This window comes from Gossypium hirsutum, chromosome A05 (genome assembly GCF_007990345.1).
Source record: "Gossypium hirsutum isolate 1008001.06 chromosome A05, Gossypium_hirsutum_v2.1, whole genome shotgun sequence".
NCBI lineage: Eukaryota > Viridiplantae > Streptophyta > Magnoliopsida > Malvales > Malvaceae > Gossypium > Gossypium hirsutum.
This window is the reverse complement of record NC_053428.1, coordinates 31,833,804-31,905,892: the sequence shown is the minus strand read 5'-3', so window position 1 is coordinate 31,905,892 and position 72,089 is coordinate 31,833,804. Positions and strand designations below refer to the sequence as shown.

Here is a 72,089-nt window from a genome sequence, read left to right as displayed (position 1 = left end):
AGACGTACGAGCTGGCCACATGCCCATGTGCCAGCCTGTGTCGATATCGCACCTTGCTTCCTAGATACGAGGAAAAACTCAATTTTTAGGCTTTCTGAGCATTCTAAAGTCTATAAATACCAATCAGAAGAAGAACTAAAGGGGCACTGAGAGAAGATCGAAAAAAACACTCGAAGAACGCCATTGAAATCAACTCGGAAGTAGATCTCCCTCAAGATCGAAGATCTTTTTTTAATTCCTTTCGAAGTTTTATTGAGTTTCTTTATGTCTTGTGATTATCCTAACTTTAAGATGTTTCTATTTAGGATTATGAACTAAATTCCCTAGATACCTAGGGAAGCTGAAACCTATGATGAATCTTATTATTTGATTTCTGATTTACATGATAAAAACTTGATACTTGTTCTCAATTATGTATGCTTATTTCTTGTTTTAATATTTTTGGAATACTAATTCATGTTTAATGTGCTTATTTTAGTGGAGCAAAAGTCCCTGTTTAAGAGTAGATCTAACATAATTGAGTGGAGTTGCATTCAACCCTAGAAATAGGACGACATAAATCTACCGGAATAGAGTCAAATCTAATAGGGGAATCCATAGATCGAGTTTGTGTGACAATAAGGGTTTTAATTAGAAAGAGATTTCAATTAATCAACCTAGAGTCAGTTGTTCTTACTTTCGAAATAGATATTAACATAATTTAGGGGTTTCTACAGATCAAGCTAGAAGTGAATAAATCGTTTAATTCAAATTCAGAATAATAGGTGAAGTCTAGGTGGATTCTTTCCTAGGTATTGTCTTTCTCATTGGTTATCTTATATTATTTTCCTATTTCATTCTCTATTGCGTTCTTAGTCAATTTAGATTAGTAAATTTAGATTAAAAAAAACTCTAATTTATCGGCTAAATAATAGAAAAACAGTAATTACTAGTACTTTTAGTCATCGTGGATACGATATTCCCTACTCACCATAGCTATACAATTGTTCAATAGGTGCGCTTACCTTTGTCGTAATTATAGGTAGTTTAGTGACCATCATCAATCATATCTTAATTGTTTACTATGTTCAAACGGGCATTTAAACAAGATTCGTAATATTATAATTAGGGACACTTCCATGTTCTCAGTACACATGTTGTAAACAAGTCACATTTATTCCTAATCCATATGAATCATGTTTCACCAGTATTTAACATTTCTCAATTAAATCCTTACTCACCTTAACATTAGTTTATAACATTTCAATTCCAATTCATAATATTAAGAACATATATATTCGAAATTCAACAACAACAATATATATACATTTCAATACACTATGTACTTACCTAATGTATTCGGATAACAAGTTGATTTGTAGTGACTATTCTATAATTTTTCCTTTTCCCAATTTTTTCTCCGTACGATTCACTCCTTGATCTATATAATAATTCATTCATATTATCAGCTTTTATCACTTTAAACATCCAAATTCATGAATATAATATCTTTTATTCATTTTGCACAATTTCCCTAAAGTTTTACATTTTATTCAATTTACCCCCTAAAATCGAAACTATTATATCTTTCAAATTCAAGATTTGATTTTTAATCCAATTAAAATTTCATCATTGTACAGCCCTCTAAAAACATAAATTTCATGAACAATTTTACATTATTACAATTTAGTCTTTATACACAAAACTAACAAAATTTACTTAACAAATTAGTCTCTATTCCTAATTAAGCTCACAAACATACCCTTAAACAACAAAACCTTCAATTTTTATCGATGAAAACGTTTTAAAACTTTAACAGTTTTGAAAGCAAAAGTATGGGTTAATTAGATTAAACTACAACGATCTCAAAAACATAAAATTTATGAAAAATGGACTTACAGAGGACTAACATGCAAAGACACAAGCTTGGACGGATCTTTAAACTTCAAAAATGGTGGTTTTGTGTTTTTGTTTCGGTGAGAAGACTCAAAATGAAGATGATGACTTCATTTTTATGTATTAACCTTTATTTTATTAACTTTAATATTAAAATCTAAATAAAATTTTAGTTATAAAGTTCAACTAAAACATATAACAACCGACCACTATCAAATAAAAGGGTAATTTTGCTACAACTAAAACATATAACAACCGACCACTATCAAATAAAAGGGTAATTTTGCTACATAAAACCCTTAACATTAATTAATTTAGCCTTTTAACACAAAAAAATAAATATCGATTAACTTTTATAATCTTTATAATTTAGTTCTTTTTCCTTAATTAACTATCAAATCATCAAAATTTTTGGACCAAACTTCAATCCACCTATATAACAGCTCATTAAATATTTAATAAAAATATTTAGGGCATTGGTTTTCAGAAACAATGTCCCGATATCTCATTTTTCAAAACCACTTGACTTTTGATACACACCACTTGTACCTTGACTAACTAACCAGTTAATAAAATCTATTAAATCTTAATTCACTATTATACTATATTGAACTCATAAATATTAATTAAATATTTCTAGGGATTCTTTCGTCGAAATTGTGGTCCCAAAAACACTCTTTCCAACACTATTAAAAAATGAATTGTTATAAGTGCAACCCTACATCTTTGAATGCATCACTCATAAAGTCCTAACACATTCAATCATAATCCTTTTCCAAGTAAACTTTGATTTTCATCCAACCTTTTCTACCATATAAAGCTCATAATCATTTCCAATGTAATAATTACATTATCACATATGCTTCGTCTGACTACAAAATTGACTTGGTTAGGAGCTACAATTAGTGGCAGAGCTAAGAGGTAACGGCCCCTAAAATGAAACATTTTTCATTTAAACCTTTTATAATTTATAAAATTTTAAATTAGTAATGGTAAAATTGCACATTGCCCTTTAAAAGATAAAAAATTGATTTAGTCCTTTAAAAATTATAAAGATATAGACTATTAAAATAGTGAAATTGCATTTTTACTATCACAAAAATATACAATTTAATTTTGGCCCCTTCAAAATAATTTTCTGACTCCGCCACTGGCTACAATATTAGGTAAGATCAATTTTAACCTATTCACAATTTCCTTAGTCAAGATTTTCTATGGCACTGTGCATAAATTGGTGGGGCAAAATTTTAAAATAGACTTTGAATTAGCCTTATTGGGAATAAGAACAAATAGTGTCCGGTAAAAGAAAGGATTTAGTTTACCACCACTAAAAACTCCCGGTATCAAGCTGCAAACTGATTGCCCAACCACATCTCATTATTTCTGATAGAACTGAGCATGGAATCCATTTTCCACTAGGCTTTAAGAGGTCACATGTCAAAGAGAGCTTTTTTGATCCCTTCCATTGTCATATCAACATTTAAGGCCTAATACTAACCAGGGGTTAGATTCAGATACATAGTATGCAAAGGGAAAACTCCATAATAGTAGCTCATTGCTTTAACTTCCAACTTATTTCCGTCGAAGCACCATAATGTATTTTCCAAGAAAAGAGCTCTAATTTGGTCCTTCCGTCTTCTACAAAGAGCTTTACTATGGAAGAATCTAGTATTACAGCCATCTTTTCCATTCCAGTCCATCCGAGATCTTTGTCACCACAATAACTCTCCTTGATCAAGAACAGTCTCCAACTCAATATTCAAGTCTCGATCCACCTTTTCTAGCTTACAAGAGTGATGCCTCTTGAGTGCTGCTTATACACTCTGAAGTTTCGCTGTCAACTTCTGTTTCTTGAACCGAATGCTCCCAAACACTTTTGAGTTCCACTGTCACAGCAGCTGCGAAGTTCTTTATCGTGTTTGACAAAGCTTTGTTATTGTCTCAATTTGCCTTAACTTGCTCATTAAAACCAATATGTGAAAGCCATCCGGAGAAGTAGTAAAATGGTTTAACTTTAGTGTCTCTGCTATGATTTAGAGTCTTCAGTAACAGAGGTCTATGATTTGGCTTTATTCTTGGCAGATGGTACATTATTAACATAGGCTCCAGTAGTTCCCAAGCCAAATTACGTTATACTTTGTCAAGACGTTCATAGGGGACCTTCCACTCCTTGTAAATTTGGGTCCTGTGAAACCAAGATCCTTCAGGTTATTATTAAACACAAAATTCTTAAAAGCTTGCAGCTCAACTTCCGGAACCACCCTGTGTCTCATTCTCGTGTAATAAAGCATTAAAATCTCCAAGTATGATCCATACTATCGTTGACTGATGAGCAGCACAACTTAATCTCTCCCATAGTAGTCTTCGTCTCAAACCATTCGGGATGCCATACATTGTTGTGAAAAAGAATCTCAATTTATCTAAAGCATATAGGCAAATTTAAAAATGGATTTAGAGTATTAAAGAAATTCATAATACTTATACTATAATATACTTTATATAAACCACATGATTCTCAATCTAGTGTACATTTTGAATTAAATTTTTTTATTCTTAAGTATTTTATAAAATTTGTAATTTGAATTACTTTTGTACATTTTTTTGTGTTTTTTAAACTTTTCTATTTTTTTCCTTAAATTTTTTTGTTTTAATAAAAATGTTTATACTAAATATTTTGAATCTTGAATTTTTTTTACTTTTTTAAACATTACATAGCTTTAATCTTAGTTCACCAATCTATTTTCATTTTTCAAGAGTTTTCTATTTATAAAACTATTTATACTTCTTTTCCGAAAAACCATCCATACTTTTGAATCTTAATTAGCATATTATTTTATTCTATTATTTACTTTTTTTTATTTTTCATTATATTTATTTTATTAATCCATTTTATTTAGTACACGTGAATATCATGTTAATTAAAAATAACTATAAATGAATATTTTATTTTATATTTTATATTTTACATTTAAATTGTAGTACAAAATTTAGTATTAATGCAATTTTATTGAACAATTACAAATATTGTTAAATTTTTATAAGATTAATCCGCACGGAAATATTACTAATTCCAAAAAATTATGGTTCAAATATTAAATTATATATTAAGTACTTTTAATTAAAAACAAAAGCATTAAGAAATTCATTATTTTCAACAAAATTGGATGGGCCAATCCTGTCTATTAAAACATTACCTTCCAAGGCAAATACTTGGGTAATTAGGGTATATATGAATATCTTGTGTCTCCAGCGTAGGGTTTCCAGAGCGGCTCGCCTGTTTGCTGTCCTTAACAACCAGTCTCCGCGAAAATCCATTAAAAATGGAAGAAGAAAAAAAAGTAGGAGGAGCCATCTTCAAAGACATAAGGCGTTATTACTGCGAATTTTGTGGAATCTGCAGATCTAAGAAGTCTCTCATCAACTCCCACATTCTCACTCATCATACGGTACCTGCCAATGGCTTCTTCTTTCTTTTCCCTTTTCAATTCAAATTGGCTTTAAGTCTGAAGATTTATTTTTGTTTTGAACTGTGGGTTTGGTTCAGGACGAAGTAAACAAAAGGGGAAAGGAAGAAGAGGGAGCTTCATCTTCAAATACATGTGAAGAGTGCGGTGCTTCTTTCAAGAAGCCTGCTTATTTGAAGCAACACTTGCAAAGCCACTCGCTTGAGGTCTTTTTAACTTGTAATTAGTTTCACGGTCAAATTTTTTTTTAAATAATCCTTTTGATTGCCCAATAACTAATACCTTGTTAACTTAATCTTAGTTGATACTTTGCTATCTGCCATATTTAGATATATGGGAGAATGATAGTTTTTGAAGATTTGGCTTACTCATAAACCAACTTCACGGTTAAACATGATTTTGGTATTTGTTTTATTTGCCTTAATTTTATAGCAATTTTAAACAATCATATGATAAGTGACTAAACAACCTATCTCTGTATCCTGATGTCTTGTATCTTACTACCACCTCTCTTACCTGTTTGAGTGTATCCATTTTTGATATAGATAAGCTCAATTGTTTTAAGTTTATTTATATTTTTGGAGGATCATACTTTCAGCTATGCAAGACAAGGTTGCAATAGTGAAAATGAAGAGCCTGTGTAACATAGATTACCACTTATGATTTATGACATACTTTTTTGCAGGAGTCACTTCATTTTATAATGTAACCAATGGATGTTATAGCGTGAAGCATTGGATCCCACAAAAAGAACTCCAAAATGCGAGAGGCTACATTGTTGTAACTTGAATGGACCAGTATCAGGTTGGGAGACCTCCTGAGAAGCTCCATCAAGTGAGCCTCAATCACGCGGTGTGGTATACTTTTGAGGTTTGAAGACTTGTTAATGTGCATGCATGCATCAATATTGGTTGTTATGTACTTGTAATTCTAATAATCTTTCTTTTGTTACAGAGGCCATTTGTTTGTTCGGTTGAAGATTGTCATGCTAGCTACAGGAGGAAAGACCACTTGAATCGCCACCTTCTTCAGCACCAAGGAAAACTCTTTAAGTGTCTGATTGAGAATTGCAATAGAGAATTTGCATTTCAAGGCAATATGAAAAGGCATATAAAAGAGTTTCATGATGAAGAGTCATCTGACTTGGATGCTGGAAGTCAGAAGCAATATGTCTGCCAAGAAGTAGGATGTGGAAAGGTGTTCGAATTTGCGTCAAAGCTTAAAAAACATGAGGATTCTCATGGCAAGTTTCTTTTCGTTTACAGTTTTCAAAATAGTAGCAAAGTGTCTTATTCCATGTTTCTAAAACTGAGTGGCATTCATAATATAATATCTTAATTCATTTTAATCTTATATTCCTTATATTTAAAAAAGAAAAAGAAAACAGGCTTGCGCTCTTTGATTAAATTGTAGTAGTCAACATGTTATCTGATGAATGCCTTAATTGTTACAGTTAAGCTGGATTCACTGGAAGCCTTCTGTTCTGAACCAGGTTGCATGAAGTATTTTACTAACGAGCAATGCCTTAAGGCTCATGTGCAATCGAGTCATGCATATATTAACTGTCAAATATGTGGAGCAAAGCAGCTGAAAAAGAACATCAAGAGGCACCTCCGATCACATGAACCAGGAGGGGTTGAATCAGAGAGAATTAAGTGTGATTTTGAGGGTTGTCTTCATACATTTTCAACTGTAAGATATTATGAACCTTGGATTAATTTACACATAAGAAGTTGAATGTGAAATTTTTGGACTAATCGAGTATTCATACTACAATCATTTTTTGATCAATTACATTTTTCTTTTTCACTGACATGTTGAAATATTCTTTTACAGAAATCAAATCTTCGCCAGCATATCAAGGCTGTGCATGAAGAACTCAAGCCTTTTGCATGTAGTTTCTTTGGTTGTGGTATGAGATTTTCATACAAGCATGTTAGAGACAACCATGAGAAATCAGGGTGCCACGTTTATACTCCTGTAAGTTATTTGTTATCAATGGCTCAATTCTATTGTAGGTTTTTGTCTTGTGTTGTTGCTATTTTTCATGTTAGACAAAGTTTTATGGTTTTTGAACTGTTTCTTGTGCAGGGCAATTTCCTGGAGACTGATGAGCAGTTCTGCTCAAAGCCAAGGGGCGGGCGGAAGAGAACATGCCCCACTGTGGAAATGCTTGTTCGAAAAAGAGTAACTCCACCACAAATGGATGCAATGATGGATCTGGGGCCATCTCCTGCTTGTTCGTAATATGGATACAATGAGTAACCTCTGAGTAGTTTGGTGCTGGAGTTGAACAACGTGCTGTGGAAACCATAGCTGTATTGAACTTTTCTAGTATCTGCAATCTCAACCTATCCTTGTAGCAGTAGGTGTAAGTATCCTTAATTTTTTATTAGTTGATGTAAGCCTTTTTTTTTTTTTTTTTGGAATTGCTACCTGCCGTTTTCTTCAATAGGAAAAGTTTGTAATGAATGGGCTGTATATTAATAATATAGTGGGTTCTATATTTATTCTTGTAAGATTATAGTTTGTTTCCAATGAAACAAAAGCAAACATTCATTACATATCCTAAGCAGAATGCTCGAAAGAAAGCTATAAAACAATGAATGGGGAACGGCAGGCAAGGAACATCAAAAGGACGCTACATGAAATGATTGCCTGAAACATAAGGAATGGTTCAAAAAGAAAAGGGAGCCTAGTTAGCATGTTTTGGATCAAATTAAACCGAATTTCATCAGGAGATGAGACTTGGTGGACCGGTCGTTTTATAATCCTTGGCAATTGGAATTCTTTTTCCTTCCAATTTTTAGCTCTTTTAATTTTTATCTTTTTTAGCTATTGAACTTGAATTGATTATCAAATATGTGCACCACATTAGCAATTAATAAATTTTTAAAAATTAAAAAAATATAACAAAATATTTTTATATTTTTAAAATAATTTTTTGAATTTTTTAAAATTTAAAAAATTAATTAACTGTTGACATGGAATCTATATACGTTATTTTAATAAATGTTAACTTTTCTATTCATTTTTGGATGATTTAACAAATAGTATAAGTTTTAATAGCTAAAAGAGGTGAAAAAATAAATAAAAAATTAATTCTTTTTATAAAATTAGAGGACAAAATAAATCATTATGCCTTTTCTTTGTATGTGAGTCATAAAATTCAAATAAAAGGTTGAATATATTGGATGCTAGATATCTTTACATCTCTTTTTTATGTTTTGTTTTCTCTACATTTAGTTTTTTTGTCTTAATTATAAGGCTTAATGGCAAATTTGGTCACTAACGTCTACATGTTTTTGTCAAAATGGCCCTAATTGTATTTTTGAGCTTTTTTTTTGTTATCAACCTTTGTTTTATTTTTCAAACTGTTTTTTTAACAGATTTGATAAAAGTATCGTTAAAAAAAAATTAACGGGGATGATGTAGAATATTTTTACTAAGATGTAATTTATTACTTAGGTAACCTAATAAGACAATTACATGTGAAAATTAATAAAATAAATAAAACATACATAAAATTAAAAAAAATAACTCTTAATTTAAAGAAAATAAACGTAATTATCTAAAAAAAGTTTCAAAATGAATGTATACGTTTGTTTACTGAGAGATTTCAAAAAGATACTTAATAAATCAAACCAAAAATATTGAATGTGTGCATTCATTTTGAAACTTTTTTAGATAATTACGTTTATTTTCTTTAAATTAAGAGTTATTTTTTTAACTTCATGAATTTTTTATTTTATTATTTTCCACATGTAATTATTTTATTGGGTGTAACAAATTACATATCATTAAAAATATACTACATATGAAATTCCACATTATCCCGTTAACTTTTTTAATGATAATTTTATCAAATCTATTAAAAAAAGCAATTTGGAAAAAAAAGAATAAATGTTGATGGAAAAAAAAGACTCAAAAATACAATTAGGGCCATTTTGACAAATCATGTAAACGTTAGTGGCCAAATTTGTCATTAAGCCTAATTATAATAAAGATAAACTATCTGAGTCGTCCTACTTTTAAGCGGTTTTCATTTTGGTCATTTAAAATGAAATTATTGTAATTTTGTCACTTAATTTTTAAGGTGCTTTCATTTTAGTAATCTAAATATTAAATCTTTAACAACGGTTAATTATATATGCCACAATTTTTTACACATTCATTTTGGGCACCCAACTTCTAGGTCGCGTTTATTTTGATCACCCAAATTCTAAATTGTTTTTATTTTGGCCACTTAAAAATAGTATAGGTTAAAGTAAAGAAATATTAAGGATTAAAATAAATAAAAAAACTGTAAAAAATAAAATAATGCACCAAAAAAAATTGTGTTATAGAGAAATTTATGATGAACCTTGAACCTTTCCTTTTTGTTCGAACAATTGAACCAAGTTATGACAACTTATTTATATAGGTCATCAGTTGTTTTTTGAAAGAATTTGGTAGTTATTATCAAAAGTGATGTGAAACCAAAATTTTCAAAAAATTGACTGACATACATACATGATACATGCACGCAAATACACAGGCATATCCATATTAGAGCTTGCAATATCCTCTGATAAGTAGAATAGAATTACACTTACATTTGCATGGGAAATAATTATCTTTTCCAAGAAAAAAGGAGCTAACTTTTTATTTTAAATTAGACTAATATTTTATTTACACAATTAAGATTATATTAATTAAATATTAAAAAAATTAAGATGTAGTATCATTCCACTTAAAAATGTGTAATGATAATTTTTTATCGACATTACATGATATAGATGGAAAGTAATGTGATCACGGGTCATTTGTTTTATTGTATAAATAATTTAATTATTATTTAATAGTAAAGATGTAGTGACTACTATTATATAAAATAGGATAATATTGGGAGAACAAATTTATTCCAAATAGATTTAAGGATATTCTTTATTTTTACAAGGGTAACACACTTCTGACAGTGTCATTAGACGGACACTTATTGAGTGACTTTCGTAAAAGTATATAATAAGGGAGAGGTCAATCATGACTAAATAATGTTGTAATTAACAGGGAAAGAGCTGGAAGTTAATTACAAATTATTTGAGCCCCTTACGTATATATATCAAATCGGTTCCTCTGCTAGCTTGAGATAAGTAGAAACAAATTGCATGTAGAACCAATAATATGAAATGAATGAAAATGATGAAATAAAAAAAGTAGATCGCACATAACACTATCCGCACTGAATGCGTTTTCTCAGTAAGTACAGAAGATGACTTAGAAATTAATTTAGGTTCTTCAAATTATTATTTCATTAATTGTAATTAATAATTGAAGTTCAAAGTAAGAAATAAATCAATTAATTATCACAAATTTGTTGAATAAGAAACTTAAATATATTTTCTTCATAGATTCTAATAAACTAAAGTTTCAATGACTTTAATGAAATGATAATTGTATTGAGAAAATAATTTAACTAAGAAATTAATTTAGTGAATTTAATTAATTAAATTAGTTGATTAAATAAATAATAATTTAGAAAACAAAAAATAAATAATAGAGTGAATAAAAGTCTAGATAACACTTATAGTTTGGCCCAATACATGAAAGGTCTAATTAGGCCTTATTACATACAACGGGCAAGAAACAATAGTATCTTATAGGGTGTGTCATCGCCCCTTATACTTCTACTTAGGGTAGCAGTTGTATTTTCAATTAAAATATTATTATTTAGGTAGACCTTATTCGAATAGAACTCTTGAATTGATTCTCAATAAATAGGAACTATGTAACACCCCTTACCCGAGACCGTTTCTGGAGTCGAGCACGAGGCATTACTTGGCTTATCTTACCAGTTCGGAGCATAAAAACTAGGTTTGAAAATTTATTTCATTATTCGCAGCAAATCTGTCTAGTCGCGCAGCAGTTACTAAATTAATTATAACTTGAGGTAAAGAACTCGAAATTTAATCCCGTAAATTTTCCCTGAAACTAGACTCATATATCTACTCACCATAAAATTTTTAGAATTTTTTTGTTCAGCAAATTAGTACAGTTTATTAGTTAAAGTCTCCCCTGTGTCACCACCAGACTGCCCTGACCTCTAGTCACTAAAAATAAGTTTTCTCGCTATAGGATTTTCATATGAAGTTCTTACTTGTTTCTATAGAAAATAGACTCATTAAGGAATCTAAGCATGTAAATTTCAACTCATAACCATTTTTTTACAATTTGTAATTATTTTCTAAACTCAGATTAGGGGACTCCAAAAACAGTTCTGACCCTATCTTACTAAAATTCACATATCTTAAAATATAAATTTCTTTTTCCTACACCGTTATTTTTCCATGAAAATAGACTCAACAAGCTTTAATTCCATATATCATTCACCCTCTAATTAATTTTATACTATCTTGGGTGATTTTTCAAATTCACGTCACTGTGCTGCCTGAATTCTGTTTCTTTGCAAAATTTTATCCTTTTATGATTTCCATGCATAATTTATCACCTAATCTTTCATAACAACAAACACCTTCATCCTTAATCATTTTAATAACCATACATCATCAACTACTTACACATCACTCATTATTCATATTATACCAAAAGTAGCTAAGTTTCTATACATGCCATACACAAAACAAAACGTCTAATTATACCGAGTTATTTCTTTGATAGTGTGATCGGCCTCCGACGTTTCCTTCGATCCCCGAGTGGCTAGATAAGTACTATAAGAAGAAGAAAATAAAGAGATTAAGCACTAGGCTTAGTAAGCTTACAAGCAAATAAATCACAACATTCAACATAATGGATAATTATGCATAATATCATCTAACATCATAAATTTCTTTACTTCTCAATTTCTATCTTCTTCTTTATTCCCTTACCTTCTTTCTTACCTGACCTTTCCGTTTTCATAAATATAATCTACTTTTCCTTTGCTGTTAATTCACTGTAATTTAACTCGTACCCTGACCCGTTGAACCACTCGGAATACTAAGGATACTAGGGTCGTTCCTGTCTATCAATATCCTGCCAATGCCATGTCTTTAACATGGACTTACATGAATTATTCATGTCTCCAATGCCATATATAATATGGACTTACATGGCTCAATCCTGTCTCCAAAGCCATATTTCTAATATGGACTTACATGGCTCATTTCTGTTCTGTCCTGTCAACCCTAATATCCTAACATTCCTAGGGTTCAACCGGAGCTTTCTAACACTTTTCCTCTGTCACTTCACCTTAAATTCGACTTTAAATATTTTCATAACATAAATATATAAATGCTGGAAATTGACAATAATAATGTAAAATAAAAGAATATTGCATTTATTTACTGTAAACTTACCTTGATACAAAATGTGACTAAACTTTACAATTTAGTCCTTTACTTTTTCTTTTCCCCGATCTACTCCCGAATTTCGTTCTTCTTGATCTATAATAGCAAATTTAACTTATTTAATATTCAAATTTATTAAAACAGTCCTTGACCCAAACTTTTGCAAAATTATATTTTTACCCCTAAACTTTCACATATTTGCACTTTTGCCCCAAGGCTCGTAAATTAAACTTCATCCTATTTTCTTATGTTTTATGACATGCTGATCATTTTTCCCTTCTATGGCAATATCAAAATCACACTCTAACATATACTTATGAATATTGGTATTTTTTCCAATTTAAGCCCTATCAATTCAAAACTTATATTTTATTTTACAAATCAATCTTTTACTAACTTCTAACTTAAAATTCAATCATTTTAACCTCTAGTTCATCAATTAATTCAACATAACTCATGTCTAACAATCTACTAACTTTCAAAATATCAACATAAATCAAGTAGTATTATCTCTAGGATTCCAAAAACTCAAAAATTATAAGAAAAAGACTTAATTTGACTTACCAATTGAGCTTGGAACCTTAAAACCTTAAATTTCCCTTTTTCTTTTTCTTTCTTTCTTTCTTTCTTTCTTTCCTTCCTTCTCTGCCCGTTTTGCTCTCTGTTTCTTTCTCTGTTTCGTCTCTTCTATTCTGTTTCTTTTCTTTCTTTTTTTTCTATTCTTTCTTTTGTTTTATGTATATATATAATATAATATAATATATTAATAATAATATAATATAAAAACATAATCATTACTATAATATAATATTTTTTTTAACACATAAAAATCTCAGATTTTTATACTTATGCCGCCTCAACTTTGGAAAAAGGCATAATTGCCTATTTGGTCCTTTTAACTTTTCTTTAATCTATAATTAAACTTTTATCCCTATTGCAATTTAATCCTTTTTCATAATTAACTATCGAAACATTAAAATTTCTTAACGAAACTTTAATATTATCCTATTGACACTCCGTAAATATTTATAAAAATATTTACGGCTCAGTTTATAATATCGAGGTCTCGATACCTCGTTTTCGACCCAATTTACCTAATAATTTCTTTTAAATCACAAAATTCACTAATTCAAAAATATTTCTAACTTCTTCATCGAATTTAGTGATCTCAAATCACTGTTCTGACACTACTGAAAATTGGGCTGTTACAAACTATGTGTTAATTTTTACACACATTATTCTACGTCGCTATTCTTTTAAAAAATAGTGGAAATCTATTTTATAGAATAAATTTTATTTTTTTGGGAAAAATGCATAATTCTGGTTATAGAGAGAATTAATTTTCCTACTTATATTAAAAAAAAAGATTCATTCTATGCAATTGACTTGTGACACTTTGAGCTCATGCTCAAAGTACTACGTCATTAGAGAATAGCAAAAAAAGTCATTAAGTAGAAAGTTGGGATCAACCTAAACAACCTTGTACAAAGTACATGTATAATTTTGGTTAACGTTTATTGTTATAAATATCACAATGGCTCAATTGCAAGCTGTCGAAACCATTTTTTGAAAAGAGACGACTTTTTTTTTGAAAACGAAAACGAAAATGGGAGTCGCCACCGATCACTTTTTTTTATGAGGCGTGATCGGGTCACCTCGTTATTTGATCATTTTAATAAGAGATTTAATTTATTAAAACAACGGTTTTCGTCTACGAAAATCCAGGAAATGGGTTCGAGAGTCAGTTACGTACGAGGAAGGATTAGCACCCTCATGACGCCCAAAATTGGTACCTAATTGATTAATTAATGTCTTAATGTCGAAAGTTGAAAAATCGAAAAGAATTTAAAAATAAGATTCACCTTCGTACTAACGCTCTTTTACTTAAAAATCGTTTGAATAAACTAAAGCGTACATTAAAGACCTTCTCGTCTCGAAGTAGTGAAATATCACGTCCCGTAAGTTAGGACACGATACCTTGAATCATCAAGAATGAGCTTGTCTTTTATTTTTTAAGTGCCTTGTATTTTAATTTTAAAGGAATATTCGGTTATTTAGGTTCAACGATAAAAATCGAAACCCCTTGAGTTAGGGTACGATTTCTCGAATCTCCAAAATATGAAATATTGCCTATTTTTTTAAAATTTTCCTTTCTTATGAAACTGGATGAAAATTAATGATATTTAAAATGATATACAATATACGATAAAATATTATAATAACCATGACGTAATTACAAAGATGAATACAATATTAGTAAATAAGTCTTGATAAATTAAATTAAGCAATAAAACGAAAATGCATGATATAAAAACAAACAAACATAACATAAAAATATTCAAAAAAATGGATGAAATAATGAAACCGTATATAAAAAGGAAACAAATAATAAACAAATGGATAAATAGGTAAATTTTAGAAGCAAGAAAATACACGAATCAACAAATATTTATAAAGAAAATATTAACCTTACAAACTTTAATATATATATAACATGTAGAATAATAAATATGTAAATACGTAAAATAGATATACATAATATTAAAAAATTAAATGTTTAAAAAAGGATGAATAAATAGATAAATTGATAAAACAATTATAAATAATATTAAATTTAAATAATTAAAGGATAGAAGAATAATAGGCAAATAAGTCAATAAATATAATAGATTTAGGTAATACTAAGTTTAGGTGTGTAAAAAATGTAAATAATATTAACTTAGAGTATATAAAAAACTAAGAATAATAAATAATACAAATATAAATGACATGGATTTCAAATAAAAGGCAAGGCAATAATAGTAAACAAGTAAACAAATAATAATGAAATAAAGAATAAAATAAAAAATCCTTAAAAGGCTGAAATTAAATAATAAAGGATTTAATTGAAATCTAAATAAAATTTGGGGGGAAAATTCGGATCGAAAAATAAAATAATGGACTCATTTGAAACACGCGGGTGAGATGGGGAACCAAATGGGAAAATATCCCTGTCCCCCAAAACGCACAGTTCCAGTATGGGCTGAAGTGAAACAGAAATAAAATTAAAAGGGCAAAAAAAAAAAGAAAATAGAATAGGACCTCATTGAAACTAGCCTTAAAAGCAGAATGACTAAGGGCGCAAATAGCCCCTTAGTCCAAAAACACGCAGATCCTAGTGGATCTTGGGTCGGCTCGGATTGGGTCATTCAAAATGACGTCGTTTTGGGCGTCTGAGGCTAGTCCCAAAACGATGCCGTTTTGAGAGCATATATAAGTGAAATTTCTCTAAAAAAAATCATTTCATACCCCAAAATAAAATAAAATAAAAACTCTCAAAAGCTTTCCCCTTTTCTCTCTCAATCTTCAAGTCCGACCTAGGCTCCGGTTGCGGGACCACCGTGGCAACCGCCGGTCACCGCGCCGCCGTCCACGGTGTCCGGAACAAAAAACTCCCTTTCGACTACTTTTTGAAGGTAATACTTTCCTAGCCCGAAAAAATTAAAAAAAAAGGACCTTTTGCCCTCTTCTTAGATCAATTCTGATACCAGAGAGAGGATTTGCAACGACAAGAATGCCGAACGATTCAGGTAAGTCCTTTTTTTTTAATTTTTATTTTTCACATGTAAAATAAATGGAAAATAAAAACTTAAAAGTAAAAAAAAAATCAAATAAAAAAATTACCTCTTAAAAACTTTTTGTTCTTTTTTTGATTAATCACTGTCTAAAAATTACATTGTTCGTGGCTTTTTATAGCCAATTTTACACTGTCTTATTCACTGTTTTGGCTACTATTTCGCTGTTGCGTGTTTGGCCTCTGTCCTTTTTCTTTACTCTTTTCTTGCAGGTGGTGAAGTCAACAGTGGCAGTCGCTGACGTGGCGAGGTGGAGGCGGCTAGGGTTTTAGTTTTTTTGAAAAAAATTTAATGTTGTGGGCTTGTTTAGGTTGGGCTTAGGGTTTTTTTTTAATTTGAGCTGTTATTTGTCAATTAGGCTTGGATTGTTTAATTATTTGTTTTTTCATTTGTTGGGTCTATTTAAGGCCCCGGACAAATTAGGCCTATTACACAAATATTATTTTCTAAACTGATTTTTCCAACATTGTTACTTTCAAGAAACAATTAAAATTTTAAAGAGTTTGAGTAAGAAAGCGGCCTTACACCTGATTTTACACATTTATTTAATTTTACTTCAGGAATAATTTAAACTATATTTTAGATTATATTAGTTTGGCACAAGATCAATTAGAGAAACATATTTGTATGTAATTAAATAATTATTAAAATACTTGACATTTAAAAATAAATTACTAAAATATTGAATTAAAATATCAAAATATTATCTCATTATCCGTCGCAATAATATTTTATCGTTGATGAATAATTTTAATTTTCTAATATCCAAGGAATGAAATCGCTTAGATCACTTTTAAAACTTTATTATAAGGTACATAATATCGTACAGACACCTTTTTCTCCATGTAGGTGACTTGTTAAAAGTAACAAAGAATATAGAACAAAGATTTTTAAGAGAAGAACCGAAACTAAATAGGTGAAAGCACGAAGTGCAGGTGTTGAAGTGAAATATTGATAATCTCACTGATAATTTTCAAAGAAAGTGTAGATTGAACTTTACAAATTGCTTGTTTGTGGTTGAATTTTCTTTTTGTGGGTTTCAAAGTTGTAGCTTTGCTGTTTAGATTTCACTTTTAATGTTTTGATATGAGATTTGGATTTCCCTTTAATTTGTGGTTTCTGTTTGATTATTAATTAAATCAAGTTACTTGTTTTTTATCTCAGTTTTGTTCATCACGTTTGAATTTTAGTAATTTTTGGATGATTTAAGGGATAAAACAAGGGATTCTCTCAAAAAATTAAATGGACAAAACAAGTAATTAAATATTTAAATGGGTGATATTTTTTAAAAAAAATATTACATTTTTAAAATTTTCATTTATTTTATTTTTAATTTGGAATAACTTTTTAAGATTTATATTTTTGTAATGTCACGCCACATCAGTAAGTAAAAGTGAGATGTCACTCCATGTCAACAAAAAAAGTTGACCATTAGTTGACTAACACTTTCCATCCAAACCAGGCTTATTTGACAAAAATCGAAACGATAAGGTTGACATTGTGAAAAGAAAAAGATAAGGAGAACACTGTGAGAGGTAGTAAATGTTAAGGGCAAATATTGTTATTATGCCTATTTTTTTTTGCATAACTAGGATTAGATTGTAACGCCCCAAAAATCTCATATATTTATTTCTGTGTGTTTGTGACACAACTGTGTATTTTCTTCAGTGGTTTATATTCTGGGTTTGTGTATGAGGTTTTGGTTTCAAGCCTTGTCTTGAGCTAAATTTTTGTTTTAATTGATTAAAGCCTTGCTTTTGTACAGTGGGCTTATAGTTAAAAGTTGGTAAAATATGTCAAAATGGGCCTACTGGTCTGGTGATTAGGTGGATTGTTAGTTTGCTGGTTTTGAGTTTGAATCATTGTAAGGGAGTTTATTTTTGCCCAGTGTTGCAGTGAAAGTTTCTGTTAAACCAAAATTCTATGGAAGTTATCTGTTGTGTAGGTAGTAGAGAGAATTAAGGGATTGTGGGAATATCCCTTGATTTTTATTTTGCTAATTCTTTTTCTCTCTCTGCTAAAATTCCTAACATCCCTGACGTTTCGTTTCTTTTTTCTTTCTCGTCTCTTCCTTTTCTTTCTTTCTTCGTTTTTCTGGTGTTGTTCAACTCCAGTTTTTCGGCTCTCCAACTGCGTGAGCTTTGGTAGTGGGAGTGAGGTTTTACTCGTTTTAAGGAGGGGTTTTTCTTTTTTTATCGTTATTGTGTCGTTGCCTTTCATTAGTTTAATTCTGGATTTTGGCAGCAACGTTTCGCAAAGGTTGGAGCTCCTCTTTGGTAGAACTTTAGTTGGAATCGATCGAGGTGTTTAGGGTAAGTGATAAACACCCTATTTGGACTATTGTCGTTTTCGAGATTTCAGTTTAATCGAGATTAGTCTTTTACACTGTTTTGCCCTTATTTATGATTTTAGATTTTACTTGGGTATTTTTTTTTGTAAATATGGCCTCTATGGGTTTTTATTTTGGTTTGGGACTTTTATTGGTTGTGGTTTATAACTACTAGTATTAGGAAAACTCGGGTTTTCAAGAGAATCAAACGTTTAAATAAAATACTCACAAATACGCAAATCGTTTTAAAAGCTTCCGCATTGAATAAACGTTTTGAAAAGTTTCGACTGACTAAATAACACGATTTTAGAAATAATAAGTAATAATTAAAAATTTCTAAACGGAAATTGTTTTAAGCAAAGTTACGTTTTTTTTCAAACACGCTACCATTTGACATCGCTTGATCCGGCCATAACGTCTAGGCCGGGTTTGGGGTGTTACATAGATCGATTAAAATAATAAAAGTAAATTCCAAAATTGTCCAAAATATTTCATATTATGCTCGAAAAGTAAGATAACGTAAGGAAAATGTGATATTTACTTCTTACATTCACGAATATTGATATTGTTGTGAATGTGAGATGATGGCCTCAAAGGAATGCTTGAAATCCAAACATGGTAATTAATCACATTCTAGAGTCTTACATCACCACCAAGATTGTAAGATTTTGAAAACCAAATACCCCTTTAAAGTTATAGGTTTTATTTTCTTCATCATAATGCAAAAAAGTTGTATTGAATTTGAAAATTCTAGGTTTATTAACAATTTGAAATTATTGAAAGCTTTAAAAACCCCGTATACTAAAAGTACAAAAAGGTTAGAATGCGAACTACTTTCAAGATTGTTGTTCCTATAGTTTTTGAACAATTTAAAAAATTTGACGAATAATAAATGATTAACCAAACTCATCTTATGATGAAAAATGACTGATGAACCCGCATTAAATAAAGCAAATATTAACATGAAATAATATTTTTACAATTTAGTTTTGAAGTGGTTTCAAGGAGGTAAGATTTTGATATTTTAATCTAAGCATCTTATAATTTAAGAATGTAAATCAATATTTTAAAATAACTTTATATATTTAAACGCATTTAAATAAATAAAAAATTTCTCAAAAACCCTAACTAATTATATATATTATAAATTATAAATAATTAATAAAATATAAATAAATATTTTATTATTACACAAGAATTCAAAATTTTCAAATCCAATTTATATCCTAACTCTAAATATATAAAAAAAAAGAAATTAAATCCAAGTAGTTTTATCTGTTTTCCCTTTTGAATTTTGAAAGAAGCGTCAATTAACCTTTTTCTTTGTTTTTTTTCTTTTTGCTTTTCACTTGGAATTCTGCTTCTGCTGACACATTCTCATACAACAAACAAAGAAACATGGCCGAAGAAACTCCACCCCAAGAATCCCACTATTGCAGCAGCGGCGCCGACGGTGATCAACTCTGACTCACCTACTGGTTTAGAGCCTTTCCCTTCTCAGCCAGCCAGCCAGCCAGCCATACCATCTCATATAGCAGCTGAAAATGAAGAGAAGACACCCCGGCCTCTGAGTTGCAGCCGGAGTCGGATGGAGAAAAAAGAGACGGGAGCACCACCAGAACTAGAGCTCAAGAAGCTAGAAGGTGTTGTTGAAGAGAAAAAGTCTTTCAAACGGGAATGCAATTATCTGATTTCAAAAAGGAAATTAAGTTTTGGAAGCAGTTTGGTAAAGAAGCGCCAGAACCCAATCCAACGAGCTATGAATACAATTATTTTGACTTATAATGCAATTTTTTATTTTCAAGCTCGTCAACCCAAAACTACAATCGTATTTGCCACCAAAGATTGTTGAAACTCGAAACCGAATGTCAAAAACATGCAATTCTAATACTAAAACAACCAAAGGGTGGTTCGTATATTATATGGTTTTTGAAACTTTGGTCCCTCACTCCATGATGGAACATGGGTTGTATTTGCCACTAAAACATTGTTCTGAAAGTCAAAACCAAATGTCGGTAACTCTACAATATATCTACATGCATATAAGTTTTAATAAAACTTTAATATTTTGCCCACAGTTGTTACGAATTCTTCTCAACAAAGAAAATCTTCAAGTCAAACATGGGATATAGAATAAGACTTTTTATGCTAAAATTGCATGGAGAAGACTACGTAAGTCCACCGCCATCACCATCATCACCTACACCACTACCAAGTCCCAAGAGCATACACACTCTCCCTTCGCTTATAATCCTCTTCTCGACCTTCTTTTTGTGACAAAACTACTATAATTTAAGCTAACTTGGAGATATTTGAATAATTAATTTCTAAGGGTGGGTTAAAATATTTATTTCAAGTTTCTTGTTTTGATTTGTATTGGAACCCACCCATTGTTTGAAAAGTCAAAAAGGGTGGGCACCGAAAGTAGAAAGTAAAATTGGTTGGCAAGTTGGGTTAAAAGTTGGCATGGGATAATTGCAATTTTGGTCCCTAATTGTATAGGGACATTGCAAGTTGATCATTGAACCTCAACTATAAATAGGCCTAACCATTTCTTACTTTCTTCATCCCACACTTGCCATTCTCTACTTAAGGCAATTGTTCTCTCTCCCTATTTGTAAACTTTCACTTGTATTTTTGGAGTGAAATATATTTGGTAGTGCCCGAGGACATAGGCAAAATTTGCTGAACCTCGTTAAAATTCTAGTGTTCTTTATTTTTTGTTCTGCATATTTTGCAAGTGTCATTGTAGTGATTTATTGTGCTATTAAATTACGATAGAGGGATATTCTGGCTAGGAAAGATCTGGTATGTAAGCGATCCTCGTGATCCACCTCTCTTTCCTGGGAATTGAACTTAGTGTGATTTTTCAGTACAATAATTTTACTCTTTCACACGCTTCCGCGCAACAATTGGTATCAGAGCCAGGTTCGTACTTGGGGAATACGACCGTTTACGGTACTATTCACGTATACGACACTATTCACGTATATAGTACTATTTACATATACGACACTATTCACGTATACGGTACTGTTCACGTATACAGTAGTTGGGATTGAGGAGAAAAATGGCAGCAGCATCGTCATCAGCAAGGACTACTGTGACAAATGCAAAATTTGAAGTAGAGAAATTTGACGGTACCAATAATTTTGGTATGTGGCAGTGTGAGATCCTGGATGTCTTATGTCAGCAAGAGCTGGATATAGCCCTTGAAGAAAAACCTGACAAGATGGATGACAAGGAGTGGGCCAAGATCAATAGACAGGCGTGTGGTACAATCCGCCTATGTTTGGCCAAAGAGCAGAAGTACTCCGTCATGAGGGAGACATCAGTGAAGAAGCTGTGGGATACATTGGAAGAAAAGTTTCTAACGAAAAGTCTTGAAAATAGGCTTTATATGAAAAAGAAACTTTTTCGGTTCACGTATGCACCCGGTATGTCGATGAATGACCATGTGAACTCATTCAATAAAATTTTAGCAGACTTGCTAAATTTGGATGAGAAATTTGAAGATGAAGACAAGGCATTATTGTTGTTGAATTCCCTTCCTGATGAATATGATCATCTTACCACCACATTGCTTCATGGGAAAGATTCAATCACATTTGATGCAGTCTGTAGTGCGTTGTATAGATCTGAGACTCGAAAGAAAGATAAAAGAGATCACAGAGATACAACTGCAGAAGTCTTAACAGTAAGAGGTCGTTCACACAGCAGCAAACCTGGTAGAAGGGGTAAGTCCAAAGGGAGACCCGCCAAAGATGAATGTGCCTTTTGTCGTGAGAAAGGGCATTGGAAAAAGAATTGTCCTAAGTTACAAAAGGGCAAGTCTATTTCTAATGCATGTGTAGCGGAGCATGATGAAGAGTCAGACTTTAGCTTGGTTGGCATGGCAATGGCATGTCAAACGGATGAGTGGATATTGGATTCGGGATGTACTTACCATATGTGTCCTAATAAGGACTGGTTTTCTAGTCTTGAAGAACTAGAAGGTGGAGTTGTTTTTATGGGCAATGATAGTGCCTGTAAGACAATGGGTGTAGGTACAATCAAATTGAAGAACCATGACGGCTCAATCCAAGTTCTGACAGATGTTCGCTATGTACCCAGCTTGAAGAAAAATCTCATCTCATTAGGGGCCCTAGAATCTAAAGGGCTCACAATCACTTTGAGAGATGGATTACTAAAGGTAGTAGCTGGGGTATTGACGGTGATGAAAGGAACTAGAAGAAATAACTTGTACTATTTAAATGGAAGTACAGTTATTGGATCAACATCAACAGCTTCTGCGAAAGATGCAGATTCAGAGGCTACCAGGTTATGGTATAGGCGATTGGGACATGCTGGTGAAAAAGCTTTGCAGACTTTGGCGAAGCAAGGCTTGTTGAAAGGTGCAAATTCTTGCAAATTGGAATTCTGTGAACATTGTGTTCTGGGCAAGCAGACGAGGGTAAAATTTGGTTCAGCAATTCACAATACGAAAGGAATTCTGGACTATGTTCACAGTGATGTGTGGGGACCTACCAAAGTGGCTTCTTTGGGAGGTATGCACTATTTTGTCACTTTTCTTGATGATTATTCAAGAAAAGTATGGGTGTATCTAATGAAAAGAAAAAATGAAGTTTTGGATGCATTTCTGAAGTGGAAGAAGATGGTGGAGACTCAGACAGGTCGAAAGGTCAAACGACTTCGATCAGATAATGGTACTGAGTACAAAAATGATCCATTTCTACAAGTATGTCAAGATGAGGGCATTGTGCGACACTTCACTGTTCGAGATACACCACAGCAGAATGGGGTGGCAGAACGCATGAATCGGACTATACTGGAGAAAGTTCGATGTATGTTGTCCAATGCTGGATTGGGCAAGGAATTTTGGGCTGAGGCAGTTACATATGCGTGCCATCTAATTAACCGATTGCCATCAGCTGCAATAAATGGAAAAACTCCTATGGAGATGTGGACTGGTAAACCTGCTACTGATTATGATTCTTTACATGTTTTTGGTTCCACTGCATATTATCATGTAAAAGAATCTAAGTTAGACCCAAGAGCAAAGAAAGCATTATTCATGGGTATAACTGGTGGTGTAAAAGGATACCGTCTCTGGTGTCCTGATACAAGGAAGATTGTTTTCAGTAGAGATGTAACTTTTGATGAATCAACCATGATGAAGAACGAGGATTCACAAAAGGATGACAAAACCAGTAGTACTTTGCAGCAGGTGGAGTTTGAAAAGGTTAATGATGATCCAGCTAATATTGAAAGAACAAATGATGAAGAAGTTTCGACCCAAGAACTTCTACAGCAACAAGATTCAATTGCATATAGGAGGCCAAGAAGAGAGATTCGTAAGCCTGCTCGCTTTGACGATATGGTGGCCTATGCACTTCCAATTGCAGATGATGATGTTCCTTCCACTTACACAGAAGTAATAAGTAACTCTGATGGTGTAAAGTGGAAGCAAGCTATGAATGAAGAAATGCAGTCTCTTCATAAAAATAGGACTTGGGAGTTGGTGAGACTGCCCAAGGGAAAGAAGGCAATTGGATGCAAATGGGTATATGCAAAGAAGGAAGGATTTCCTGGTAAAAATGAAATTCGATACAAGGCTAGATTGGTAGCAAAGGGTTATGCTCAGAAAGAAGGAATAGACTACAATGAAGTGTTTTCTCCAGTTGTGAAGCATTCGTCTATTCGGATTTTGCTAGCCTTGGTTGCGCAATATGATCTTGAACTAGTTCAGCTTGATGTGAAGACCGCGTTTTTACACGGTGATTTGGAAGAGAAAATCTATATGACTCAGCCAGATGGATTCAAGGTTGCTGGAAAAGAAAATTGGGTTTGCAAACTGACAAAGTCGCTTTATGGATTGAAGCAATCTCCGAGGCAGTGGTACAAGCGATTTGATCAGTTCATGAAAGGGCAAAGGTACACAAGAAGTAAATTTGATCATTGCGTGTATTTTCAGAAGCTACAAGAAGGAACTTTCATATACTTGCTCTTATATGTTGATGATATGCTAATAGCATCTAAGAGCAAAGTTGAGATTGAAAGATTGAAGACTCAACTCAATCTCGAGTTTGAGATGAAAGATCTAGGAGAAGCTAAAAAGATTCTCGGCATGGAAATATGTAGAGATAGAGCTCATGGCAGAGTTAGCTTGTCTCAGAAGCAGTATTTGAAGAAAGTACTACAGCAGTTTGGCATGAACGAGCAGACCAAACCTGTAAGTACCCCGTTGGCTTCTCATTTCAAGCTTTCTGCACAACTATCTCCTTCGACGAATACGGAACGAGAATACATGTTGCAAGTTCCGTATTCTAATGCAGTGGGTAGCTTGATGTATGCAATGGTGTGTACAAGACCCGACATTTCACAGGCAGTTAGTATAGTGAGCAGGTATATGCATAATCCTGGAAAAGGACATTGGCAAGCTGTGAAATGGATTCTACGGTATATTCAGAAGACCGTGGATGTTGGATTACTGTTCAAGCAGGATAATACACTTGGTAAAGGTGTTATTGGGTACGTTGATTCTGACTATGCCGGTGATTTGGACAAGCGAAGATCAACCACCGGTTATGTGTTTACACTTGCTGGAGGACCAATAAGTTGGAAGTCTACACTACAGTCTACAGTTGCATTGTCAACCACAGAAGTCGAGTACATGGCTGTAACAGAGGTTGTAAAGGAGGCTATTTGGTTACAAGGTATGGCTAAAACCTTGGGGTTGGTTCAGGAGCATATTAACGTGTATTGTGATAGTCAAAGTGCTATTCATTTAGCAAAGAATCAAGTCTATCATGCACGTACAAAACATATCGACGTACGATTCCATTTTGTGCGGGAAATTATTGAAGAGGGGAAAATTTGTCTTCAGAAGATCAAGACTGCAGATAATCCCGCAGATATGATGACCAAGGTGGTAACATCAACCAAGTTCGAACATTGTTTGAACTTGATTAATATCCTGCAAGTTTAACAGTTGAAGAAGGCACTATCAAGTATTGTTGTCAAAGGCAGAAAGAATTGTGTGAAGATAAGATTATCCTAATCAAATCTTCAAGGTGGAGATTATTGGAACCCACCCATTGTTTGAAAAGTCAAAAAGGGTGGGCACCAAAAGTAGAAAGTAAAATTGGTTGGCAAGTTGGGTTAAAAGTTGGCATGGGATAATTGCAATTTTGGTCCCTAATTGTATAGGGACATTGCAAGTTGATCCTTGAACCTCAACTATAAATAGGCCTAACCATTTCTTACTTTCTTCATCCCACACTTGCCATTCTCTACTTAAGGCAATTGTTCTCTCTCCCTATTTGTAAACTTTCACTTGTATTTTTGGAGTGAAATATATTTGGTAGTGCCCGAGGACATAGGCAAAATTTGCTGAACCTCGTTAAAATTCTAGTGTTCTTTATTTTTTGTTCTGCATATTTTGCAAGTGTCATTGTAGTGATTTATTGTGCTATTAAATTACGATAGAGGGATATTCTGGCTAGGAAAGATCTGGTATGTAAGCGATCCTCGTGATCCACCTCTCTTTCCTGGGAATTGAACTTAGTGTGATTTTTCAGTACAATAATTTTACTCTTTCACACGCTTCCGCGCAACAATTTGTAACATCTATAAATAGTGTGCTCGGCCTTAACCCACTTTCCATCAACAAGGCTTGCTTTAATTGCGGTTTGAATATGGGAAGTTCTAGGGTTATTGGTGCTACATTCTTGGTTTTGCTCCTTGTGGATTTAGCTTTCGCTGCTAGGTCACTTAGTGGTGGTGGAGGAGGAAGTGGTGGAGGTGGAGGTGGCGGAGGGGGTGGTGCCATAGGTTCTGGATATGGTTCAAGGTATGGTTCTCGGAGTGGCTCCGAATATGGTTCGGGAGCTGGTGGTCTTGGAGAAGGTGGAGGTGGAGGTGGAAGTGGGGGAGGGGGTGAAGGAGGCGGTGGTGGTGGGGGTGAAGGATCAGGGTATGGGTCAGGATCCGGATCGGGGTATGGGTCTGGGTATGGGTCAGGATCTAGATCAGGGTATGGGTCTGGGTATAGGTATAGGTCAGGATCGGGATTGTGGTATGGGTCTGGTGGTGGCATAGGAAGTGGTGGAGGAGGTGGCGGTGGTAGCGGAGGTGGTGGCGACGGAGGTGGTGGCAGTGGAGAAGGGTCTGGATCTGGATATGAAAGTGGGTCTGGATCCGGATACGGAAGTGGAGTTGGTGGTGGCAACGGTGGAGGATGAGGTGGTGGCAGTGGCGGTGATGGAGGTGGTGGCAGTGCAGGAGGGTCGGGATATGGGTCTGGATCCGGATACGGAAGTGGGTCTGGATATGGAAGTGGAAGTGGAAGTGGTAGCGGTGAAGGAGGAGGCAGATGTGGTAGCAGTGGAGGTGGAGAAGGTAGAGGCAGTGGTTCGGGCCAAGGATCAGGCTATGGAAGTGGTTCAGGTTATGGCTCCGGGTATGATAACGGTGGAGGGTGATTTCCCACGTAAGTTCAAACTAAGGTTGAATTCTAGTTGCTACTTATCGTTTTATAATCTTTAAAATAAAGTGCAGTGTTTGCCTACGAGCACCGCATGTAAATGTTTTAAAGACTTTCAAGTCTTTTGTAATCATATCTAAATATTTGTTATCCTAATATTTCAAATAAAATAAAACTTGTATTTTTACAACTTGCATTGCTTTAGGTAACTTTTTAAATTCATTGCTTTAGCATATTGATAAAAAAAATTATATTTTTAGTAGGAGATTAATTGATCTAGATTTATAAATCAATGTATTTTTTGTGTGTATATGTGCATTTTCTCATGTTATTTTTGTGCTTATATTATTTTACATTTGTTAAAATTTGAGAAATTAATAATATTCCGCTATAAAGATTTTGGCATGTTTATGTATCCATGTCATGTATTCATTTTGTTTTTTACTTTCTTTGTCTCGTGCTTTTTGTGTATTTTAGTGTAATGTTCGTGTATTTGGTTTGTTGAAAGTTGCTTGTTGCAAAAAAAAAGAAAAAAGTTGCAATATAATAATCTCTTTATCTCTTTATTTTTTTAAGGTAAACTATAGAACTAGTCACTCAATTATTAGCATGTTTCTGTTTTGGTCACCTAATTGTGAAAATTTCAATTTAGTCACTAATATTTAAATTATTTCTATTTTGGTCACTCGCATTTTATATCGTTTTTGTTTTTTCCACTGCCCGTTAAATGGTTAACGGAAGTGATAATGTGGCTATTTTTTTAATTGGTATATAACACATTTAGTCCTCAATACTTATACATTCTATCAATTTGATCCTAATTCTAAATAATTCAATAAGGTTGACCATCCACATTTACAAATTTTATCAATTTGATCCTCAAGCGTATATAATTAAATCTTAAGTCTCATATTCAGTGTAGAATCTTTTCTCCTTGTCGGTAGATTGTTAGATCCAACGAAGAAGATGGAACAAAGATTTGTGAGAGAAAAACTAAAACTGAGTGAAGGAAAGTAAGAAGTGCAGATATTGAACTGAAATATTGATAATTTCACTTATAATTTTTAAGAAAAGCGTAGATTGATCTTTAGAAATTTCCAATTTGCGGCAGATTTTTGTTTTCATGGGTTTCAAAGTTGTAGCTTTAATGTCTAGATTTCCTTTTTAATGTTTTGATTTTTATTTTAAATCAAGTTAACTGTTATTAATGCAATTTTTCATTTGTATTTTTTAAAAGATAAAACAACAGATTTTGTGAATAGATTCAAGGGGATAAAACAAGTAATTAAAATTTCAAATGATTTTTATTTAAAAAAAAATATCACAATTTTTAAAATTTCACTTTTTTATTTTTTAATTTGGACATTTTAAATATTTATATTTTTATAATGCCACGTTAGAAATGAAGTGTCACGGTATTGATAACTCTCATATTTAGATAATGATATGATATAATCTCAAAGGGTTATATTTAGTGTTTTAATAACCGAATCGATGGTTGAACAGGTTAAACTAACAATCCTCGATTCAACCAATTCGATTGGTTCAATCGTTGGACCAACAATAATTAAATAATTAAAATTTTATAAAAATCTATAAATAAAGTAATATATATGTATATATATATGAAATCAATTTTACTTTAACTTTTTAGATTTTTTATAATTTTATAATTATTTATTTAATTATTATTGGTCTGACGGTCGAACCGGTTGAATCGAGAATTGATGGTCTAACCTATTTAACCATCAATTCAGTTATTAAAACATTGAATATGACACTCTGAGATTATACCACATCATCATCTAAAATATTTTTTTTTAGGTGAAAATGTAGCACAACCTTAAAAAAAAATTTGTTTAAAAATTTTAAAGTGTATTCTAGTGTAATGTTGCGTATTTAATTTGTTTAAAAACCCTTTTTGCATAAAATAAATTCAAGATAATAATCTATTCATCTCTTTATCTTTTAGGGTAAACTATAGAACTAGTCATTCAATTATTAGTGTGTGTTTCTGTTTTGGTCTCTAAATTATGAAAATTTTCAATTTAGTCACTAACATTTTAGTCACGTTATCAAATTTTTAGATTTTTCAAATTCAAGGATGAAAATGGACTTAATTGTTAAGTTCAAGTGCTTGTGTGAAACAAAAAAAGTACATGTACCAAAGTAGACCTAGTTGTCAAGTTTAGAGGTCAATATAAGCCTACTTGGTAAGTTTAGGGGCCAAAAGTTATATTATCCCCACTTTTTTTCACGGTCATTATCAGAATGGGCTTAAATGAATAACAATTTCCAAGTTCAGAGGTTAAACGGGATAAAAAAAGTTTAAAGACTAATGTGGAGCTACTTGTTAAGTTTAGGGACCAAAAATTATATTATCCTCTTTTATTTTTTTGCTATTCTTAAATTTTGAGGGTTAAAATAAAAAAATAAAAGAATTATATTAAAAAATCAACAAAGAAAAAGCCAAATCAGAAAAACCCATAGCTATGGAAACCTGATATAAATTTTAATTGAATAACGATTTGATATAATTTGATTTAAGAAAGAAAAGTTTATGATATTTAGATTTTGAAAATTTTAAGTTTTAAAATGGATTTTAAATCCAAAACTTATCTTAAAATTATTTAAATTTGAAAATCCGAATCTAAATCTTGAATTCCAAACAGGCATAAAAATACTTTTGAAGACTATAATTTAATGATGAGTGTGGGAGACTTAGGAAGATTAAAATAAAAATAAGAAGAAAAGTGAGTGGGAAAGGTTTGAGATTATGATTAGATACAATATGTTGGATGAAAATCTCAAACTATCTTTCTCCTCTTTGCTCAGGTGTCAGCCCTCCTTGCCCACAATTAGGACAACTTTTCAGCCCAAATCCTTGGCAATCAAAGCATCTGAAACAATTGATTTTCTTTTATAAGAATCAAATTTATCTCTATATACATTTATTCTTAAACCATATATATATATATATATAACTCACTTCCATCTCTCGAAGATGTTGCCATTCTTTTTGTTTTTTCCTGTTCCCTGTAAACCCAATAAAATTGATATGTATTAGCTAAAAGAATACTTGATTTTCTTGTGACATTTTTTCTCGAGTCTTAAGAAAGTACAACACCTTACATCCAGGACACTCTATAGCTCCTTTGCCTCCACATTTCTGGCATCTTTTCAAGATCTGAAATATGTATATATAGTGTGAATGATTTTAATGTATACTAATAAATCATATATTACATTATCTTATATTCAGTAAATAAGCTTATCAATTAGAAGAGGAGAAAGAGAGTTTAATTACCGAGTTTAAGGGACCAGATTTTGCAGCAAAGACAGGGAAAGCTCTGGATTTAATTAGCTGCTTATTTCCATTAATTAGCATCCCAGGAGTGTATTGAGGAAGATGAGGTAAAGCTGAGAGATTTGCCATTGTGAGATGAGAGTGGAATGAAGTGCTGAACCTATTAACTCGTAAACAAATAAAGAAAGTAGCACCACAAAATATTTATTTTTAATTGAGGCTGAAGAGAACTGGATAAAGGATGCCATCACTTATTATATACGAAGGCCACTTGGCTTGCCTACCCTACATTATATCTCCCGCTCTCTATCACTCAAATCCATTGCACCCTAGACCTTATATCTTTTTGGTTAATATAATTTTTTCCTCCATTTTAGTATTTGTATCTTTTTTTTTCTATTTTAGTATTTAAATTTAACCATTAAATTGGAAAAATATGTATAAGTTTGATAATATAATATTTTGAGATTATATCATGACATTACTTAAAAATAACAAACCTAATGATAAATAAATTAAAATAGACTTTTACACTTTTCTAATTTGAATGACCAAAATAAAACCTAATTAATAAATTCATGTACTAAAATAGACTAAAAAACCAAAATAAATCTAATTGCAGTCAAAATTTGCATTAACCCTTTATTTTTTCAAAACCTTCATCGTATATATGGGTTAACACACTTCTTCAGTCTCTCTAAATTTTAATATTGAGTAAATTTGTTTTTTTTAAAAAAACAGAGCAGTTTAATCATTATCGATTTCAAAATTGAGCAATTAAGAATAATTAATCACATTGTTAATATTTTTCATCAAATTTACATAAATTTGACTAATATAATAACAAATTTGGCTCTCATAATTTACACATTCTATCAATTTGGTCAAGATTTAATAAATTTAGCCCACAATATTTCTATAAATGTGTAAATGTTGAGGCTAAATTTGTTGATTTTTTTAGAATCAAAATCAAATTAACAAAATATGTAAAGATTGAAGGCTAAATTTGTTAGTATACCAATAAAAAATATACAAAATTTATGAAAGCCATTAATACTGTGATTAATTTTCCTCAATTTCTCACTTTCAAAATTGAAAGGTATTAAATTACTCCAGTTTTTTTTGTAGGGACGAATTTGCTCAATTTAAAAATCGGGAGTGTTTCTTTTTACTGGTATGCTTTATTAGGGACCAGAAAACTTGGGCTGTTTTGAGCTTCTAGTTCACATCAGAAAACAAAAGCCCAGCAAGTTCTGTCTTTATTATAGTTTTGGAATGAATTAAAGTGAAGCAAAAGCCCGATTAGTGAACCCAAAGCTCACTTTTTGGCAGAACAGGGTCTGGTTTGCTTTTTTTCTATCCTGCACTTTGCAGTGCAGCGGCCTCTGAAGTCGAAAGGGACGATCCAAGGAAATGGAAGACATAGAAGATTTGTTGGTCGGCAGCGGCGGAGCTCCTCCTGGGTTTAGGTTACCTTTGAATGCGGTTGGAGTTAATCCCAGGAAAAAGAACAAAGCCAAACCCAGCAAGGTTTCTCAAATGAATGATCCTCCCAAAATCCCTGGCACTCAGGTCCTTCTTACTTCCTAATATAATTATATTTATCATTTATCAATTTGTAAATAGTTATTCATTCTTTTTCTTTTTCAATTTCTTTGTTGCAGACTATTTATGTCAAGACTTTTGGATGCTCACATAACCAGGCAAGTTTTCCTTTTTTTTTTAATTTGTAATGTTTTAGGAAATAGCTTAATGGGTGGTTTTGAGCTTAAAAGAAGACCCAAAAACTGTGGTTTACTCAATGAACTGCGTTTTTGTCTTGTTGTAAATATCTGAATGCTAACTTCTTTTTAGCTCTTTCTTTTTGTTCCCTCAAATACTTAGATTCACCAAGAGTTTGTGTCTTACATGCTTATCCATAAGATATGATTGAAATTCATGGATGTTAAATAGTTGAAATAGCAGGCACCCTGCCTTGAGCTCTTATGTCTTGTGAATTTGAGTTTATTACTTTATTTTCTATAATAATGTGGTATGGAGGTTGATCCTCCAATTATATGAAGAAACTTAGAAAAATAAAAGAGCATACCTATATACATACTTGTATCCAATACTTGTTCTAGAGTCCAACACTTGTCAACCTATATTCGAATATCAGGTTGATCTTCCAATTATGTGATAAAACTTAAAGAAAAACTAAGCATACCCGTGTGTGACACTCATTCCCTAGTCCTGGTAACATAGGTTAACACTTGAAAGTCATTGAATATGAGAAAACCTTATATCTAACCAAAAATTGCTTTTGTAATATATCGTGTTATCTATACTAATTTAAAATCTTTTAATATTAAAGATACTAGTTGTATTGATTACATGTCAAACCTGATCTTGTAATTGAGTTTTAACGTGTTGTTGTGAAAAAGAATAAAGGTGCAGCCCATCTCACTCATGTTCATACATCTTTCCAAGTCTAGAATTCAATTTGATTTTTGCTTTTAGTTTATCTGATACTTTGACATCTTGTCAGAGTGACAGTGAATATATGGCGGGTCAGCTTTCAGCATTTGGCTATGCAATATCTGACAATCCTGAGGAGGGAGACCTTTGGCTAATAAATACGTAAGGCTTGCACCATTGAATTAATTTAATTTGTTATTATCCTTTTCTTGATTGTCATTACCTTGTTCTCTTTAATGTTCTTTTTGTACCGGAGATAAGTACATTTATACCATGGTTTTAACAATTATGAAATCATCAAAACATCGGGTTCTCACAACCTCAGTAATATTCCTCTATTATATGTTTCATAAGGATTTGAATGGATGTATTACTTTACTATGTGAAAAATCAATATACCCAAATAACAGTAGCTTTAAATAAGGTCATATAATCCCAAATTTGCTGAGGTTGTCATAGATCTTAATTTTTGAAAAGTTTTTCAGCTTGCTTGGGTCATTCATGGTGGAGGGAAAGATTGATGAATTCTGGTTGCCATTGGTTGTGGATAATAAATCCACTGTTGCTTTTTATGTCTGCCCATGAAGTTCAACTTCATTATTGGCTCAACTTTCTACATTGGTTTTTTAATTATCATAAATTATTGGAATATCAAGATTATAGCAGAAGCTGCATTTCTTGAAGAGTTAAACATGAAATCTTGTTGTGTATTAACTTCTGATTAGTGTGATGATTATAAGATGCGTGAATTAGTCTGACACTAAATAAACAGCAGGCATCACAGAATGAGAGACATCTGCTTCCTGCAGACGAGCCTTTGAACTTTTTTCATTTCCTAGGATAGTCGTTTACCTTTTATTATGTATTGAGGGATAAATATTTGTCTTGTCATCCTCTACCTTTTATTATTTTATTCATTCTGCAGCACATGATTGCTGATTAATAATGGTTTCATTAAGATATGTTGCATGTGCTGCTGTTATTATGTCTATTATCCTCAGAGGCATCAGAATGACCGTATAAGAATTACACATTTGTCTTAAAAAGAAATTTTGGTAACTTCTAAGAGCTGTCTCACCTCTTTTTCCACAACACTGTATTCTCTTTGTTTTAGCATTTGTATAAACACTCTTTCTTTGACACACTATATTCCCTTCAAACACTATTTTTGGTATCCATGCTTATATTTTTTTAATAATTTTATCTTTTTTTGGTTTGTTTTGCAGATGCACAGTGAAAAACCCAAGTCAGTCAGCAATGAACACGTTAATAACAAAATGCAAAAGTGCGAAAAAGCCACTGGTGGTTGCTGGGTGTGTTCCTCAAGGAAGCCGAGATCTGAAAGAGCTAGAAGGGGTTAGTATAGTTGGAGTCCAGCAAATTGACCGTGTTGTTGAAGTTGTAGAGGAGACCCTGAAAGGCCATGAGGTGCGGCTTTTGAACCGCAAGACTTTGCCATCGCTGGACCTTCCTAAGGTTTGAACTGTTAATTATTGCTACTTCAATTACTTAAATGGATTTATGACTATCCTAGTTGTATTGGACATATTTCTAAAGCACTGACTAGAGTCTAAAATCTCCTACCTAGATAGGTGAAACAAATAAATCTATAAATTTATTTATCAGAAAAATGCAATTACAACAAAAAAGTTAGCGTGGGAGAGATTGCAATAGGGAAGAGAGGTGAATCGAATAGGTGATATTGAAAGAAGCAACTGAAATAAGCTGCATTTTTTTTAGTACCAACGTGTTCTTTAGCTTTGACAATGTTCACTTGGAAATGATGTTTACTGGCTGATAGTTAGCTTTTGAATGTTGGTACCAAATTCATTGTTAAAAGTTCCAGACTTTTCCCTTAATTAAAAGTGTGGATAATTTCAAAATAGCATACAGATGATAACTTTTTACTCTTAAAGATTAATTTAACTCAAATTTGTTTAATCTTATATCAGGTCAGAAAGAACAAGTTTGTTGAGATTCTTCCGATTAATGTTGGTTGTTTAGGTGCTTGCACTTATTGCAAGACAAAGCATGCTCGTGGTCACTTAGGGAGCTACACTGTTGACAGTCTTGTAAGTAATGTAGCTGAAGTACTACACTTTATTTTTGGTTGTGTCTTTACTAACCTCTCCAAAATGCAGGTTGAGCGTGTCAAAACCGTTATAGCTGATGGGGTCAGGGAGATATGGTTGAGCAGTGAAGATACTGGAGCATATGGTATTTTAGTTTTTGTGTCTGCCCATGATGCCTAGGAAACTTTAGATTTAAGAGTTTTGTTCCTGCAGCATCTATAGTTGAAAATGTTGTTCAAGTTTTCAAATACAAGAATACATGCATATATTTGTAAAGATTAATAGTTGCATACATACATACATACATGCATACATACACACATATATATGAACATGTACGGAGAGTGTTCTTATAGGTCATGCAATCTTGTAGGTCGTGACATTGGGGTTAACCTACCAATTTTGTTGAATGCCATTGTTGCGGAACTTCCTCCTGATGGAAGCACAATGCTACGAATTGGGATGACCAATCCTCCTTTTATCTTGGAGCATCTGAAAGAGATAGCAGCAGTTTTATGTCATCCTTGTGTATATTCCTTTCTTCACGTTCCGGTTCAATCTGGGAGTGATGCTGTTTTGACTGTAAGTCCAAAATTTGGTCATATAATGTCTCTTTATCTTGGCTAATGGCTTCAAATTATTTAGTAACTAAAACAGAAAATAAAAAATTGTAATTAATGCAGATAAGTGTCCTTAAATTTATGCTAAATGATAATTGTCTTACTAAGTATTTTTATTGTTTTAGGCTATGAATCGGGAATATACTGTGAGTGAGTTTAGGACTGTGGTAGATACCTTGACTGAACTTGTGCCGGGGATGCAGATTGCAACTGATATAATATGTGGATTTCCTGGTTAGTAGTTGTCTCTTTTCTCTGCCATCATTGATTTATATATATTGAAAAGCATTTGTAGGGGCCTTTGTGGTGCTTAATTCTCTTAGTTTGCACCATAGGGCACTTCTATTTTTGGAAAATATTTTCCATTTTATATATCTAGCTTAGTTCTAAATATGATCTCGATCAAATAAGGTAAAGAACTGCTTATGGAAACCAAGGTTAAAAAAAATTGGATTGGAGATCATATGTTTATTACCTCAGTCAACTGGTTGGACTTTGTTCACTTTTAAAAAATTAAATATTTAAAAATTATTTTAATGCTAAATAAATATTAGATGCAGTAAATATTAATAAAATTATGTATTTGGCTTAATGATATGGTCTTGAATATAGTATTTGGGAGGTTATAGGTTTAAATCTAATTAATTACCAAGGAAAAGAAAAGAACAAAAAATATATACTAAACCGGTTCATTGATCTATATATTATATTGACTTGGATAGTCTACTGGTTTCTGGTTCAACAGGTCAGCTAGATCTGATTTTAATCAATGAGTGAAAACATTTTCTAGTTTTATGGAACATTGAGGGCTAGTTTAGTATTGCTTTTAAAAAGTGCTTTTGAAATTTTTGATTTAAGATTTAAATGTTGTTGTTGTCAAAAAGTGCTTTTAAGAAATAAAATCTCAATTTTAGACCTAATGTTATAAAGTAAAAAAAATATGCTTTTAAAAAATGTTTAAATTCGTTAATTTTATTATATCTCAGTAAAAAATATAAAAAATAATTTATTAAAACTCATTATTAATATTTTAATATATGAATATAAATTTTAAATATTTTAAAGCAATTAACATTTAATTATTTGTAAAATTTAATTTGAATATATAAATTATTTTTAGATATTAAAATATAATCATTTCAAATTCAATTCAAATATAGATTTATATATTTGAAATAAATTTCACTGAGGAAATAATTTTATAACCAATATAAATATTACGTAAAATTTATTGGATTATAAATAAGGGTTAAAATAGTCATTTGACTCCAAAAGTGCTTTTTCCAAATGCAAAAGCTAAAAATTACAGCTTTTGCGTTTAGATTCAAAAGTACTTTTCAAAAGCTATCTATTTAGCATTGCTTATAGCTCCACCCTGAAAGCACTTTGAAAAGCAATGAAAAATAAAGCCTAAATAAATTAAAATTAGGTATCCCTGTTTTTCTAGAGAACTAGGAAAAAAGTTTTGCAACTATTGATATGCCCATACCTAGAATAAAGGTGGAAGGTAAATATATAATTGTTTTTGAGCATAAGCCGGCTCAAAACATCTCTCTTCAGTTCGGAAAGAATTACAGTTTTCTACTAATGGGAATTCTTCTGGTTACACTCTTGTCCCTGGGGTTGTATGACTGCTCACATCAGAAACCCTGGCCTGCTTTGGGTTTGGCTGAGCCAGGATTTTAGCACAAGCTCAGAACCAGGCCAAAATAAGCTATTAGTTTATTGAACAACAAATGTTATTTGATTGGTTTCAATTTTCAAAAAATCAAAATGATTTTATGTTAATATAAAATAATTTATTTTATGAGAACTCCAAGCTAGTGGTGCCCATGGCCTAGACTTCAATGTGGCACAAGCCTTGTAGAGCTATTCTTGGCCAACACATGTACCTGAAGTTTTATTGTTAAAATAGTACAAAATCATATTATATTAATAGTTAAATTTAAATATATATTTAAACTAAAGTTAAATTAAATTATGTATTTAATAAAATAGACGCTTGAGCTCTGGCTTGCGCTTTAACATCTTACCTGAAAGATGTTGAAGCTTGTGGCCCGGGCAGGCAGCTAGCCCAAGAACTGATCTACTCCATTCCTATGGGCTTAGGGAAGCTTTTCAACACCCAAGCCCAAATTGGCTACAAAGCCTCTCGAATCAGGCCTATGGAGAAATTCTATCCCATTACAAATATTTTGAGTATCTTATCAGAACATTTACTCTTAAATAATCTGCTTAAGGACTTAGTTCAATGGTTTTTTATTTAATTATAATAATTTTTGGGTCATTTCAGGTGAAACTGATGAAGATTTTTCTCAAACAGTAAACCTTATTAAAGAATACAAGTTCTCTCAAGTTCATATATCACAGTTCTATCCTAGACCTGGTATGGTGTTGGTTATTGTTCCAGTTTCTTTACTATAATTTTCTACTTCTTTTTTCTCCCTCTGACTTTATTTTACTAAAAACTTGAAATCTTTCTTTCATTTACCAATTATTAATCTGATGTCACTTGCAAGGCATATTCTGTCATGTTACATTGGAGCTCATAAATTCCTTGATATTCATACATAATTACTTATGCATAAGCACTTGTATTCTTGTAGCAATCATTAGCCTATGTTTCAATGTCAAAGGCAGCTTCTTTTGTTTACTAGAAAATTTAGACAAACAAATCCTTAATGAGTAATTTAAAATTAGAAAAATTTTACTTAAGTGGTTTTTATTCCTTCTAGCAGCTACAAGGATGGAGGGTGTAAAATGCAGATTTTTAGGGCTTGTTTAGTTCTGAAAATGTTTCCCAATCTCCGTGTCAGCTGTTTGATTTTCTTGATTTTTGTTAAGTGGTGTTACCCCCATATATCAAGTATTATGTTTCCTTTGGTCTCATATTAAAGTTGGCCCCTTGACCTATTATCAATTGGTTTTAGGTGGGATGCAAAGCATGGTATGAAATCCTTGATTTTGTCATGTTATTCTTCCTACCTCACCCCATGGGAGGTTGATGACCCCTGATGAGATTGTTCATCTGTAGGCCCTTTGAGCTAGACATTAGGGGAGGATTAAGTAGTGCTGTCCTCCATCTGTTAAATATTAAGTTTCCCGTGTTATATTAAAGTTTGGCCCCTCCACCTATTTCCAATTGGTTTTAGTTCAGACGTTTAACCATTCCTTTTGCACAGGACCACAACCATCAGTACATTTTATTTCAATCTATGTTCTATGAGCATTGCAACAGAAAAACCATAAATCGAGGAGGCAGCGTGCCTTTAGTAAGAAAGTGCAAAATATAAAACTATAAAGGTTAATTTTATAAAAAGTTATCTAGAAATCACCCTGAGCAAAGTCAGTATAAGCCCCTAAAGTTGAAGGAACAAGAATTTTAGATTTAGCATTGTGTACATCATTTTGCCAGCATTTGCCTTTTGTGAGATGTAGATGATAGATAATCCAAAATTCCAAATGCTAGGAATAAAAATTATGTAGTACAAACCGATATAAGGATAATAAATGAAGCTCCAGCTGCCTAATTAGCCAATTAACATTGATAGTTGACTTATTGGAGAGAGTGGTAATTTTTGTAGTCTAGAGCTAAACAAATTATTAGCCCTTATCTGGCTATGCTAATGAGATTTTGCTAATACATTCAGAAGATTATGTAGTATTTGATTCTGATAAATCCATGTTTGAAATGGTATTAGATTCTAGATTTGCGGCTGTTATCATATGTATGAACGCCAAAAAGTTGAGATATTAAGACATCACTTGACTTTATAATTCAAAAGTTCCATCTGTTAAACAAACCATGCTTGATAGCTTACTTGGTCAATGTAAATATTGTCCATTTATTAGCTCTTAGCTATAGTAAGCTAAGACGTTTATTTTTATGATCTTTCTAAAACTAGGAACTCCTGCTGCAAGGATGAAAAAGGTCCCAAGTACTATAGTGAAGAATCGGAGCCGTGAATTAACTTCTGTTTTTGAAGCTTTTACACCGTACAATGGAATGGAAGGCAAAGTTGAAAGAATATGGATTACTGAAATTGCAACTGATGGAATTCACTTGGTAAGAAGATTTGCTACTGGTAAAATAAACTTTTGCACAACTTCTGTATGCTTCCTTCTCCTGTGTTTTGGCCCTTGTTAATCAACTAGATTTCAGCTCAAACTAGATTTATTTTCTGATGTATGTGGACTGAAACCCTTCTGTTGGGTTGCTTTGCGATGGCTTATTAATGTGTTTATAGTCCTGGTGTCTTGCTCTCTGGTGAACTTGATTTCTTCTATTTTTGTTAGAAATGAGCTGCCCTTACGAGTTGCAACCCCCCGTTTAGTGTTTAATTAATTTGGTCTGCATTCAATTTTTCTTCCTTTTCTTCTGGGTTTGATAGAATGCTATGCGGGAAATTTCTTTTTTACTTCAGTTTTGAAAGTCTGCAAGAGTTGTCAAGCATTTGTGTTTCACTTTCTTAATATATTTCAAATTGGTACTTGGCATTTCATGTGCTCACAATTTATCTAAATGCAATTTTCAGTGCCATCTGATATCTAGCTTGTGGGTGCCAGTTGTTAGAAACAGCTTTATGCTTCAACCTTTTATTGGATATAGCTACAACTTGTCACTTTATCAAAAGGCTTTATCTAACGTGTGCTAACATCTAAGCTCATATTCATTTCGTTATCCCAAGGTTGGCCATACGAAGGGATATGTGCAGGTTCTCATAGTTGCTCCTGAAACTATTTTGGGTACTTCAGCTATCGTGAAGATAACATCTGTGGGAAGATGGTCAGTGTTTGGAGAAGTGCTCGAGTCTCTCCCCCAAGTAAATGTAAAAATGGCTCCAGATAAGGTTTCTAATCAGGAGAAACATTCTCCTTGCTCCAACCAGTACGAGTGTTGTGCATGTTCAAAGGAGCCAGAACCTTGCTCTTGTGGACCAGACATCTGCGGGGGACAGATTAAATTGGATAAATGCACGGTTTCCAAGAATGATAGTCCAATGGAAAATCGAGCCAGCAAAAATCCTATTCACTGGTTTATAAGGAAGCGAAGGAACCATGCGCAAAAAAAGTTGGAGAATGACATTGCCTTGGGGCTAGAGAATGAGCAGGATTGGGCCCCGGGCGGCTGGGGTTTTGTTGATAGGGCTCTTCTTGTTGGAATCTTTGTCAGCTTTTTTATGATTGTTGCAGTAATAATGCATCTAGAATTCAGGACTTTACTATCAAAATGAATAGTCCTTTGTCTGAAATTCTCCTTTTGGTTTTGGAAGATTTCCAATGTCAAACATGCCCTTTTTTTGTACTTTTTAACACAAGTGCCAATGAGATTGAGGGATTTGAAGAACTATTGTTCATCTTATTTTTATTATATAAACATTTTCATCCTATAAATATAAACTAGCTCTGACACTTGCAGGCACTGGCCTACAGTCCTTTTTACCTTTTTCACTCCTTTACAGCACCCATGTGGAGATATTAAGCTTTCAGTCATGAAGTACACATGATAACTAAAGCAAAATCTTGAATAGCGGCTGAAAAGAATGGTGGGGTTTCATAGATAAATCTGAAGAAAGCTGTGAATGTGCATATTCGGACCAGGAAAAGTGAGATTCTTTGTAATGGGGTAGTGGATTGCTCTTCTCTCCCCCATTTCCAGGTAAGATCTGCTGAAAGTTATTCACCGAATCATCTTTATTCACATACTGATTAAACGAATGATAATAATGGAAGTAACCTTAGTTTCTCAAATTAGCATGTCTGACTTTGATGGTAATCTCTTGAAGAAGTTGACAGGCACCGATGGCAGCTTGCTCCTGAAGCGAGGATGACGCAGCCAGTAGAGACCGAACAGAACAGCCACCACTTGGAACGGAGTAACATAAATGAACACAGCCCAGATCAAGGAAAAGATGATGAAGATTGCTGTTGCTCTTGGATCACGCCAGCTTAGTATTGCCTGAGCTCTTTCCCCTTGACTTGCCAGATCTCCAACCACTGTCTGTACCCTACCAGCAACACTTCGCAGCCTATCATACCTCATTCGTACAATATCTGATGGTCTGGATGTTGGGAATGAGTCAAATTCTTCATCTAGCTCATCGGGGTGTGTACGATCCGCTTGTGAAAGCCGAGCATCCATATGTGGGGGATGTCTTGGTCTGAAACGGTAGTTCCATATCCCAATCACAAACAGGTAAAGGAAAATTGTAGGCAATATTATTTCTGGGTAGCAAACAAGTATCAAGAACAAAATATGCGCCAGACATGTTGTGATTGGGTTTCTCCAGTAGCAGATATCATTGAACCACTTGCAAATAGCAGTTACCCCCGAAAGAAGCGACATTATGCGATTGAAATTCGCCTTGCTTCTTCTGAGACTCCACATATGGTAATCCACATCCAACATGTACTCAACCACTTCCCGCCGAAGTGGTGGCTCTGCTCTCTGCAGTCTTGCTGCCACAATCTGCATTGCTTGGTGGCGCAGCCAGTCTATGTTCATAACAGGTATAGGCTGGACATAGTGCATCTTGGGAAGCAATGGCCTACCGTATTGAGCCACCATGTTAACCCACGCAGTGCAAGTGAACCTTAATGCCAACTGAAGTTCCCCATTCTTCTTCAAACCGCCGGGTGTAAGAACCAACAAAGGATAATAATGAGTATAAACACGATCAATCTCGAGAGTCGATAGCCGAACTCTCACCTTCCCGATTCTTTGATCCCTTGCATCATCTTTGCTCCCATTGGTGTGGGAATTATCAAACACTCCAATGGTGATTACAGTACAGGGATCATGAACTTCCCAAGTATACTGCTCGTTCCATCGAGGATACAGAGTATCAAGAAGAGTTCTAGTCCTCACCCATTTGTTTCCATACTTTGCGACACAATATGCATCAGTCAACTTACCATCCTTCATCTTCATTGGCTGCAAATTCTTTGCACTCAAAATCCCAAGTTCGAGAATCCCTATGCTCTGCTTCCTGAGGAACTTGGATGATGGCTGAAGATCACTGCTAAAATGTGTAGATTCATCAAGAACATGGTAGCCGGCCTCCAGAAAAATCAGCAGCAAGATCTTGCTTGAGAATTTTTCTTTCTTCTTTTCACCTTCCTCTTCTGCCTTTGAATGCTTTAGTAGATTAAACCACCGGGGATCCGGTGGCTTACCAGTTTCTAATCTTTGAGGCACTTCTCTAACTGGAATCATTGCCCTCCCTAAAATCTCATCTTTACCAGGTCCAATCCTATCGTCAACAGATATGATTATGTAATCTTCAAAAGGCTCAGAGGCAACAAACAGAAGCTGCTCATCCCAAACTGGATGAATGGTGCGCTGTATTACCTTTGTAGGTCTAATCTGATTACCAAGTACTACCTTAACATATGGATCCGGCAGGCGGCCTTTGTCGTGCGGGACAAGATCTTGAGCTTCCATGACATGAACTCTAAGGTAATACAGCTTGGGGGAGAAATAAACCTTGGACCGCGTATTAGCCAAGTTGGAGTGGCTAATGTTGTGTGCATCGGAATGCCATGCCTCAGGGAACGACTCATCAGCTTGCGTTCCCATCCAAACGGCCAACATTATTTCGCCTTTAACCTTGTCACCTTTTTTATCTGCCAATCTGTACCATTGAGGAGCCAATGGACTATCTGGTGGAACTCGAAGTGGGATTTCCATGACATCAAACACGATTTTCCCAACAAAATCATCTTTCCCAAAATCCTTATCTTTCACAACAACTTCAAGCAAGTTTGATTGCACCCTTTCCTTTGAGAATGCAAAGATTTGGTGCCATACAGGGTTTTGGTTCTTCTCCAAGTGTTTTGTTTGCCCTTTGTAGTTCCCAAGTTTCACTTCCACGTAAGGGTCAAGGCTTCCTGACATATCCATTACAGGAAGATCCTTTGCCTTAACCACATTTACATAAAGGTAATGCATCTGCTCCACCAAGTCGTAAGTAGTCAACGTCTTGTCACCGCCCCTGTATCGCAAACGTGCCGCCACAGGTGGCCTAGTTTCCACCAACAGATAGTCGGGGTTCTGCCTTGGCATCTGCATATGCATCACACTAGCCGCTGGTGCTGCTGCTTTAGCAAAATCTGCTCTAATCTCCACCGCTGGGGGCTTTTCCTTCATTGGAGGCGGAGCTGGTGGAGGACCGCCAGTTCCAGTCCCTACAGAGTGAAAAGTCCTCACTTCTGGGACTTTCCCTATAGAATGAAAAGTCCTCACTTCTGGTTCATTCTTCTTCTTCTTCTTTTCTTCTACCTTGATCTCTTCAGCAAAATTGTTGACGTTGTTGATCTCCTGAAATGGAGTTTCCTGGAACTGGGATTCTTGGAAACGTCCAGTTTCTTCATTTTCAGCCACCGCACTAGCAGGAGCCGCACGTTGTACCTGCTCCCGAGGAAGTTCATCACGGACTTGATAAAGTTTCAGTGCAATCTCGCCTTTGATATTCGAAAAAAGGCCACGTTTATCAAGCGGGTAGTGCTGCACACTGGAACCGGATTCCGACGAGGGGACGGAAGCCCCCGAAATCTTGACTCGGCCGAGAAAATTCCGATGGTGACCATGATTGCCTTCCCTATCATTATAAACAGTGACATCAATGGTCTTGTACTCAAGATCTCCGGGCTGGTTTATATAAAAAACAAGGCTTTCATGCCAAGAAGGGTTAAGATCTTTGTGCTTGGTTTGAGTCCTCTGACGTTGGCCATCAAACTCAACTTCCACGAAGGGGCTTGAAGAACCCTGGTCATCTTTAGGCATTAAATCGTAGGCATCCACCACTTCAACAACAAGCTTATTCATGGTATAAAGAAAATGGGAAAGAGCTGAAATCCGTGGGAAGAATTAAGGAAATGAAGAGAAAGAGAAGAGTAGAAGCAAAGAAGATGAAGGAGAGGAGATGTTCATTGCGTTGGAGGAGTGTGAAGACAGAAACATGTGTTGAAGGGAGAGAAAAAGAAGAAACTGGGGAATTGGCATTTGGTGGAGGGGTGAGGTGGCCCCCCTTAAGTCACGTAGAGGGAGATTCTGGTGCCCACATTTGTTTCCTAATAATCTTTCTCACAAATAACAGTAATATAAAGATATTTGGGCAAATGTACTATGGATCCAACTTGTTCTTCAACATTTACATCATGGGGTTCATGTAGAGATAATGTTTAGGTGGTAGAGAAGAAACCTTTATTTTCTTTTTTCATTCTTTTTTTTTTAAAAAAAATTGAAGGGGGTAGATTCAGAAATTTGTGGTAGAGCTTAAGGATATTTGGATGGACAATGAGATTGATAATCACAGTAATAGTGAGATATTAATTATTACAGTAATGGGATTTGATAAATGTAGTAGTGAGATTAAATTTTATTTGGATTCAATTGTAAATTGTACTGATGGAGATGAGGTGAATTATAGCAAGAAGAGAAATTGACCATTAAATACATTATTTTTTTTTAAAAAAAAAACCTATAAAGGTATACCTCAAAATTAAAAAAAATGATTAAAAAATAACCAAAATATATTAAAGTAATATATAATAATTTGATTAATCAAGATATATGATATAATTGTTGAATTTAAAAGTTATTATATATAGATATAACCCAAAAGAGAGAATGATTGTAAAAGAAGGGTTTGAGTAGAGTGGATTTTACCTCACTTCAAATATACCAAATAAAAAAGAAGATTTACTTATTTAAAGCATTGGAATATTCAAATATGAAGGGCATTTTATTTGCTGTTTAAAAGGAATCATATACTAAATTTGAATATTCTGTAAATCTAAATATTTGGATTCAAATAATAATATACGAATATAATTCTTATGTCGGTGGTGCGTTGCGTTGGACAAATTACCTACCTAAGTAGGCGAAAGTGATAAGTCTCATTTACGAAATTTGAGAGCAATCAAAGTTGAGTTTTAGTGCTATGTTTACTTTTCAATGGAAATAGAGGGATCCATTTTTAATGTCAAGTCCTTGGCCTAAAAGGTCAACTTTTGCCTAATCAATTTTTAAATTAAATTATAAATTATAAATTCGAAAATTTCTTCTTGCCAAATACTTTTCATCCACTACTTAAGACACTGTTTTTGTTGTGGCTAATGTTATTGTAGATTCCATGTTCCAAGCCTTCTTTTCCAAATCAAAATTATAATTTGAAGTTAAATTAAAAATTAAATGTTAGTGCATTTATTTATAGTTTTAAGTGGTTAGAATTGGAATCTCATCCCTTTTTGGAACAACTCAATAATTCACACCATTTTATCAATTTAGGGTTATCAAATTCACAACCTACTTCCAGCAAATTATTTGTTCTTATTTTAAAAGAAAATGGTATTCTTGATCCAACTTCAGCTTTTACTCCTTCTTGCGTTCACGGTCCAGTTTTATTTTATGTATTGATGACGTCACAATGTTTGTGAAAGAAAATTTCTCTATCATATATTAAATCATGTGACACTGAAAAAAAAAAAGTAAACATCTTTTCAGAGTATGGGTTGAGGCTTCTTTGTTGATATTTGAAGGAGTAAGGCTCATACCCCTTTTTTTTTTTAAGGTTTTTAATGATTTTATAAAACTATTAAAACATATTAATACTTCGGTGATAATATTTGTTATTGGGTAAGTTATAGATTTAGTCATTTATATATGGATTAAATTATATTTTTGTCACTAAATTTTAAAAAGTTACAATATGATCATAACATTGTCAATTTGTTACATTTTAATCACTGAATCGTTAATTAACTTTAAGGTATAATGATATCTTAACATGACACGACATATCATCATTTCAGATAAAAATTTTAGGTCAAATTAGATAATTAATGCCTATACTTTTTCTGTTCTAGTAATTTAATTCTTATTGTTTTATTTTATTTTTTTCTTTTTCATTTAATTCATATATATATATATATGAAAAAGAAAAGAAAACTCGTCATTCATCTTAAAATTTTCCAGAAATTTTTAAAAATATATATTAAACAAAAAAGAAGAAAGCCGTGAATTCTTCGTTTCTATATTTTGTTCTCAAACTTGTATTATTCTTCTTCCTAAGTCCCGACAACCATCTTTTGATTCGAGGACGTCGGTATTCTTTTTTAAAGAATTTTTAGTATTTCATTTTGTTTGGTTCTTTGGAAAAAAAAACGCAAAGGAGCCGCTATTTTGAATTCTGAATTAAAAAGTTCAAGAATATTTTTTTTATTAAAAAATAGATAGAAATTAGAGAAATAAAAAGATACAAATTGGGGGAAATATTAGAGATTTTCATCGATGTTGCATGTAATGTTTGAATTGAAGATCGAGAATGAAAGCGGTTGGATATATCATCAGAAGGAGATGACACACAAGTCATAGTATTTTTAGAAAGAAGAAGGAATAAAAGAGAGAGGAAAAGGAAAATTTTTAAAAAAAAAACCTAAATTGCTTAAAAAGAAAAAGTATAGGGATTAATTGTGAATTTAACCCAAAATTTTTATTTGAAATGGTGATATAACATGTCATGTTAGCTTTTCATTATATTGTTAACAAAAATCAACGGCATAATGACCAAAATGCAAAAAAAATCAATAATATTAACAACCATATTGTAATTTGTTGAAATTCAATGATAATTTTTTTTTACTTAACTACATGAAAATTCTAGGGGCAGTGTTGACAGTTGCTTGGACCATAGGGGAAAGTGCCAGCGCCTCCTTCGATATTTTGTCAAGAATCTTCATGCCTTGGTTTGTATCAAAGGCCATTTTAGCTGAGCAATCAGCAACTTTATTACGGTCTTTAGGAAAATGTTGAATGGCTCATAAACTTACATTCAGCAGCAGGTGATAAGTAGGTCTGATGAGGGCAAAATTCGAGTGTGAAAAAGAGGAATCTTTAATGGCTTTAACCAACTCCAAGCTATCAATTTGTATCAATATACCATCATAGCGCCCTTTGTGAATAAAAGCTAATCCATCAAAAACTCCCCACAATTTAACATTAAAGATTAAGCATTTGCCCAGATTTCTATTGTATCCCATAATCCACTCCCCTACATAATTTAAACCATACATAAATAATTAAATGTATAATTTATCCTTTATTATTTTATTAAAAATGATTTTTAAACGAATTTAAATTAATATCTAGTAACCTTATAACACCTACTTAATTAATACCCACTGAGTTTTGAACATTGACTAAAATGATACTGAAAAAAAAATTTAGTTATAATAAAATGAAATTATGAAAAGACTTGAGCAATAGAGATGATTACACTTGGAAATTATGATCTTAGGTCCAAACTCTTCATCACATGAAAAGTTGAAGTTTCAGTACATACAGATATAGTGTCACATTCGTTTCCTAGATACTCTAAATAGTGTTAGAAAATGTCTATGTTGGTGTCTAAAAGAAATTAAAAAAATATTTATTTTTTTGTTTTAATTTTATTTTTTCTAGAAAAAAACAAAATAATCTTTAAAAGAATATTTTGTAGATTTGAATTTTTAATTTTTTCTCCAAAAATTTAAATTAATTTTTTAATTTAAAAAAATAATAATTTTTTTTAGAAAAAAGTAAAAATATATCATGTGTTTATTTTACTCAAAAAGTGACGTGATGTTTATTTAACCATATAACTCATTCTAATGAGCTCGAATTATAACTTAAATGATATCAACTCCATTTATAAAATTATTAAAATTAAATAATTATAGAATAAGATGTTAGAATCTTTCCTGAAATTGATTTTTAATTACTAATGCATACATATATATATATATATGTATTATACTAAAAAGTAGCTAGAAATTGCATGTTGATTTTAAAAGTCACTAAACCCAACCACATAATAGACGTACAAGTGATGTACATACTAAATTAAATACAATATAAAACAAGCAAAGCTCCCTTCAAGCCTAAGTATAAGGGGTAGTTGCATGCTGACGGTAAAATAATATTGAGCTACCTTCGACCCTAAGTTTTAATATTTCCCATAATGCATTTTAGCAATATGGCACAACTTTTTTCTTTTTAGGTTTCATTGATTTAGGCCTTGTTTGTTTGCGTTGCCATTTAATTATTCTTTAGAACATGTGTCCAACACCAAGGGGGTCCCCAACTTTTTAAAAGTTGCCTATCCCATTATTTAACAATCTATGAATAAAGTGGACACCCTAGCCCAATATTAATCTACTCTTTCAACCCTATTTTATTACCCTTTTTGACTCCCATTTTTCTCTTCTTTTTATTATTGAAATTAAATTTATTTTCTAAAATTCAAGTTTCATGATTTTAATGGTAACAGTAAAATTATATTTAATAAAGTATAAAGTACTCTCTACACATGGAATTTTTTTTTATTTGGAAAGAAGACATAAAATGTAGCGTCCTTGTTCAAAGTTATATCCCATCACATACTTCATCAAATGAAAAAAAAAAGACCTTGTCATACATCTTTTTCTACAGAATAATCCAAACATTTAACCGCACCACTATTCTAAATATTTGACATATCAATTACAAAGTTTGTACTACCATCATCTATTCATCTATTACTATAACAAAATATTTGGTATAACAGTTTTTATATTTCATAAATAAAATCAAGGGATTAACATGTATTTTATAATGATATGATTTATTATTAAAATAAATAAATATTTAAAAAATAGCATAAAATATTTTTTAAATTATTTGTAAAATTAAAAAAATAATTGTACTATCAATATAACAAATACTGACCCCTACTATAATGCTAATTATTGGATATTTTTCAGTAGCCAATTGATGTTGTATCATGTTACAAAGAGCCCTGCTGAGATGGAAAGGAGAGATTTTTCATTTAAAGTTTGTATTTGATATTTGAGGAGGTTGAAATAAAAGTATTAGGTTGAGAGAATAGGTTTGTGTAAGAAAAATTAAGTTGATTTAAAATATGAGTGAGATTTAATATTTAAAAAATTAATTCAATTCATTTTTTTCTTTTATTATATGAAAATTAAAATATTATATCAGGGGGGAGATCTATTTACATCAGTGTAAAATTCTCTTTTAGATTTTTTGTATAATTAATATTTTAACGATTCAATCGTCATATTTCATGTATAAAATTTTAATTATTATAATATTTACGAGCACATATCGATAAAAAAATATTAATAAATTTAAACTAAAATACATTGTAAATTGAAAATTATATAGCAAACTAAGACCTTGAGTGTTGATGGTTTTAGATATTTATGTGATTATTTAATATGAAGAATATATAAAAATTGGTAGTATTTATGAAATAGAAAGAAAGAAGGAGAAGGGTTGTTTTAAACATTTTGAGTAATTGTTTGTCGACTTCTATGAGGGACCGGAGCTGCTGCCTCTAATATACACATCAATAGTTGAATCCATAATTTTAACAATCACCGCCCCTTTAAGGAATCACAAAGTAGGTAAAAAATACAAAAGATATATTTTCTATTTTTTTCTATAATTTTTAATATTATTGGTTTAGTTTTATATTTATTTAATAAACAATGTAATAGTTTCAAATTTTTAGTGAATTAAATATTCGATGGATGTTGCTTTCTGGATTAACAAATTAAGTGAATGTAAATTTAAATATTTTAAAATTTTCAAAAGCAAAGTTTTCTTCGTGTAGTGGTTTAATTTTTTTAATTAATAAATATGATAATCGGTATTGTACTAGTAGTAGCCGTATTAGTTGGTATGTTTCTTTTCGATCTTCAATTAGTATCAAATAATTTAGGGTTCGTTTGGTCAAAATTTTGGTGTGTCTTGAATGTTTCTGTATGTTTTGGCTTGTTTCAATCAATATTGGCTTGTATTAGTACATACCAGGTCATATTAATTGGTACAAAATTTTGATATATTAAGCTCAACTTTTATTTTTTTTACCTTAGGTATTTTAAAATTTACATTTAAGCTATAAATGTAGTATATTAAAATCTATAGCTAAGTTGATGTCACGAGTAAACCAGATATCAACTTAGTCAAAAAATGACTAAAAACTCGTTCTTTTTACAATGTAATAAATATTAATTAGTATGGTCTATCAACGCTTTGCATTGGATTGATTATTTGTTTATATCAAATTATAGCGTAAAATTTTAAAAATTAAAATATACTCCAAGCAAGAGTTTTTAGAGCCAAATAGATGATCAAATGGGTTAGGTTACTGGTTCGTATAGTTCGATCGAATAAAACATTAAAAAAAGAAAAAATATATATAAAAATAAAAAATTAAATCAGCTGATTTTTTAACTTCGGTTCAATCGATTCGTATTGGTTTGTGAGTTAACTAATCTGATGCCTCTCTCCATGCTGATATCCCAACCAGTTCAAACAACTATGACTCTAAGTCTCTACACTTTGTACATTTAGAATTTAGTCCTCCTACTTTTATTTTCAATAATTTAATCCCTCTATTTTTTGGATTTATAAATCTACTTTCAAATTATATATAACCACATAACATTTTAATTGAAAAGTTATCAATACTAACTATTTGAACTAATTAATTACATTATAAAAATATTAAACTAATTGTTGGAAATTGTAATTGCAAATTTAATTATTGATGAGAACTTATTCAAATTTAGAAAATGATAATTTATCATTCAATGGACACATTTCCATGGGACATATTTCTTCTAAGAAGTATGTCCAACATGAAGGGTTGGGACTCTTCAAAATAGGATCCATTAAGTGCATATAAATAGAAGGTTTATGGTAGTCACAAAAATTATTACAATCAATCCTATTTTATGATATTAGAGTAAGAATTAAGGAATTTTTCAATTTTTCTAATCAAAGAAAATTCAAAAGTTTCGTGTATCCCGCGAGGACCTTTGTCTTAACCTTCTAGTATCTTTGCGTGGAGTCAAATAGTTTTTTTTTGGAAAGCGTCACCTGCGCCTCGAAGTCTACTGTTTAATTCAATATTGTCTCCAGATCTATCTTCTCCACTCAACATATCCTACACTAATTAATAGCATTAAAAAAATATAGAGGCCAAATTATGTTAGAAATTAAAGTATAAAGACTAAGTCTCAAATTTAAGCATGTTAGGAGGATCAAAATTAAAATTTAACCATTTTTATAAAATATATATATATATATATAAAAACCATGGTAGGTGTGTGCCATATGTCGGCATGAATAATATTGTTAGGACCTTACTTTAATATATAGGTATAGATTACTATGAGGTGTTTTTAGGGGCAAAGCCAAAAATGTAGGGACGAATAACATTAGGGTTGCAAACGAATCAAAATTGAATTTATTAGGCTTTGTTCATGTTATTTTTTTATTTTTAATATTTTTAATGTTGATTAAAATTTTAAAATCATGTTTGCACTCCATTTAAAATTATACGTGTTTATGTTTTTTCATTTAAATTAAATTCTTTTTTGTAAAACACTTTTTTTGAGAGTTGAGACATTTCAAACAAAACAAGATGATTACTTAAAATGGATGGGAGGATGTAACACCCCTAACCCATATCTGTCGCTGGAACAAGGTTGCTAAGTATTATCGGAGTTTACAGATCAAATATTCAGACATATCATATCATATAACATTCATGTCGAAAACCAATCAAAATCAAATATATTGTCCCTTATGCGAGTCCTCGAGGCTCAAGATACACATTGCAAATAAGTTGGGACTGTAGTGACATAAAATCTTTAGCTTGGTCGCTAATTGTGGCGATTTAGTGAAAACTCGAAAACTGAGGTTTGATTTTGAAAAAAAAAAAAAGGGAAGTCGCCACCGATCCTTTTTCCTAAGTGTGATCGGACACCTATTAGATTTCCTTTTTTAAAACAAAAAGAAGGCCAAGTTTAGGTCTACGTGAAAGTCCAGAGAAAAATTAGGGTTCGGGAGTCGGTTACGCGCGAGGAAGGTATTAGCACCCTCGCGACGCCCAAAATTGGTATCTTATAAACACGTGTTATCTAGATTTTCAAGAATACGAGTTCAATGTAACATTTAGCCGGGATCCGGTTAAAACACAAGAATTTTTAATTTTTTCGATTTTTTTGAGAAGGACATACCGTTTTAACACGAGCCGACAAATTCCATCCAACTTAGCGATGAAATTCGATGACTTAATGTTAAATCGGTACATTGCCTTGATTATTGAAATTAATTAGAAAACAAGAATATGATTTTCGAGGTAATGCAAAGCAAACTGATATGGAATAAAAATAAATAAGAGAGCCGGAAATATATTGAAGCAAATAACGAATATGACAATAATATTAAAAGAAAATAATGACGGTGCATGCGAGATTAAATGTAATAATAGTATCAAATATGAGAAAACAATGAATATACATACATAAAAATGATATTAAGAACATGTACGTCAAAACGCATATATATATAGGTAATAATAGTGTTAAAGATATACTATATATAGCATTTGAATATATACTTAAGATAGTAAAAACATAACTTGTTATTAAATTATATACGTAATATTTACATATATATAAAATCAATATTGAAAAATATAAACACATAAGAGATATATACACCAATATGTATAATAATATTATAAAAGAAAAAGAAACAAATAATACAAAATATTGAAATGAAATAATGAAAACTACTATATATACATATACACATATATAATGAAATATATAATAGTATTAATAACAATAATAAGCATCATATAAAAAATACATATATGAAAAAGCATGAGAAATATACTCATGAATTAGTATATAAAACTAACTAATAGAGTATATACATATGATATATTAAAAAGTGTATGTACACGATATATAAAAGAATATATGCATGCAAATATATATACATAAGATGATATAGAAATATGTACATGGAATGAAAGATGTTTACATAATAATACTAAATATAGGTACTAATATATATATATATACATAATATATTTAAAATAAACATATACAACATACATATATAATAAAATGCATGAATACTATGATATTTTAAAAGAACATATATACGTAATACGTATAATAAAAATAATAATATACATAATATAAGAATATAGGAGTATTAAAAATATAAATAAAAGTAATGAAGAAATGAATAAAAATAATATGCACAATAATATAATAAGGGAATATTATAACAAGTACTAAAAAATATCTATATCTATATATATATATATATATATATACATGTATAATGATGAATAATATGATATACAAAAATAATACTAAAAAAGTATATATATACGTGTAATAAAATATATGTACTAATAATAATAATAAATATAAATGATATATACATAGTAGGGTATTAAAAAACATAGATATATAAAACATAGTACTAAAATATACATAATATATAAGAATATATATGTTACAAAGTATTAAAAATTTATACATGATATATATAATAATATGATGTTAAGAGTATACATATGAAATATAATATTAAAAGTATGTATACATAGTATAAAAATGTATATATATAATATAGTACTAAAATATATGCATAATATATTAAAGAATAATAACGTTATAAACAACTAGTAATAATACTTCATAAATATATATACATACTAAAAATATACATAATAATATATACATAAAAAGTACACTAATATTTATAAATAATAATAGTAAATATAATAATATTAAATAGAATTAATAGTACAAATTTAATTTGAGAGCAAAAATGACAAAAGGACTAAATTCGAATTAAAAACAAAGTTTAGGGAAAATCTGAAATAAAAAAGAAAAGAGAATGACCTATTTCAACACGCGCAAATAGTAGGAGGACTAAGAACGAAATAAACCCCTTCGATCAAAATGCACAGTATTATGGGGACTAAATTGAAAACTATGGAAAATTATGGGGCCGAATTAAAAATGACAAATAACTTAATTGCAAAGGCTTGAAAAAGTGGAAGGGCTAAAGGTGCAATTAGCCCTTACGTAGGAAACACCCGGATCCTCCTTGGAGTGGGTCGGGCGATCGGGTCGGAGGCTCAAAACGACGTCGTTTGGGCATTGAAGGCCAGCCCCAAAACGGTGTCGTTTCGGGGGCCTTTAAAAGTCAAAAATCCTTGAAAATTTTCATTTTTATCCGAGTTTTTAAAAAAAAAACAAAGGGGAAGGGGATTTTTCTCTCTAGGGAAACCCAGAAACCAGCCAGGAGGGCCACATTGCGTCGTTGCAACTCTGCCGCGCCAGCCACCGTACACGGTAGCCGGAAATCGCCTTAGGTAAAATTTTTTATCTTTTTTTTATTGTATTTAATATATATATAGGTAATACAAATCTGAAAATAAAGAAAGATGAGAAAATATTAGAAACCTTGATTTGTCTCTACCGTTATTCTCTTCTTCTTCCCTTTTTTGATGTTTTAATCTACACTACTTATGGTGTTTTTGCTTTTGTATCTTTGTTGTTGAAATCTAGTTAAGATTGCCGAACATTTTTGTATTCTCTGCTTTTTTTTAATTGCTGACCCTTTTTACAATTTTTGATTCGGGTTTTATAACCCTTTTTTTCTTTATTTTCCTATTGTTTCTGTCTTGTCTGCCTTACTGATTGTAGGGGATGGGCACGGTGGAGCAGGTGAGTCAGAGGGCATGGGGGCGCAGAGGGTAGGTGGCCGGTGCAGCAGGGTTGGTGGCGCAAGTGGGGAGGGTGGTTGCGGCGCTGAGGCAAGTGCGCTGTTTAGGGTTTCAGTTATTCTGAAACCCTAAGTCTAGAGTTGGGCTTCTCCAGTATTGGGCTTGGGTTTAGATTGGGTTTTAGGGTTTGGTGGGTATTGGTTGTTAGTTGATGGGTTAAGGGATAATTGGGTTTTGTAATGGGTCAACCGAGTATTGGGGTTTAATGGGTTTAGTTGTAATGTAATTGGGTTTTGTGGGTCAAATTGGGTTATGGGTTAGTTGGTATTTAGGTGGGTTATTTTGTATTTGGGCTTTGTGTGATGTGAACTGGCCCAAAATTGGCCTATAACAGCTGCCCCTCTTTACTCATTGTCGTGTAACGGGAATAGAGCAAAGACACAAAAACAGGCCAATTTTGCCTGATCTTGCCGAGTCTTGACTTCTTTAGTGCTCTTCTTGTTCAGGCAGTCTCTTTTCAGTTCACCGCATCTTGTAGCCTTGGTTCAATCTTTTGCATCTTCTGATATTTGTCTTGTAGCTTCAATTTACTCCGATGTAACTTCAAGGATATGAGATTTGTGGCTTTGCTCTGCTTCCATGCAGCTTCATAAAGATCAGGTCTACAACTTCAATCTGCTTCTCTATCGCTTCAGTGAGATGAGGTTTGTGATCTTCTCTTTTGTAACTTTAGAAAGGCAAGATTTGATATCCTCGATCAGCTTCACTGCAACTTCAGGAATGCAAAATCTGGTGTCTTCCATCAGCTCCAATATTTATTCTTTACTCAGCATGTGTTCTTGAGCTCAACTCGTTTCTCGCAATATGAATTGACTATTAAAATAACATAAACTAAAAAACAGAAATTGAAAATAGCTCAGTGCGTGAGCCAAGGCTCAACTCACCTCTCGCAATATGAGTTGATTTTTTTGAAACTTAATTTGAAAAGTAGGTTTTGAAAATACCTCGTCATGTGACCCGAGGCTCAACTCACTTCTCGCAATATGAGTTGATTTTTGAAAAGTATAAATTAAACAGAATATGAAAATACCTCAGTGTGTCCTGAGGCTCAACTCACCTCTCGCAATATGAGTTGATTTTTGACAAACAGAAATTTAAAATACCTCAACGTATCCTGAGGCTCAACTCACATCTCGCAATATGAGTTGATTTAAAACAGACAGAAATTGAAAATAGCTCAGCACGTAAGCCAAGGCTCAACTCACTTCTTGCAATATGAGTTGGTCTTTTTTGAAACTTAATTTGAAAAGTAGCTTTTGAAAATACCTCGTCATGTAACCCGAGGCTCAACTCACTTCTCGCAATATAAATTGATTTTTGAAAAGTATAAATTAAATAGAATTTGAAAATACCTCAGCGTGTCCTGAGGCTCAACTCACCTCTCGCAATATGAGTTGATTTTTGAAACAGACAGAAATCGAAAATAGCTCAACACGTGAGCCAAGGCTCAACTCACTTCTAGCAATATGAGTTGGTCTTTTTTGAAACTTAATTTAAAAAGTAGCTTTTGAAAATACCTCGTCATGCAACCCGAGGCTCAACTCACCTCTCGCAATATGAGTTGATTTTTGAAAAGTATAAATTGAAATAAATAAAAACTGAAAATACCTCGACATGTGAGCCAAGGTTCAACTCACCTCTCGCAATATGAGTTGATTTTTTTTGAAAAGCAGAAACAGAAATTGAAATTACCTCAGCGTGTCCTGAGGCTCAAATCAGCTCTCACAATATGAGTTGATTTTTGAAAACAGAAATCAAAATACCAAAACCTGTTGAACTCAGGTGTCTTTTCCTTTGATTCAGTACAGCTGTCATCACATCCTCTTGCTCCACTAGAGTACCTGTATATGTCATGCGTGATGTTATCATGATATGCACATGTGTCTTAAATGCCTTTATGCCTACATGATTATGCTATGCGCCTTAGGCATATTTATCGTATGCCCTTTTTCATCATGATTTTTGATGATCTGCGTTCATTGATTGACTCTTGACTTTCTCTTCGGGCCTAGTACTCATTCTCAACGTTTCTCGGATATCACTCTTTTGCCCCTGGTTGAACTTTGTTCTTGCTTTTAGGCTCTTGTATTTGTCAAATTTTCATTCAAGTAATGCTTAACATTTCTTTTGTTTAGAGTATATCATTTCACTCTTTATCATGTAAATAAACCATATAATGAGATGCATGAAAATGGTCAGGTAGGGATAAACAGGATGCCTTACATTTATTTCAAAGGTAACAAACAAAGAAAATTAAACACAAATAGTAAAATGTATCATAAAGAGAAAGGGGATCGCATTCAACGGATACAAATGCTCTAGATGTTCAATACATGAACTCTTCCACGTTCATTCATCAAGAATCTTTTCGAGCCTGGCTTCTTACGTAGAAGATTTCGAGCTTTCATAAATGCTTCAAAAACTGTGGTCTCACCGTTTGCCCCACTGTTCAAAACGCCTTGCTTTTTTTTAAGCTCGGGTTTCCTTCATTAGAATGCCCTTTCGGGTTTTCATCCTAATCTTTTGTGTTAATCAAGACGCCCTTTTCGGGTTTTCACCTTGATCCCTTTTTTTTAGATGCCCTTTCGGGTTTTCATCTTGATTTTCTTTTTTAGGCATAATATTTCTTCACAGCATCTGAGTTCACTGGATTCGATAACTCCTTCTCATCTATCTCTGTGAGAATCAATGCTCCACCCGAGAATACTTTCTTTACGACGTATGGTCCTTCCCTATTTGGTGCCCATTTTCCTCGCAGATCTTTTTGTATTGGGAGAATCTTTCTCAGCACGAGTATTCCTTCATGGAATTCTCTTGGTCGTACCTTCTTGTCATGGGCCACAATCATTCTCTTTTGGTACATCTGTCCATGACAGATTGCCTTCAGATGTTTTTCTTCGATGAGGTTTAACTGGTCATATCGAGGTCGAACCCATTCTGCTTCTTCTAATTTCGACTCCATTAAGACTCGTAGAGAGGGGATCTCAACTTCGATAGGTAGCACAGCTTCCATCCCATAGACTAGAGAGAAAGGAGTTGCTCTCATAGATGTTCGCACAGATGTGCGATATGCATACAAAGCAAATGGTAGCTTTTCGTGCCAGTCTTTGTATGTCTTAGTCATTTTCCCAATAATCTTCTTAATATTCTTGTTGGCCGTTTCAACAGCTCCGTTCATTTTCGGGCGATAAGGTGATGAGTTATGATGCTTTATTCAAAATTGCTTGCACACTTCCTTCATCATCTTGTTGTTTAGATTCAAGGCATTATCTGAAATGATCTTTTCAGGAAAACCATATCGACAAATGATTTCCTTTTTTAAAAACCTGCAAACTTCAGTTTTTGTCACATTGGCAAACGAAGCCGTTTCTATCCATTTTTTGAAGTAATCAATAACCACAAAAATAAATTGGTGTCCATTAGAAGCTTTTGGGGAGATTGGCCCTATAACATCCATGCCCCACATAGAAAAAGGCCACGGAGAAGTCATGACATGAAGGAGCGAAGGGGCTGCGTGAATTTTATCACCATAAATTTGACATTTGTGGCATTTTCGTGCAAAACTAATGCAGTCACTTTCCATCGTCAGCCAGTAATAACCGAGTCTCATAATCTTCCTGGCCATAGTGAAACCATTGGCGTGTATCCCACAAATTCCTTCATGGACATCTTCAAGTATTTTTTTAGCTCCAACAGCATCCACACATCTCAAGAGCACTTGATCTTTTCCTCTTTTGTACAGGATGTCCCTATCAAGAACAAATCCCGCTGGCATTTTTCTGATTGTTCTTTTGTCATTCTCATTTGCTTGTTCGGGATACTTTTGATTCTTGATATATTCTAAGATATCATGGAACCACGGTCGTCCATCTGGCTCTTTTTCAATGCTGAAACAATGCACAGGGACTTCATATATGCTCATTTGAAGAGGCATTATTTCTGTTTCTTTATTTACTTTGAACATTGAAGCCAAAGTGGCCAGAGCATCAGCCAATTTGTTTTCTTCTTGTGGGAAGTAATTAAAGGTTATTTCTTTGAATTCTTTAATCAGTCCTGCCACTAAATCACTGTATTTGACTAATTTCGAATCTCTCACTTCCCAGTCCCACGGATTTGGTATATTACCAATGCTGAGTCTCCGTATACCTCTAAAGTTTTGATGTTTCGTTCAATTGCTGCACGAAGTCCCATGATGCAAGCCTCATATTCTGCTATGTTATTGGTATAGAAGAAATTCAGCCTAGCAGTGAACGGATAATGGTTCCCTTCTGGTGATACTAAGACTGCTCCAATCCCATACCCCAATACATTCGATGCACCATCAAAGCTCATTTTCCATGACTTCTCTTTGGATGACTTACATTCTTTTTTCGTAATACACATCAAGTTTTCATCTGGAAAGTTAAATCTCAATGGATCGTATTCCTCCGTTGTTCGAGTTGCTAAGAAATCAACTATTACGCTTCCTTTTATCGACTTTTGGCTCACATAGACAATGTAGTATTCTGATAGGAGAATCTGCCATCGTGCCATCCTTCCTGAGAGTGTAGGTGATTCCATCATGTACTTTATTGGGTCCAGCTTTGAAATTAGCCATGTCGTATGATACAACAAATATTTCCTGAGTCTCCGAGCTACCCAAACCAGAGCGCAACAGTATTTTTCGATGGACGAATACTTTACCTCATATTCAGTGAACTTTTTGTTGAGGTAATAGATCGCATTTTCTTTCTTTCCTGACTCGTCGTGTTGCCCTAGTACGCAACCCATTGAATTCTCGAACACAGTCAAATACAATATCAATGGTCTTCCCGGGGTTGGCGGTACTAGCACTGGAGGACTAGACAAGTATTGTTTTATTTTATCAAAGGCCATCTGGCATTCCTTGTTCCATTCTCCCGAATAATGTTTTCGAAGGAGTCGAAAAATTGGGTCGCACTGGTTGGTCAGTTGAGTGATGAACCGAGCGATATAATTTAACCTCCCCAAAAATCCTCTGACTTCCTTTTGCATGCGCGGAGGTGGTAACTATTGAATGGCTTTTATTTTATCTGGATCAACTTCAATGCATCTTTCGCTGACGATGAAGCCTAGCAATTTTTCTGAGGTAGCCCCAAACGTACATTTGGCCGGATTGAGATTTAGCTGAAACTTTCTCAGTCTGTCGAACAACTTCTTCAGGTTCACTACATGCTCGTCTTCTTCTCGGGATTTAGCAATCATATCGTCGACGTAGACCACTATTTCTTTATGCATCATGTCATGGAATAACGTTACCATAGCCCTCTGATATGTTGCCCCAGCATTCTTTAATCCAAATGGCATTACCTTGTAGCAGAATGTTCCCCACATTGTTATGAAGGTAGTTTTCTCCATATCCTCTGGGGCCATCTTGATCTGATTATACCCCGAGAATCCATCCATGAAAGAAACAATGAATGCTTGGCTGTATTATCCACCAATGTATCGATGTGTGGCAAAGGAAAATTATCTTTAGGACTTGCTCGATTCAGGTCACGATAATCCACGCACATTCGTACTTTGCCGTCTTTCTTTGGTACCAGGACTATGTTAGCCACCCACTCTGGATATTTGGAGGCTTGTAGGAGGCCAGCATCAAATTGCTTTTTAACTTCCTCTTTTATTTTCAATAACATTTCAGGTCTCATCCGTCTTAGCTTTTGTTGAATGGGTTTGCATTCTAGCTTTAATGGGAGCTTATGGACCACTACATCCTCATCCAATCCTGGCATATCCTGATATAACCATGCGAATACATCTTTGTACTCGCGGAGCAAAGCAATCAAATTGTGCCTGGTGCCCCCTGAAATAGAGGTCCTAATCTTCACCTCTTGCTTCATTCCTTCCGTTCCTAAATTGATTGTTTCAATAAATTCTTGATGAGACAAAATCTGTTTATCCTCTTGTTCCACCATTCTTAGCAACTCAGGAGATGAGACATAGTCTTCAGCATTTTCTTCGGCTTCGAATTCTCCTAAACAAACAGTCTTCTCAAAATCGATTTCAGGACTCGTAACGGGTTTGTTCATGCCGTTGATATCTGAGCACCTGAAAGTTGAATGAAAAAGAAAACTATAGAGGAGCATCAAAGTATTGGGACCAACAGGCATGATGTGAGATAATGCAATGACAGGCTGTGAAAAGAGGGAAAATTATGAAGTTAATGTGAATGTGAAGGCTATGACAAAATGCATCTTCATTAATGTTCATTTAAATGATAAAGAGCAAATAATAAGCTCTTACAAAAGAATCCCTCTATTACTTAGGGACACACAAAAGAATAGTGTTAATGTTGAGCATTACTCTGGAGAAGATTTAGAAACTACAAGGAGCTCCACAGCAGTCCAATTGTTCAAAACAATTCCAGGAGGACAAGGGCGTATCGTTGAAACATCTTTAATTGCATCACTTCCTTTGTCAATGACATTTATACTGACATTCTGAAGACCCTTTTCAATTAATAACATCATGCTTCGTGGATTATCCTATCTGGGGTATATCATCCCTGCAGATGTAAATGTTTTTGACAAATGAGGGTACATTATGGGCTCCCATTCTATTTCTCGGCCTAAAGTTCTTACGATTCTTCTTCCTTGATTTTTCTTCCACTGTTTCCATTTTTGACGCATGTCTAGTTGGAATCCTAAACTGTATCGGGCCTTGTGGTGTACTGGCTTTAAAGCCCTGACTATTCCTTGCAGATATCTCCCTAAACCTTTTCTCGCTCGAGCTCCCATTCCTACAGTCATTTTGACACCCATTCTGGTATTTCTCGACAGTTTTGGCACGGAAATTCTGTTTCCCTCAGCGACGAATGTGGCATTGACAAATTTAAAGGATCAGAAGGAACACTCTATAGCATCTTTACTCACTTCAATGTATGGTACGTCGATAGAAATAGATGCTACTATGTCTTCTTCTCCCTCGATAGTGACCAAACAGCCATCCATGATAAATTTCACTTTTTGATGGAGAGAGGACGGAACTGCTCCAGCAGAATGAATCCAATGTAACGTCCCGTACCCGAGACCGTCGCCGGAGTCGAACACGAGGTGTTAATAGACTTAATTCATTACTTAAACAGCTCAAACAATTTATTTTTAAAATTTTCAGTCAAGCTAGCAATCTGCGTCACAGTCGCTTAAAAATTCATATCTTGAGTTCCAAAACTTGAAATCCAATTCAGTAAATTTTCCCTAAAACTAGACTCATATATATATTTACTAATTTTTTTATAAAATTTTTTGTCAAGCAAATTAGTAAAGTTTATTAGTTAAATTCTCCCCTGTTTCAGGGTTCGACTGCTTTGACCTCTGTGTATTACGAATAAGATATCTCCCTGTACAGAGTTTCAATGACTAAGCTGTTTATTTCTAATAAAACTAGACTCAATAAGGAATCTGTACATATAAATAATGACTTCTAACTATCTTTTAACAATTTATGGTGAATTTCCAAAGTCAGAATAGGGGATCTAGAAATCGCTCTGGCCCTGTTTCACAAAAATTTAAACATCTCATAAAATATAACTCATATACCTGTTTTGTTCTATCCATATGAAAATAGACTCAGAATTCTTCAATTCCATATTTTATTTACCATCTAATTGTATCTCTACTATTTTTAGTGATTTTTCAAACTCACGTCACTGCTGCTGTCTGAATCTATTTTATGGTAAATTTTACCTATTTCATGTTTTCCATGGATTAGCTAGTAATTTAGCATACATAACAGCAAATATGATCATGATTAGCCATTCCAATGGCTAATCATTACCAAGCATTTCCATACCACTCAATAACCATATCATAAGACTATATACACAAAATGATTATAATGCTATACATGCCATACTCAAAATATACAAGCCATTATGCCAAGATGGTATACGGATAGTGTGAGCGTGCCTCCGACCGTTTCCGATTTCCGAGCTGGCTTGTCAACACTACAAGGAATGAAAAGGAGGGAGTAAGCATAAATGCTTAGTAAGTTCACATGCAAATAGCAAGTAACATAACTATATAAGCAAACATAAAACATCATTTGCATAATCATCACCGAGACATTCATATCACATTTTCATTTATCATCTTACTATATTGTTGTTATATCGAGTTTTCAACCCGAGGGTTAAGTACATACCTGTTCAAAGTATTCATTTCACAACACTTACCAATACGTCCCTTTCATCTCGAGTATTCCTCCATTTGAGTAGAATTTTACCCGTTGAACACATCGGAATATAATTCGGATACATGGAAAGTTTGCACATAAGTGCCACATATGTAGCCAAGCTACCATATAACCCGCCCATAAGTGAACTCGGACTCAACTCAACGAGCTCGGGTGTTCGCATCCATAAGTGAACTCGGACTCAACTCAACGAGCTCAGATGCCTAGTTACATCTCTCGAACTCGAACTCAACTCAACGAGTTCGGACATTCGCATCCATAAGTGAACTCGGACTCAACTCAACGAGTTCGGATGCCCAAACATCCTAGTGACATGTCACTTGTATCCTAATCTATTCCTAAGGTTCAAACGGGTGTTTTCCTCGATCACACATCTTTGCCATCTTCCACGGAATATCGAAATTGATACTTCGGTGATAGTTCATACTCACCAAGTAATTCACATAATTACATATTATTCAACAATAACTACAAAGCATAATAATTCATGATAATAATCAGCATCATATCATATAAACAACATTAAATTGCTTAAAATGACAATTATGTTACTATATTTACACATGAACTTACCTCGTATGCGAAAATGGCTACTTTTACCATTTCATCCACAACTTGGTATTTTCCCCATTTTAGTCCGAATTTTAGTCTTCCTTGCTCTATCATTTAAAATATACTCTAATTAGGACTCACATTATACAAATTGACCCAAAATCATATTTTGGCAAAATTATAGTTTTACCCCTAAACTTTTGCATATTTACACTTTTGCCCCAAAGCTCGTAAATTAAACTTCAGCCTATTTTCTTATGTTTTATGACATGCTGATCATTTTTCCCTTCTATGGAAACATCAAATTCTCACTCTAACATGTACTTATGACTATTAGGTATTTTTACCGATTAAGCCCTTTTGCTCATTTTCACTTAAAATCGAGTAGCACAAGTTGTCTAACATAATTTAAAACCTCATATTCTATCATAAAACACCAAAATACACAAATTTCACCTATGGGTATTTTTCCAAATATGAACCCTAGGTTGAATTATTGCTAGCATAAGCTTAATCGAGCTACCGGGACTCCAAAAACGTAAAAATCATTAAAAACGAGGCTAGAACGGACTTACAATCGAGCTTGGAAGCTTGAAAAACCCTAGCCATGGTTTCTCCTTGCTATATTCGGCCATGGGGTTGAAGATGAGCAAAATTGGCTTTTAATTTTGTATTTTAATTCATATTACCCCTAAATGACCAAAATACCCTTACTACTAAACTTTCCAAAAATTCCATCCATGTCCAATTTTTTTCCATAGACTTAGAAATTGGTAAAATTGCTATTTAATACCTCCTAATTAATATTTCAAAATAATTTCATATTAGAAACTTCTAGAATGCAAGTTTTACAAATTATTCGATTTAGTCCCTAATTTCAATTTAAGCACCTTATGCATAAAATTTCTTCACGAAATTTTCACACAATCATGAAATCATATCATAGACCTCAAAATAATCATAAAATAATTATTTCTATCTCGGATTTGGTGGCCACAAAACCACTATTCCAACTAGGCCCAAAATCAGGATATTACATCCAAGGTCTTCCCAAGAGACAATTGTATGATGGTGTAATGTCCATGACTTGAAATTCAACATCGTATATATAAAGACCCACCTCTAGAGGGATCTCAATCTTCCCCATGACTTCACGTCTTGTCCCATCGAATGCTCTTACTGTGGAATGATAGGGCCTTAAATAGGACAGATCCATTGGAATTCTAAAAAGTGTGGCCAAGGGCATGACATTGAGTACAGACCCATTGTCGATGAGCACGTTCGATATTATGTAACCCTTGCAGCAGGTTGTGATATGCAATGCTTTCACAGAGCCTCTACCATTGGGTGGTATTTCATCATCACTGAAAGAAATGAAATTATCCGTGTTTAGGTTATTCACCCATCTGTCAAGCTTCTCAACAGATATATTGTTTGCCATGTAAGCTTTATTCAACACCTTTAACAAGTCGTTCTGGTGTGGCTCTGAATTTAACAGTAGAGATAATACCGAGATTCGTGCTGGCTGCTTACTCAATTGTTCCACCACGTTGTACTCACTGTGCTTGATAAATTTTAAGAATTCTTGTGCTTCCTCCTCGTCCACAGGTTTTTTAGCTTCTTGTTCAGGCACAATTTCATGCTCATCTTCGGTCACAGGCATTAGTGTTTTTCCTTTCTGTTTCAAGTCACTATTCTTCTTTTTCGGCTCGACTTCTTTAGAATAGCACCGCCCACTACGGGTAAAATGGCCTACCTCACCAACATCTCCAGTTGTGGCTTCGGACTTTTTAACTTCAGGTGTGACGATGTTGACGTCATATTTCCACAGTATCGCCTTGTCGTCCTTGTAAGGGAAAAGAGATGGTACTTCGATTATCACTGTTGGTTTCACCGGCTCCTTCTTCGCGTCGTAATAAATTACTAACGGTCGATCAGCGCTATAAGTGAGACCTGATGATTGGTTGTCAGAGGCGCATACTTCTCTTTCGTTGGCCTCTTCCCTTTTGTTAAGGACCTTAATCTCCTTATTATCCATTCGGTCTTGAAGCAACCTTTTGAATTCCTCACACGATTGAATGTCGTGTCCTACAATTCCATAAAAATCACAAAAACTTTGACCTTCTTCTCCGAGAAATCTGTCAGGGTGACAGAGCAATCCTTTCTTAATCAGTACCTCTCAGATTTTCTACAAAGGCGTCATTATTTCTGAAACATATATTTTGACTTACCATTCGTCCTCTTTCCCCACTGCGCTCACATTCCCTTCAGTATGGTTAGGGAACGGGTTCCCAGTTGCATTATTGGCACTATCGAATCGTAGGATGCCCGCATCAATGAGTCCTTGAACTCTCCTCTTAAATGCTAGGCAATTCTCCGTGGAATGCCCCTGGTTCCCAGCATGGTATGCACAACTAACATTTGGATCGTACCACTTCGGGTTTGGAGGTTTAAGGGGTGCCATGTAATTGGGAAATATTAGTTGTTTCTCTAAAAGTTTTGGGTATAATTCCCCATACGACACAGGGATAGAAGTAAATTTTGGTCTCTCGGGATTGGACCTTGCGGGTCTTGGTTCATTTCTGGGTTGGCTTTGAGCGGGTACAGTGTTTTGTGGGCATGTGGTGACGGGTCTTTGGTTGTTCGTGGCGTATACAGGGTATGAAGGAGGTGGTGCTTGGTAATAAGGGGTTTGAGGGGGATAATAGAAATTTAGAGGTGGATAATTTCAAGGTTGGGGTGGGTTTGGATATGGATTAGAGGTATAACGGCTTCCTATTCCCACCATATGGGCTTCTGGTTCTTTCTTCTTCACGGGCGCTACCCTTCTTGAACTTTCTGAACCTTCCATCCTCTCACTTTTGATGGCGTTCTCAATAAGTTCTCCAGATATTACGATATCTGAAAAATCCTTCGTAGCACTTCCCACCAATTTGTCGTAGAAAGACGCTTTCAAAGTGTTGATAAAGAGAACGGTTATCTCCGTTTTTGTTAGTGGAGGTTCTACTTGGGCCGAGACGTCCCTCTATCTCTGCGCATACTATCTAAAAGTTTCCGATGGCTTTTTCAACATCATTTGCCCTAACACCTCCTAACCCCAAACCGTTACCGGAACGAGGTTATGAGGCATTACCGGACATATCAGACAACTTACTAATAATTTACAATTAATATAACTTTTATGGTATAATATAATAGTTGAGTCCCTATCTTGAACTCTCAAAGTTCAAGCACGTGTTAAAAGTAGAACGGAAATTGTTCGAATATTCTGAATTTTTTTTTATAAAAATTTCGATCTGCTTATTTTTACCTAAAACCTTCTGCAAATTCAAACTAAAACAACCAGCACCAATTTTTCACATTCATATAACTAATATTTATATCATTAACATAATTTCAACTTAATAACTATCATAGGATCATTCAAAATTGATTAAAAACTTCATTCATTTAACAACTTAATGTTCATGTATCAAAATATCATATACTTTTCTTACCATTTCATTTAACCATCTAAATCTTATAATTCAACCTTCACTACCCAAAGTAATATGCATATTCAAGTGACTATATAACACCTATGTACATGCCACCTTTACCCAAAAGAAAAATATACATCACCAAATTTGTGTTGGAGTCGGGAATGTTCTGGATGCTGAACCGGGACACTTGACTTCTACTAACCTGCGCACGGAAACAACCGTACGCTGAGTATGGATATACTCAGTGATATTACCATAATTCAAATTACATCAACAATAGTAAAAACATAAATATTAAAATACCTAACAATTAATGTCATATGTACTAATTCATAAATCAATGTATTTTCTCAAACTTAAATTTATATCACTTATGAATATACATTTCATACTTTTCTCTTATTATCACAATTCCAATTTCAATTCGTAATTCAATTTATTTTTCTCGTTTCAATGCCTCAAATTCACATTTCAATTTTTCACCCTATTAACGTAACTCGGACTTTGGCGGATACACGGATCCAACCAAACACACCAATATGGCACCCAGTGCCTCATCGGATAGTTCGAAGTAATAGTTGACACCTAGTGTCTCATCGGCCTAGCCGAAGTAAAGTTGGTACCCAGTACCTCATCGAATCTATCCGAAGAACTATAGTGACACCCAGTGTCTCATCGACTCGAGGTCGAAGTATCCCTGAACACTTCCAATCCTATGGCATGCCAACTATATCCGACTCAGCCCGACTAGTTAATAGGGTATTCAATTCACTTTCTCAATCCTATATCACTTTCAATTCACAATTCAAACCACCAATCATTTTTCAATCAATACGCTTTTCAAATAATTACATCTTCCATAATTCACTTATTCAATTCAATTTGATTCAATTTGCATCACTTTCATTTTCACTCAATATTCATATCAATTTCACATACTTACCTCAAGTCTTACTTACCATACATAACAATAAAAAAAATTCAGCAATCAATAATAATTAAAATTCGAATTATAGTAATACATACCGTAATTCTCCCGTTTTAGTACTCGATGACTTTCTCCTTTCCTTTCGATGCTGATGCTTCAGGTTCTTTGTTGGCTACGAAAATAATAATTTATAATCATCAATACAACATGATTCAATTTAATTCATGAGCCTAAACATGCAAATTTAACCATTTTTAATGTATATATATAATTTCACCATTAAGCTGTCTACTTGAGTCATTGTTACTAAATTATTTATATCTTGAGCTACGAAACTCCAAATTAATATCCGTAAATTTTCCTTAAAACTAGACTCATATATCTTATAATCATAAAATTTCCAGAATTTTTGGTCTAGCCATTTAATACAGTTTATTCGTTAAATACTCCCCTGTTATTTCATTTGACAGTTCTGACCTCTCTCTACTAAAACTAAATTATCTCATTGTACAGAACTCGAATAAGGTTCTTGTTTATTTATTTTGAAACTAGATTCATTAAGGAGTTCACATATATAAATTACACTCCATAATAATTTTTTTACAATTTTTAACGATTTTCCAAAGTTAAAACAGGGCATCTCGAAATCACCCCGAACCAGTATTACAAAATTTCAAATATCTCTTGATTCATCAATTAATTGCTTACACTGTTTCTACTATAAGAAACTAGACTCAATAAGCTTTAATTCCATATTTTGTTCATCCTCTAGTTCAATTTATAAAATTTTTAGTGAATTTTCAAAGTCAGGCCATTGCTACTTTCCAAAACTGTTTTGATGAAAAATGTTAATAACCAAATTTATAACACCAATTCACACCTTATTCCTATTCAAATTTCATTTAAACTCAAATTTAACTATTAAATTTTCAACATATTTTCTTAATTCTGAATTTTCCTCAATCTAGTCCCTAAAACACAAAACTTATAGCTTACTTTGCAATTCAATCCTTATATCTATTCTAACTTGAATTTCGTTCAATTAAACCCCTATTTCATCATTTTATTCAACATGAACTTTGTGTAAAAACCTAAGAACTTCCAAACTAACAACTTAATTTCATCAAAAACTTGTTTTAAGACTTCTAAAATATCAAAATTATGAGAAAAGGACTTGATTGAGCTTACCAATTAACTCCAAGCTTTATAAACCTTATTTCCCTTTTCTTTCTTCTTTCCTTTCTTTCTCCCCTGTTCTTCTCTGTTTCGTTTGCTTTCATTCTGTTTCTTTTAACTTATTTGTTTCTTTTATATATAATATAATATAATATAATATACTTAATTATTAAATAAATATATATTTTTTAATCAATAAAATCTTTGATATTTTCCACGTTAAACCGCTGCTATAGGAAATGGTTTAATTTCCTCTTAAGTCCTTCTAATTTTTCTTTAATCTATAATTAAACTTTTACTCTTATTCAATTTAATCCTTTTTACTAATTACTCTAAATTAAGCTAAATTTACTTAATTAAAACCTAATTAAACACACTATTAGACTCATAAATATTTTTAATAATTATTTTCGAACTTATTTCACTAAGACGGAGGCCCAATAACACACTTTTTTGGTACCCACGGATTTTGGGTTGTTACATTTGCAAAGTCATTCGGTCTGGCACCATATCCGATACATGCTTGTGCTGCTCATAGAATGCTGATGCTAAGCCCTTCCCGGATCGGATCTTTTCCCTGCTAAGTTGGTTGTACCACCGAAGAGCCGATCCTACTAGACTATCTTGAAAACAATGTATGAGTAGCTTATCTTCGTTCACATAGCTGGTCATCTTCCAACAGAACATGATGAGATGCACTTTTGGGCATCTTGTCCCATCATACTTTTCAAAATCAGGCACCTTGAACTTCGAAGGCAGAATTAGATCGGGCACCAAAATGAGTTCTTTAGCATCTAATGCGGAGAAGACTTCAGTGCTTTCTATCGCTTTAAGTCTTTCCTCTAGGCTCCTATATTTCTCATTTGCATCGTGATTATCCGATTTCAACCTGGCTATCTCTGCTGGATCGTCCAAATCTGGAACGAGTGGATCAGCAGGACTAGCCCCTGGGTTTGATACGAACATTCCTTGCCCCAGATTAGCAAGTGGAGCAGGTTGTTGCTCCAGGTCTATAGGTTCCCATTGAGTGTACCCTCTTTGTGTTGCGTGGGCGTGCGGTGGAGTAAATCCTGGCGGATGGGGCAGATCCTGATCGTGATTAACCCTTGACTGTGGTTCCACAATGTCAGGGTTCATAGGTCCCTTTCCTTTTACTAGAGCTGACATCATTTCCATCATCTTGGTCATTTTGTCCCTTTGTTCGAGCGATTATTCTCGAGACCTCACCATTAAGTCTCTTGTCTCTTGCTGCGACTTGGCCAACTGCTCTTGTAATTTCCTTTGAATTCTTTCCATCCTTTCAATCCTTTCATTGAATTCGGCCTCCATTACTTTAGCTTGTCGGCGCGTTTTATATGAATGACGTGGTTCCAGTCTTGTGGTATTACAACTGCGAATTGTATGTTTTAACCTCAGCGAACGATTATGGGATATGCAATGAATGAATGCATAAATGTCAAATGAATGTTAGTCATGAAAGAAATGCAAGAAGTTGGTGTTGATTTCAAGATAGCCCCTATTTAGGCATTTCATTCATCAAAAGAGTTCATTAAAAAACATTTTTCCATTTTCGATTCAGCTATTACACAAACTTCCTAGCTATATCGCCATATTTCTTTACTCGTGCTAAGAACTCTGATATGTTTGATCTTCAACTTGGAGGGAATTGGCAAATAAGAATTTCATCTTCTTCCGATAATTGTACCACGTGCATGGCTACCCCACGAATTTCATTGATCAAATAGCTAAGTTGAATTTCTTTTTCTTGGAGGCCCTCTTCGTAAGCACGAATGTCTCTATCATATTGACTATTCTTCTCTTCCAAAGCCTTCAAGAGAGTATCTAGCTGTTGTTGACGATCTTGCAGCATATCTTCTAAATCCCGTATTCTCTCCTTTAGTTCTTGACGTTTAGATCGACTAGTCATTACCTCGGTAAACATAGCTTCATATTCGGTGTTTTTCTTCCTTAGCTCTATCATAGCCCGCGCAGCCTTTTCCTCCTATTTCTTCGCTTTTCCTTTCCAAAATTTCATCCCGCCTTTAATGTTACTTATTTCTTCCTTCCATGCTGTCGAGGACTTGCCCAGCCCACTATTCTTTATTGTGCTTCTTAAGTTCTTATTTTCCAGGTGGAGGTCCCTTAAGTCATTTCTTACAACTTCAGCTTCTTTTTGCACTTTCTCGGTTGTGGATCTTTCAATTTGAACGTCGATCTTCAGTTGGTAGTTTTCCTCTTGAAGAGCACTAAGGTCCCTAGACATCTTGGCCTTTTCTTGTTCAAATTCTTGTTTTGCCATTTCTAGCTCAGACGGCATTTCCTCCGAGAAAGAATTCTGGACGGTGTAGTTCGTTGACGAGATTTACTGACTATTCACCCGTTGCTTCCTCTAGATGTCGTAATCTTAGGTGAGGCTGTCAGCATATAAAGCCAATTTCATCAGATGAATTTTCTTCCAAGACTTTGCAGTGTCTCGGACCCTCTTCATATACCCTTCATCCGCAAAAGCGAACTCGGACTGTGCTAATCCTCCA

General features: G+C 33.3%; 5 protein-coding genes across 12 annotated transcripts; 3 read left to right on the top strand and 2 right to left on the bottom strand.

The window, feature by feature from the left end:
- Nucleotides 1-5,057: 5,057 nt before the first annotated feature.
- Nucleotides 5,058-7,845, top strand: LOC107957493 (transcription factor IIIA). Of its 5 annotated transcripts, none has more exons than XM_016893003.2 (6): nucleotides 5,058-5,321; nucleotides 5,420-5,545; nucleotides 6,294-6,582; nucleotides 6,793-7,031; nucleotides 7,176-7,319; nucleotides 7,431-7,845. In XM_016893003.2, exons 1-6 carry the CDS (start codon nucleotides 5,196-5,198, stop codon nucleotides 7,584-7,586), a joined length of 1,080 nt encoding a protein of 359 aa, XP_016748492.1. In that variant the 5' UTR covers nucleotides 5,058-5,195; the 3' UTR covers nucleotides 7,587-7,845. The 5 variants fall into 5 exon arrangements, with proteins under 5 accessions (XP_016748492.1, XP_016748493.1, XP_040968143.1 ...); XM_016893004.2 differs by having other exon boundaries at nucleotides 5,089-5,321; nucleotides 6,832-7,031; XM_041112209.1 differs by lacking the exon at nucleotides 5,058-5,321 and adding an exon at nucleotides 6,025-6,191 and having other exon boundaries at nucleotides 5,419-5,545.
- Nucleotides 7,846-26,304: 18,459 nt separating this feature from the next.
- Nucleotides 26,305-26,850, top strand: LOC107960616 (glycine-rich cell wall structural protein 2). The gene has a single exon (XM_016896934.2). It carries the CDS (start codon nucleotides 26,305-26,307, stop codon nucleotides 26,848-26,850), a length of 546 nt encoding a protein of 181 aa, XP_016752423.2.
- A 2,941-nt stretch (nucleotides 26,851-29,791) lies between these two features.
- Nucleotides 29,792-30,717, bottom strand: LOC107961217 (protein PHOTOSYSTEM I ASSEMBLY 2, chloroplastic). 2 transcript variants are annotated; one of them, XM_016897415.2, is made up of 4 exons: nucleotides 30,400-30,717; nucleotides 30,220-30,279; nucleotides 30,082-30,128; nucleotides 29,792-29,992 (listed from the first exon to the last, which is right to left on the bottom strand). In XM_016897415.2, exons 1-4 carry the CDS (start codon nucleotides 30,526-30,528, stop codon nucleotides 29,905-29,907), a joined length of 324 nt encoding a protein of 107 aa, XP_016752904.1. In that variant the 5' UTR covers nucleotides 30,529-30,717; the 3' UTR covers nucleotides 29,792-29,904. The 2 variants fall into 2 exon arrangements, with proteins under 2 accessions (XP_016752904.1, XP_016752905.1); XM_016897416.2 differs by having other exon boundaries at nucleotides 30,225-30,279; nucleotides 30,400-30,631.
- A 974-nt stretch (nucleotides 30,718-31,691) lies between these two features.
- Nucleotides 31,692-40,895, top strand: LOC107957495 (threonylcarbamoyladenosine tRNA methylthiotransferase). 2 transcript variants are annotated; one of them, XM_016893012.2, is made up of 11 exons: nucleotides 31,692-31,971; nucleotides 32,064-32,102; nucleotides 32,927-33,018; nucleotides 34,083-34,284; nucleotides 34,809-34,928; nucleotides 34,998-35,073; nucleotides 35,302-35,510; nucleotides 35,674-35,782; nucleotides 37,842-37,934; nucleotides 39,454-39,614; nucleotides 40,237-40,895. In XM_016893012.2, exons 1-11 carry the CDS (start codon nucleotides 31,813-31,815, stop codon nucleotides 40,780-40,782), a joined length of 1,806 nt encoding a protein of 601 aa, XP_016748501.2. In that variant the 5' UTR covers nucleotides 31,692-31,812; the 3' UTR covers nucleotides 40,783-40,895. The 2 variants fall into 2 exon arrangements, with proteins under 2 accessions (XP_016748501.2, XP_016748500.2); XM_016893011.2 differs by having other exon boundaries at nucleotides 34,083-34,332.
- LOC107957494 (FT-interacting protein 7) lies at nucleotides 40,887-44,964 on the bottom strand. 2 transcript variants are annotated; one of them, XM_016893010.2, is made up of 2 exons: nucleotides 41,811-44,964; nucleotides 40,887-41,709 (listed from the first exon to the last, which is right to left on the bottom strand). In XM_016893010.2, the coding sequence occupies exons 1-2, from the start codon at nucleotides 44,373-44,375 to the stop codon at nucleotides 41,647-41,649; spliced, it is 2,628 nt and encodes an 875-aa protein (XP_016748499.2). In that variant the 5' UTR covers nucleotides 44,376-44,964; the 3' UTR covers nucleotides 40,887-41,646. The 2 variants fall into 2 exon arrangements, with proteins under 2 accessions (XP_016748499.2, XP_016748497.2); XM_016893008.2 differs by having other exon boundaries at nucleotides 40,887-44,375.
- Between the last annotated feature and the right edge of the window lie 27,125 nt (nucleotides 44,965-72,089).

Bases quoted from the DNA above. Each gene is read 5' to 3' on its own strand.
- LOC107957493 (XM_016893003.2), top strand. From the start codon at position 5,196: ATGGAAGAAGAAAAAAAAGTAGGAGGAGCCATCTTCAAAGACATAAGG. The intron at 6,583-6,792 runs GCAAGTTTCTTT...TAATTGTTACAG, and splicing joins AAAACATGAGGATTCTCATG to TTAAGCTGGATTCACTGGAA. The intron at 7,032-7,175 runs GTAAGATATTAT...ATTCTTTTACAG, and splicing joins GTCTTCATACATTTTCAACT to AAATCAAATCTTCGCCAGCA.
- LOC107960616 (XM_016896934.2), top strand. From the start codon at position 26,305: ATGGGAAGTTCTAGGGTTATTGGTGCTACATTCTTGGTTTTGCTCCTT.
- LOC107957495 (XM_016893011.2), top strand. From the start codon at position 31,813: ATGGAAGACATAGAAGATTTGTTGGTCGGCAGCGGCGGAGCTCCTCCT. The intron at 33,019-34,082 runs GTAAGGCTTGCA...TTTGTTTTGCAG, and splicing joins GACCTTTGGCTAATAAATAC to ATGCACAGTGAAAAACCCAA. The intron at 34,333-34,808 runs GTTTGAACTGTT...ATCTTATATCAG, and splicing joins CATCGCTGGACCTTCCTAAG to GTCAGAAAGAACAAGTTTGT.
- LOC107957494 (XM_016893008.2), bottom strand. From the start codon at position 44,375: ATGAATAAGCTTGTTGTTGAAGTGGTGGATGCCTACGATTTAATGCCT.
- LOC107961217 (XM_016897415.2), bottom strand. From the start codon at position 30,528: ATGGCAAATCTCTCAGCTTTACCTCATCTTCCTCAATACACTCCTGGG. The intron at 30,129-30,219 runs GTGTTGTACTTT...TTGGGTTTACAG, and splicing joins TAGAGTGTCCTGGATGTAAG to GGAACAGGAAAAAACAAAAA. The intron at 29,993-30,081 runs GTGAGTTATATA...CAATTGTTTCAG, and splicing joins AACATCTTCGAGAGATGGAA to ATGCTTTGATTGCCAAGGAT.